This window comes from Lycorma delicatula, chromosome 12, assembly GCF_047948215.1.
Source record: "Lycorma delicatula isolate Av1 chromosome 12, ASM4794821v1, whole genome shotgun sequence".
Taxonomy (NCBI): Eukaryota; Metazoa; Arthropoda; class Insecta; order Hemiptera; family Fulgoridae; genus Lycorma; species Lycorma delicatula.
Window position 1 is genome coordinate 37215184 of NC_134466.1, and position 63737 is coordinate 37278920.

General features: G+C 30.0%; 1 protein-coding gene across 3 annotated transcripts; it reads right to left on the minus strand.

Moving 5' to 3' along the window:
• Positions 1–16381: 16381 nt before the first annotated feature.
• On the minus strand, positions 16382–60487 carry Mccc1 (Methylcrotonoyl-CoA carboxylase 1). 3 transcript variants are annotated; one of them, XM_075379786.1, is made up of 13 exons: positions 60401–60487; positions 56853–57039; positions 54163–54380; positions 52078–52225; positions 49100–49333; positions 41808–42020; positions 40464–40635; positions 39056–39177; positions 35574–35726; positions 33346–33493; positions 26217–26413; positions 23174–23356; positions 16382–17107 (listed from the first exon to the last, which is right to left on the minus strand). In XM_075379786.1, exons 2-13 carry the CDS (start codon positions 56913–56915, stop codon positions 17009–17011), a joined length of 1950 nt encoding a protein of 649 aa, XP_075235901.1. In that variant the 5' UTR covers positions 56916–57039; positions 60401–60487; the 3' UTR covers positions 16382–17008. The 3 variants fall into 3 exon arrangements, with proteins under 3 accessions (XP_075235901.1, XP_075235900.1, XP_075235902.1); XM_075379785.1 differs by lacking the exon at positions 60401–60487 and adding an exon at positions 60047–60370; XM_075379787.1 differs by lacking the exon at positions 60401–60487 and having other exon boundaries at positions 56788–56926.
• Positions 60488–63737: the final 3250 nt, after the last annotated feature.

A 63737-nucleotide genomic window follows, 5' to 3' on the forward strand; every position in this document is an offset into this window, starting at 1 on the left:
GTGGCAGCGTCTTGGCCTTTTATCTGGGGATCCTGGGTTTGAATTTTGGTCAGGCATGGCATTTTTCATAAAGTACAAAATTCCATTTTCATATTCCCACATACAAGCTTCTTGTGATGAATTTATGAGTTATTTCATCATAACAATTCAGTAAGTATTTTTATAAATAACGTTTATTTAAAATAACTTAATAATTTTGGATACTAAAGATGATTTTTTCTCTATTGATTTTGTTTTGTTTCGATGAATTTGTTCAAATTTTGGTATACAAGAACACTTTTTTAAATTATCTTAAAAATTTTACATTATTATTTACCTTATATTTATTTATTTGAATATTTTTATAAGACTATTTAGTTTATGTGTTTATCATAATTTTTTGTCTTTTGATTTAAATGATATTATTTATTGTTATCCTTTTTTCAATTTTGATTTTTATAAATTTTTAATTTTTTAAAATATTTATTTGGTGTTTAAAGTTTGCGATGGTGTTTGAGGTTTATCTTTGCAAGTGTTTTTGATTTGTAGATCTAGAAAATATTAACTTTATGTTAAGGTTTTTTTAATTAATTTCTTTTACTTTTTATTGTTTTATATTTTATTCATTTACCTTAACAGTTTTTCTAGCCTACCAACCTTTTTCAAGCAAGGTTGGTAGGCTAGAAAATTTAAAAAAGGAAATGGGTAGGACAAATGTGGATATAGTAGGAATTAGTGAGGTTCGGTGGGAAGAGGAAGGCGACTTTTGGTCAGGTGATTTTAGAGTAATTAACTCAGCGTCAAATAATGGGCAGGCAGGAGTAGGTTTCATGATGAACAAGAAGATAGGGAGGAGAGTGGAGTATTTCAAAACGCATAGCGATAGAATCATTGTAATAAGGATAAAATCAAAACCTAAACCGACAACGATTGTTAACGTCTATATGCCTACAAGCGCCCATGATGATGATGAGGTAGAGTGTGTATACGAAGAGATTGATGAAGCAATTAAACACGTAAAAGGAGATGAAAATTTAATAATAGTTGGAGATTGGAATGCAAGCATTGGAGAAGGCAAGGAAGGAAATATAGTGGGTGAATACGGGCTGGGCAAAAGGAATGAAAGAGGGGACCGACTTATAGAGTTTTGCACGAAGTATAATTTAGTAATTGCCAACACCCAATTTAAAAATCATAATAGAAGAATATACACTTGGAAAAAGCCAGGCGATACTGCAAGGTATCAGATAGATTATATCATGGTTAAGCAAAGATTTAGAAATCAACTCGTTGACTGCAAAACTTACCCTGGAGCAGACATTGATAGCGACCATAATTTGGTGATAATGAAATGTAGATTGGGGTTTAAAAACCTGAAGAAAAGATGTCAGATGAATCGGTGGAATTTAGAGAAGCTTGAGGAAGAGGAGGTAAAGAAGATTTTTGAGGAGGACATCGTAAGAGGTCTGAGTAAAAAAGATAAGGTAGAAAATGTAGAAGAAGAATGGGAGAATGTTAAAAAGGAAATTCTTAAATCAGCAGAAGCAAACTTAGGCAGAATAAAGAGAACTGGTAGAAAACCTTGGGTTTCAGACGATATATTGCAGCTGATGGATGAACGTAGAAAATATAAGAATGCTAGTGATGAAGAAAGTAAAAGGAACTATCGGCAATTAAGAAATGCTATAAACAGGAAGTGCAAACTGGCGAAAGAAGAGTGGATTAAAGAAAAGTGTTCAGAAGTGGAAAGAGAAATGAACATTGGTAAAATAGACGGAGCATACAGGAAAGTTAAGGAAAATTTTGGGGTACATAAATTAAAATCTAATAATGTGTTAAACAAAGATGGTACACCAATATATAATACGAAAGGTAAAGTCGATAGATGGGTGGAATATATTGAAGAGTTATACGGAGGAAATGAATTAGAAAATGGTGTTATAGAGGAAGAAGAGGAAGTTGAGGAGGATGAAATGGGAGAAACAATACTGAGATCTGAATTTAAGAGAGCATTAAAAGATTTAAATGGCAGAAAAGCTCCTGGAATAGACGGAATACCTGTAGAATTACTGCGTAGTGCAGGTGAGGAAGCGATTGATAGATTATACAAACTGGTGTGTAATATTTATGAAAATGGGGAATTTCCATCAGACTTCAAAAAAAGTGTTATAGTTATGATACCAAAGAAAGCAGGGGCAGATAAATGTGAAGAATACAGAACAATTAGTTTAACTAGTCATGCATCAAAAATCTTAACTAGAATTTTATACAGAAGAATTGAGAGGAGAGTGGAAGAAGTGTTAGGAGAAGACCAATTTGGTTTCAGGAAAAGTATAGGGACAAGGGAAGCAATTTTAGGCCTCAGATTAATAGTAGAAGGAAGATTAAAGAAAAACAAACCAACATACTTGGCGTTTATAGACCTAGAAAAGGCTTTCGATAACGTAGACTGGAATAAAATGTTCAGCATTTTAAAAAAATTAGGGTTCAAATACAGAGATAGAAGAACAATTGCTAACATGTACAGGAACCAAACAGCAACAATAACAATTGAAGAACATAAGAAAGAAGCCCTAATAAGAAAGGGAGTCCGACAAGGATGTTCCCTATCGCCGTTACTTTTTAATCTTTACATGGAACTAGCAGTTAATGATGTTAAAGAACAATTTAGATTTGGAGTAACAGTACAAGGTGAAAAGATAAAGATGCTACGATTTGCTGATGATATAGTAATTCTAGCCGAGAGTAAAAAGGATTTAGAAGAAACAATGAACGGTATAGATGAAGTCCTACGCAAAAACTATCGCATGAAAATAAACAAGAACAAAACAAAAGTAATGAAATGTAGTAGAAATAACAAAGATGGACCACTGAATGTGAAAATAGGAGGAGAAAAGATTATGGAGGTAGAAGAATTTTGTTATTTGGGAAGTAATATTACTAAAGAAGGACGAAGCAGGAGCGATATAAAATGCCGAATAGCACAAGCTAAACGAGCCTTCAGTAAGAAATATAATTTATTTACATCAAAAATGAATTTAAATGTCAGGAAAAGATTTTTGAAAGTGTATGTTTGGAGTGTCGCTTTATATGGAAGTGAAACTTGGACAATCGGAGTATCTGAGAAAAAAAGATTAGAAGCTTTTGAAATGTGGTGCTATAGGAGAATGTTAAAAATCAGATGGGTAGATAAAGTGACAAATGAAGAGGTATTGCGGCAAATAGGTGAAGAAAGTAGCATTTGGAAAAATATAGCTAAAAGAAGAGACAGACTTATAGGCCACATACTAAGGCATCCTGGAATAGTCGCTTTAATATTGGAAGGACAGGTAGAAGGGAAAAATTGTGTAGGCAGGCCACGTTTGGAGTATGTAAAACAAATTGTTGGGGATGTAGGATGTAGAGGGTATACTGAAATGAAACGACTAGCACTAGATAGGGAATCTTGGAGAGCTGCATCAAACCAGTCAAATGACTGAAGACAAAAAAAAAAAAAAAAAAAAAAAAAACAGTTTTTCATTTATTTTACCTTTTGTTATTTTTTTATCTTTTTTATTTATTTTGATGTCCAGTATCAGTCCCCTAAGTTTGGAGTGACCAAAACCTCCCGGGGCATGTGCCGCGCGCGCGCCCACACACACACACACACACACACACACACAAGTATAAAATCTACTGCAACTAACATTCATTCACAAAAATCTAATCATCACTCCTACACAACAAAAACATACAATTTCTGGCAAGTTAAATTATTTACACTATTTTAATTATTAACATGTACAGTTATAGACAACATGTTACATAAATACAAAAAAAAAAAATCCAATTTTCACTCATGTTATCCTAAGAATGCTTACTGTAAAATTTCATGAACATCAGAAGAAATGTTTTGTTGTAACTATGTCACAAACAGATGAAATTTCAAAAGGTAGAATTAAAACTGGACCTCACTAAGCTTGACCAATTAATAGATAGAAAAGTAAACTTTGGTGTTTATTACAAAGTAGTAGTTTAAAAAAAATGTGAAAAACAAAACTCTAAAACTGACCATATTTTAGGGAAAAATACAAGTGTGATTGTACTGTTTTCAAATAAAATACGCTATACAATAATAAAATTTAACACAATAATATAGATGGAGCATTACATTTTATTATAGTTACAGACTCTTGCAAGGTGTTGTAATAATAATAATAATAATAATAATATCTAAACAACACACTTAAAATATAACTGTACCTTTAAGGTTCTGAGAAATACAAGAAATTTGCTTGCTTTCAACTTGATAGTTGCACAATACTTGAAACTTCTCTTGGACTAGTGTTCTTTATGCAAGAGGATATGAAAACAGAAAAAATTATTCACACACAGTGTTTGTATATTTTGAATTTTTATGTGAATTTTAAGTATGTTTTTAAGTATGATACTTTATGAATTTTAAGAACGTTTAATAAATCTATTTTAAGATTTATCAAAATTAAATACCATTACGTAGATTTGTGTAATGGTTAGGTAAAATATTTAAATACTTGATATGCTATTATTTTACATAAAAAAAATATATTATAGAATAATAATAATATATATATATATATATATATATTATAAAACATATATTGAAAATGCTGAATACTTTTCACAAAAATATATACTGCGTCTTAGAAATAGAAAATAATTGTATTTTTAAAAATGATAATGCATAAGCAAATATTAAATGGTCTAAAGAATGCTTATTTACCAAAAACAAAATTACCAATAAACAAAATACATATGAAAGAATTTAAACATTCAGTTGCATGGAGTTTTACAATACTTAATTTAAATTGATAAATAATTTACTGCATTAAGATTTAAATAAAAACAATATATATACAACTTGTCAAAAAAAAACAAAAGTAGTTTTAAAGTAGAAAATAAAACATGAAATGAAAAAGTAAATAAATTAACAAGTAGTTCCGTGTATGGCAGACTTCACTCGTTTTTAAATGAAATTTAATTAAATGAGTAAAATAAAATTAAAAAAATGGATTATTGATTGCATCAAATTTAACCGGTACTAAAGTAATCTTACTGTATTACCAGTATCATAAGCACCAGGGACACCTGATATTATTCACTGATGATGAATGTACAATGATTAGATAAAAATGTTAGTTGAGTATCTTATCAAATTTTTTTGTAAGGCATTTCTGAGAAGATAAAAAAAATAAATTATTGAAAAATCAATGCAGGATTTAGTATTAATATAATGCAGAAACAAAGAATGGGATCTGATGGTCGAACCATCTCAGGAAAAACCTAAGTCTTGGATTGTTACTGCAGTATTCTATAATCTCCACTTCTAAGTATTTCCATATATGCCGTATTTGGCTCCCAGTAATTATTTCTTCTTCTCAAACCTGAAGAAAAGGCTTGCTTAACAAAAATTTATTTAAAATAATGAAGTCAAAGCTGAGACAACCACTTATTTCGAAGGACTGGACAAATCTCATTATACCAAGGGTATTAAAAAATTGGAAAGTCATTAGTCTAAATGTATTGAAAATGGTTTTTACGTTGAAAAGTAAAAAAATTCTGAGAAATCTTGCCTTTTCTTTGTCAGGCCAAGAACTTTCTGAACAGCCCTTGTACTTCACTCCATATTTCTGACATGATAAAAAAAAGTAATTATTATTTTGTTGTTTTAAGTTAAATATTTTTGTTGTTAATATATTTTATATCAGGTTAGTAAGTACATCCTTTCTAATTTGGCTGACATCTTTCATTTTAATATATCTATTTGGTATTATTTATTATCATATTACTCTAAAGTTGTCTGTAGAAGTGTACCTTTATTATTTGTTTTGTAATGTACAATTTTTCTTTCAATTAAAATGGAATATTATGTAAATTAGCAGAATATCTTTCATATTTCATTATGGCATCTGATAAGTTCTCTTGACTTTACAGGGCTCAAAATTGAATGTAACTGTTAAAATAAGTTGTATAATGCAGGATAATATAAATCTTTTACATATTTAAATATGTTCTAAGTTATCATGGTGTTGGATATACCACCAAATAAAATGACGTACAATCTGCAGTAATAACAATTAGCAGTTGTGTCATTATTCCTTTAAATTTAAGCTATTTCTGCTTCGTTTCAAGAAGATTTTATAATGATAGTTTTGCTGATTTCCATATTACAGTAAAAGAGTGATTGATCCAAAAACACAGCATATAGATGCTACGTCAGAGTTATGAAGCTTGTTCATTCAAGAATAAAATTCTGATTTTCAATTTGGATTATCATCAAGAAAGCTATGGATAATATGATTTGTAGAAGATGATTTTGCGTTTCTTTAAAATTCTCAGTACCGGTAAATTTAGTTCACTTATATCCAAGAATATTTATTTTAATAAATTTTTTTACTTAAATTACTTAAATTAAAGAAACACACAAACTCTAATTTTTCCTTATGTTTAGATCAACTATATTTTGTCAATACAAAATTTTCTATTTTGCAGTTAATATTTTTAATGCAAGTATATCTCCTAAATAATAAAACTTTATTGCATTTGGAAATTTACCTGGTAAAATACCTTTAGCACAATAGTTAACTTTTCCTTGAATTTCATGATGATAATAACATTCAAGCAGAGGCAGATTAAACAATAGACAAATAAATGTGTAGGGCCTGTTCTTTGAAGGGGCCTGGCTTCAGTATAGGAAATATAAAAATAAATAATAATAAATTTTAAAAAATAAATATTTTTTATTTTGTCTTTAATGTTATAGAAAATTATGTTATTTTTAAATAATACATATAAATGTCAATATAATAGTTGACAAAGTAATAAAATTAGTGGCAGATCCAAATAGGTGATCATGAACTCCTTTAGAGGTTAACATTGTGTATTTTTTAAAAGAAAAAAAAAATAATACCTTTGACATTTAAAAAAATGTAAAAACAATAAAAAATAGTTTTTTTTTAACAGATAAAAATGATAATGCAGTCATTTTGTTTTTTTCTGTTGTTGTAAAGGGAATTTCTCGACTAATATTTACAGTTCCCCAAATTAAATTTTGTCTACAGCCTGGTAGAAGCTTAATTTGGTAGTGCCTGCAAGTTAACAAAACTGTAGATTATTATTTTTATTTATTTTTTTTTTTTTGTAAATACAAAATATTTAAATAATACCTGTAACATTAATTGTGAAAAAACTCAATTATTTTAAACAACTGAAATATTTGAAATTTTAACACAGGAGTTTATTTGAAAGGTTGCCAATTTTATTTGTATGAAAATAATGCTGTTTCTTTTGAATTGTTTTGGTGACCATGCAAAATTTTCTAAATTGCTTAATTTATAAAACAGATATAACCAATCAAAGATATAAAATTCATGGGATATAGCTGTATAAAAGGCTATGATGATATATATTAACTGAATTTATCTACATAAACAATTAGTTTTATTTAAATATAAATTTGCCAGTCTCCATGGTGCAAGTGGTAGTGTCTCAGCCTTTCATTTGGAGGTCCCGGGTTCGAATCCCGGTCAGGCATGGAATTTTCACACATGCTGCACACATACACACACATCTTCATCTCATCCTCTGAAGCAATTCCTAACGGTGATCCCAGAGGTTAAAAAAAAAAAAATTCCAACATACTTATACATTTTGCTGGATATGAAACAGGTCATGCAAAATTACAAAACTGATTGTCATTTGCTAAAAAATGGGTAAATAACTTAGTTAAAATTCGTTTAAAATTGTTAAAAATTGGTTTTTATGTTTTATGTGATTTTTTTTTAATTGAATTAAAATACTAATACTAATACTAAATACTGAATTAAAATCTTAGTATACTTAAAATAATTTTTAAAATATCTGTAGTATAGGTAAAGGAAACAGAGTATATAAATAAATAAATAAAATATTCTTAGATTAGCCAACTGATCATAATATAAAAAAGAATGTGTAATAAATAAAAGCATAAGAGGAAGAATGAGGGGAACTATGGGAAAAAAGTGAGAGAGCAGGATAAAGAAAAAGAAAGAAAAAACAAAGAGAGATGTTCTCATAGAGCACTAACTACTTTACTTACTTCTTGTGGTACAACTTTTATCGTACTTTCTCTTGGCCTTGTTTCTTGACCTCAATGGAATTACAAGGTCATCCTATGCTTTTGTAGGGCATCACTCGCTCCACTTGCCCCTCTCTACCTGTACCACACTTCCCTATGTAACCATCTCAAAACATTTACTGTCATCCTCTTCTGTCCTTTTTCTACATTTAATATATTAAAAATAATTAACATTTTCCTCTCTTAGATATACATACTGAATAAAGATATTCAGTATTTATCCTTACTAGTTACAAATAAAATTTTAAGCTTATGAATTGTTTAAATTTAAACATAATACAACAGTTATTCGGATGAAAGTACATTTAGTGTTACTCCTTGATGGAGTAGACAGCTCATTCAAGTTACTTGTTTTAAATTCAGAAATACCATGATTTTTGTTATTTTAATCATATTTTTAAGGAAAAGACCATTGACCAAAACATAATTTTTATTGAATTATTCCGGTCAATAAAAATATTACAAAGGTAGTAGAATATTTAAATTTGACAATCTTGTTAAATTTATTTAGATTTTTTTTTGTTTTATCAATTTAATATTTACTTATCAATTACTTCACCAATTTAATTTGTAAATTAAACATCTTTTTAAGAATTTATACAATGTTCAATACAATTTTTGTAATAATTAGTTTTAACAAAGAAATCTCTTATATTTACAATTTCTTATTTTTCTTTTCTCCTAAGCAGACCACATAAATATAAAAAATATCTTTATTACGTTATTATGTGTAATGCAGGTTGAAAGTACATTGCACAATGTTGAAATAGTTTTTAAAAAAAAGTTCTGGAAGAATTATCACTTAAGTAATGATTTTGTTTTATCAAAATTTTCATCTTTTTAAAATGATTAAAAGTCCAAAACTCCATCCTAAGTCAACAATTATTGTGCAATGTTAAAATTTTAAAAATTCTTCAGACTAAAATTTTATTATTAAATATAAAGATTTAATATAGAAGAATCTCTCTCTCTCTCTCTCACTTTCTCAGTGTGTGTGTATGATTGTTTATGTGTATACATGTATATAAAATGTGTTGTGCCATTTCTCATACAGATTAACTTACAAGGGTCATTCATTAATTAGACACAACTTGACTTTATTTTGGTTAATTTAATCAGTGTGATATTTTTCCCTTTTCAACATGTAATCTCCAGCAACATTAATGCACATGTCCCATCTATGAACAAGCGTATTTATGCCTACTACAAAAGAAATTTTTGCCTTGATGTTGGAGCCAATATAGCAGATTTTCTTTGATCTCATCATTGCCATTAAACTTCTTACCACATAATGCATCCTTGGAGCATTGTGATGCAATTTGTCAATTATTTCTCTAGTTGTCTGAACTGTACGAGGCAGGGCATTATAGTAAAATAGAATGATGTTTTTGTCTAAATTCTAGGGCAATTTTTCAGTACTGTTTGGCTTCACTTTGTCAATAATCAAGTTATACTAGTACATGGTGTTTATTGTTCACTGATCTACAAAATCAGCAAAAATCATCCCAAAGATTGTTACGATTTTTCCTGCCGATGATCCAGTTGATAATTTTTTCTTGACCAGTGAACTCCACTCCACGCTCTTGTTTTTTTATTCTATATATAATGGTGGATCCATGTTTGTCATACTGTGCAAAAAATAACATCTTCCTGCTGCTAACGTTGTTTCAGCTCTGCACACATGTGAAGCTTTGTCTACTTAGGGTGATCTCTTGGAACCCATTTTGCATTTGCTTTAAGGCACTTAAGCTTGTTGATGATATCTGCACTGACACTTGTAATTTTCCAGCTATAATCTCAACTGCAATCAGTCAGTCATCCTAGATGCAAGTTTCATGCGCTGGTGTTGAAAGTTTAATTGAACATCCAGAATGGTGCTCATTAGTCATTGAAGTTCTACCATTTTTTAATTTTTCCACCAGCTTGTGATTCATACAACTTTGCCCACATTTTTTTGTCATACAAAAAGTAAATGTTTACCAGTTTTTCATCTTCAAAAAGTAAAACACAAATCGCTGCACACTGTTCTAATAATTTGTAACCTTAAAGAGGATTTGCCATTGTAAAATGAAATTTTGAGGATTTAAACAAAACACTTTTACTTAAACAGCTGATAAAAAGTCATCACAAGGTTACCAAGCTACTATTCTGAAAGTATTTAACCCCTCTTACAAATGTTTTTGCCTCCACAGCTAGTTGTATCTTTAATTTTTCTAAGACCCTCATGTATAGTTTTATTTAATACCAGATACATAAATTGTATATTTACAAAATTCAAACTTAGCTCAAATTAAATTAATAACAGAAAATTTTTCATTTTAATTAATTGTATTAAGATGCAGTTGTTTTTGCTATATCAGATATATATTGTTTTATATAATTGTTTACTATATCAAATATGCTAGACAAGTTTTGTTTTAATTTTAATGTAATCAACAATAAAGCTGATTCCTTTCTCATAAATGATTGTTTCAAATATTGACAGGCTATTTTTTAGTCAAAAACTTATGTGAGATAAATAGATGAAATTCATTTTTATTACCTTAAAAACATACATTCCCAAGTAAAATGTATATATATATATAATATTATATTATATATTCTCGATTGAATAGTTAAGCTATAAATTATAATATTCAAACATTAGGGTTTCTTTAATCACTCATTGTTAATAAAACAGGTAAAAACTAATAGATGATGGTTGACAATAGTTTACAAGAAATGCAAATAATGAAGAATTTTCACTGATCTATAATTTTCTCCTACTTCGAGCACCAGAAGGTTTTCATATCATTAAAATATTTCATAACCAACCTTGTGGTGAACGTTTCAGGAGTAACAATTTTATACCCATTACGTACCAGAAGGCTAGTACTACCTGTACCACTTTAACCACTAAAATTTTGCTAGTCAGATGACATTGTTCTTGCTTGCAGAGCCAGAGATCTCAGCCAGACAGGGACAAGACAATTTTCACAGAGGATTTAGTCAATCTAAGCTCTAAAAAAAAACTTTTACTTTAAAAGAAGTGGTAACTTAAATCCAGTGTCAATAAAACTGAAGTTTGTGCATTTTACCTCAATAACAAACAAGCTAACATGGAGCTCCAAGTGCAATTTTACAGCAATACTCTTCATCATAACAACTATCCCAAACATCTTTGTGTACCCTGATTGTACTCTTTCATTTAGGAAACACCTACAGAATACCAATCTTCATATCTATTTGGTTCATTATTCCACTCTCAAATTTTTTGTTAAGTATTTATTTTATTGCTTCTTTTTTAAAGTGAAACGTAATTAAGGAAAGATCACAGTCCTTATTTTTTCCTTATTTCTATTACTTTCTTTTCATTTTCAAATAATTTTCCTTAAAAATGTTAAATGTATTGTTCCATTTTACATATCGGTTAAAATTTACAATTAGTATATGTAAATAATTTTAGTTTTCTTCAACCTGCCTTCTAAGTTTGAGTTAAAAATTTGCCTCCCTTTTTACAATTATCTTTATGGTTTTCACCTAGTCCCCCAATTTTATTATGTTTTGTATTTCCTGTAAAACTATCCTACAGAGCTTAAAATGAAAGATAAAGAATCTCTTTGAAGCTATGTATCTCAGCAATGAGAAGTTACAAAAATTGTCAAATTTCAATTTAAAACTTGTTTTTCGTTACTAAATGTACAATATCATAATTGAAACCATCAGACTACTTTCCACTAGTTAATAAAGAGAAAAAGTACTTAATTTTTGCTATATTTTTCACTTGAGACAACTTTTGGGACCATATTTGAGGGTAGTTCCATAATTAAGAGAGAAATTATATTTATTCAAACAATTAAACTATTACGTCTTTTCAGCATAATCCCCAGTTAAATTTAGGTACTATTCCCATCTTACTGTGAGCTTTTTATCCCAATTGTAAATAATTGTTCACCTTATTGTGTGAGCCCTTCGTGTACCAAGTTCTTGTTTACCTTCTCATTGTTGCCGTACTTTGTACCACATAAATATCTTTTGAGGACAAACAAAAACAAAAATCTGATTGTGCGACATCAGGACTGTAAGGTGGAACCAGTCTTTTGAATGTAGTTTCCCATGCTTTTTGAGTGGTATGGAAGTGACCATTATCATGCCGAAGAATTACACCTTTTGGAAGTAAACCAGGATGGATGTTTCCTTCATATTGCGATTTTCATTTTATTTTCTAGCATTTAACAATAATACTCACTGTTGGGTAAAGTTAACAAAAATAAAAGAAAAAACAGCTTGTATTTGCCAAAAGAAATTTGACTTTAATGTGAAAGAAAATAAATGAACTTATGTTAAAACATAACCTTAAAAACATTAAATGAAATTAACATAACTTAATTCTATATAAGAAATATCAGCTGAATCAACATATGGACAATGATATTAAATGAGAAAATACATGAATATACATTTTCAAATACACATTTTGAAAATCTACAAATTAACTTTATTTTTTTTTTGTCTTCAGTCATTTGACTGGTTTGATGCAGCTCTCCAAAATTCCTTATCTAGTGCTAGTCGTTTCATTTCAGTATACCCTCTACATCCTACATCCCTAACAATTTGTATTACATATTCCAAACGTGGCCTGCCTACACAATTTTTTCCTTCTACCTGTCCTTCCAATATTAAAGTGACTATTCCAGGATGCCTTAATATGTGGCCTATAAGTCTGTCTCTTCGTTTAGCTATATTTTTCTAAATGCTTCTTTCTTCATATATTTGCCGCAACACCTCTTCATTTGTAACTTTATCCACCCATCTGATTTTTAACATTCTCCTATAGCACCACATTTCAAAAGCTTCTAATCTTTTCTTCTCAGATACTCCGATTGTCCAAGTTTCACTTCCATATAAAGTGACACTGCAAACATATACTTCAAAAATCTTTTCCTGACATTTAAATTAATTTTTGACGTAAACAAATTATATTTCTTACTGAAGGCTCGTTTCGCCTGTGCTATTCAGCATTTTATATCGCACCTGCTTCGTCCATCTTTAGTAATTCTACTTCCCAAATAACAAAATTCTTCTACCTCCATAATCGTTTCTCCTCCTATTTTCACATTCAGTGGTCCATCTTTGTTATTTCTACTACATTTCATTACTTTTGTTTTGTTCTTGTTTAATTTCATGCGATAGTTCTTGCGTAGGACTTCATCCATGCTATTTATTGTTTCTTCTAAATCCTTTTTACTCTCGGCTAGAATTACTATATCATCAGCAAATTGTAGCATCTTTATCTTTTCACTTTGTACTGTTACTCGGAATCTAAATTGTTCTTTAACATCATTAACTACTAGTTCCATGTAAAGATTAAAAACTAATGGGGATAGGGAACATCCTTGTTAGACTCCCTTTCTTATTACGACTTCTTTCTTATGTTCTTCAATTATTACTGTTGCTGTTTGATTCCTGTAAATGTTAGAAATCGTTCTTCTATCTCTGTATTTGAACCCTAATTTTTTTAAAATGCTGAACATTTTGTTTCAGTCTACGTTGTCGAATGCCTTTTCTACATCTATAAATGCCAAGTATGTTGGTTTATTTTTCTTTAATCTTCGTTCCACTATTAATCTGAGGCCTAAAATTGCTTCCCTTGTTCCTATACTTTTCCTGAAACCAAATTGGTCTTCTCGTAACACTTCTTCCACTCTCCTCTCAATTCTTCTGCATAGAATTCTAGTTAAGATTTTTGATACATGACTAGTTAAACTAATTGTTCTGTATTCTTCACATTTATCTGCTCCTGCTTTCTTTGGTATCATGACTATAACACCTTTTTTGAAGTCTGATGGAACTACCCCTTTTTCATAAATATTACACACCAGTTTGTATAATCTATCAATCGCTTTCTCACATGCACTGCGCAGTAATTCTACAGGTATTCCGTCAATTCCAGGAGCCTTTCTGCCATTCAAATCTTTTAATGCTATGTTAAATTCAGATCTCAGTATTGTTTCTCCCATTTCATCCTCTTCTTCCTCTATAACACCATTTTATAATTCATTTCCTCCATATAACTGTTCAATATATTCCATTCACCTATCGACTTTACCTTTCGTATTATAAATTGGTGTACCATCTTTGCTTAACACATTATTAGATTTTAATCTATGTACCCCCAAAATTTTCCTTAACTTTCCTGTATGCTCCATCTATTTTACCTTACATCTATTTTTTAATGTTCATTTCTCTTTCCACTTCTGAACACTTTTCTTTATTCCACTCTTCTTTCGCTAGTTTGCATTTCCTGTTTATAGTATTTCTTAATTGTCAATAGTTCCTTTTATTTTCTTCATCACTAGCATTCTTATATTTTCTACGTTCATCCATCAGCTGCAATATATCGTCTATAACCCAAGGTTTTCTACCAGTTCTCTTTGTTCCGTCTAAGTTCACTTCTGCTGATTTTCACATTCTCCAATTCTTCTTCTACATTTTCTACCTTATCTTTTTTACTCAGACCTCTTGCGATGTCCTCCTCAAAAATCTTCTTTACCTCCTTTTCCTCAAGCTTCTCTAAATTCCACTGATTCATCTGACACCGTTTCTTCAGGTTTTTAAACCCCAATCTACATTTCATTATCACTAAATTAAAAGTCGCTATCAATGTCTGCTTCAGGGTAAGTTTTGCAGTCAACAAGTTGATTTCTAAATCTTTGCTTAACCATGATATAATCTATCTGATACCTTGCAGTATCGCCTGACTTTTTCCAAGTGTATATTCTTCTATTATGATTTTTAAATTGGGTGTTGGCAATTACTAAATTATACTTCATGCAAAACTCTATAAGTCAGCCCCCTCCTTCATTCCTTTTGTCCAGCCCATACTCACCCACTATATTTCCTTTCTTGCCCTTTCCAATGCTTGCATTCCAATCTCCTTTTACGTGTTTAATTACTTCATCAATTTCTTTGTATACACACTCTACCTCATCATCATGGGCACTTGTAAGCATATAGATGTTAACAATCGTTGTCGGTTTAGGTTTTGATTTTATTCTTATTACAATGATTATATCTCTATGCATTTTGAAATACTCTACTCTTTTCCCTATCTTCTTGTTCATTACGAAACCTACTCCTGCCTGCCCATTATTTGAAGCTGAGTTAATTATTCTAAAATCACCCGACCAAAAGTTGCTTTCCTCTTCTCACTGAACCTCACTAATTCCTACTACATCTAAATTTATCCTAACCATTTCCCTCTTTAAATCCTCTAACCTACCAACCTTTTTTAAACTTCTAACATTCTACGCTCCGACTCGTAGAATGTTATTTACTGGTGACCCCTTCCTTAGTAGTCACCACCCGGAGATCCGAACGGGGGACTAGTTTACCTCCGGAATACTTTACCAAGGAAGGTGAGTCCATCTTTGCTATATGAAAATGCAGAGAGCTACATTTTCTTGGAAAAAAAAAGCAGCTGTAATTTTCCATTGCTTTCAGTTGGGCAGTACTCAGAGGACTGAGTGATGTTCATATGGCCGTTTAAGTCTCGTCCTGATCTACGCCCTTAACAATTACTGAAAGAGCTGCTGCCCTCTTTCAGGAATCATTCCTTGGTCTGGCTCTCAACAGATACCTCTCCGATATGGTTGCACCTGCTGTCCAACTACTCTGTATCACTGAGCACTCAAGCCTCCTCACCAATGGCAAGGTCTCATAATTCATTGAGGGGGGATACAGTATTGTGATATGTTTATGTTATGGAACAATTAGACTGCAGTTTATCGACTTATGTAGGATACGTTAGAGGTTTATTATTTTTCTAAGATCATCAGAAATCATACAGAGTACCTTATCATATATCAAAGACTCATATGCTCCTCAGGACCTGATCAGGGATAACACTTGTAAATTTTCCAGTACCAGAGCATTTGGTTTAACACCCCAAGAATTGTATTTTGTGTTATAGCTGCTTGTGGTTGTGGGCCACACAGCCACACTTTTCATGACATTACAATGTCATGAAAAGTTTACATTCATTTCAATGTTTACACTGATAAGAAGCAAAACTTATCTTTTCATGTAAAATGTTGAACTGTTTTTCACGATTTTTAGCAAATTATTTTGTCACAATTTACCTACGAATATCGAAAAGAAGGTCAATTTTTCAGCAATCTGATGTTTATAATTTATGTTATAGTTTTTTATTGGCTCATAATCTATGAGTAACATATCAATAAAAATAAAAGTGACGTGAAGGTTAGTTAAGAATCAAACCAAACCATAATATCCATAAAAAATTTAATACATGAGCATTCGTTAAACAAATTCGTCCATACCATTTAAGGAAATGAAAAAATATTGTTCATTAATAAATTTGATAACAATGAATACTTAATGTTAAAATAAAACCTACACAAGACTTTAAGTTAAAACAAATTTTATGTGAAATTTTTTATTTCTCCCAAATAACAGTACCAAAACGGTGTTCCGGCACTAGTGGATCCCTCGTCCTGGCATAGAGAATCTCCAATATACCAGACTACAGAATTAAAAATAAGAAAAGAGATAATTCAAAAGTTAGGATAAAAAGTGTTAGGTAAGAAAATATATGCTTCAAGTTAGGTCAAGATCTACCATTTGTGCCAAGTGTACAGTGTATCATTTACGGCCAATCAATCAATCAAACATGGTTTTATTATTTTTATTTCTATTTCTTTTTGGAATACATAGGTAAAAATAAAATTATTGAAAAGGAATGGAAATAAAACGAAAACTGTTATTCCATATTCCATTGATAAAATCTTTATATTAATATAAAAATAATAGAACATTTTTAAGTACAAAAATAATTTTAGTATGTATAAATATTTAAGAGTACAGTATAGATGTACAGTAACAATAAGTTTGATATTACTGCCATGCAACAAGGGGTACACCTTTACTGACATTATCACCTGCTTTGAAGAGTACATTCTGTATAACACCATCTTTGGGAGATTTGATTACATGCTAAAAAAAAAAAAAAAAAAAAAATTATAAAAATATTAATAATGCAAACTATTATTTATTTTGTACATGAGATTGATTTTTATTAACTTTAATAATATTAATTATACCAGCTAAGTAAATGCAAGCATGTTTTATAAAATTTACAAGGACAGATGGTCAGCTTACAACAGACTTTATTGATGCCCTTTTACAAAGTGGTAGGAGGGAATGTTCCTACTTTAAATCCAAAATAACAGCTTCTAACTTCACTCCATTTTGTAATGAATTTTAAGTAGCTTATTTTTCTAACTACAGACATGGAACAACATTAATCGAGTGGTGATTGTTTCAGTCTCATAGTCGAATGATATTGGGTTTGAGTTTCCGTGCCATTGTTTTTAACTTTAATTTCTTTCTCAAATATACACTAACACAAATGATTTTTTTTTAATGCATTTTGCAGCAGCCTACTTGGGACTTGCCAGTATCATTTCTTTTTTCCTTCTTTTATTCATTTCCTTATTGCCTTCATTTACTCGGATTGCAACCAATTTTCTTCTTCAGTCCATTTTATTATATAGTGTTTATAATAATAATAATTACAAGAATCTAAAAAACTATATGAATTTAATGTTTGCTGATTATTTTATTTAATACAGGGTCTGGCATATAAATCTGACGATTTTGTAATAATTGTTGTTGGCACTACTTTCAATGAGAAGGCGGGAGTGTTGTACATCAACAGGTCTATTCATGCTATTTCAGTAGCCAGTATGTCGTGGTTGGGTGAACAACGGCGTTTGTGATTGAAGCCTATTTTAAAAATAATGAATCGGTTATTATAACGCAGTGTTTATTTTGCAGACATTTCAATTTAAATCGACACACGTCTGTTCCTAGTAGGCATACAATATTGTTGTGGGTGCAATGTCAAATTTTTGAATGAGGTTAATTGACTGTGTGAGGAGTAATGGAACACATTTGGATGACATAATATTCAAATAAAAAAAATGTATGTAAGTACTTCACTATAAATTGCAAAAATTGATCATTAATTTGATATAGTAAATGTTTTAATAGTACAAAACACAGTTTATTAATTATTATCCCTCAAAAATTGTCAGGTTTATATGCCAAACCCTATATAACAATTATTAATTTAACAAATGTCAATTTATAAAACTTGATTAAAATAAATAAATTTACTTTAATTTTCAACTTCCCTGTTTTAACCCAAAAATATTTATATTTATTTTTTTTTATATATAATTTTCATCCTATAGATTGTAATAGGCATACTGAAAATTAAAATATTTATTTTATTTTATTTATTTTATATTTATTTAATATTTATTTTGTTTTTAAGTTTTATAAATCAAAATATGTTTAATGTTTTTGTTAATTCCTTATTTCCCACATGACCATTGTTCTCAGATGTTCATAAAACTTTTTAGGTTAATAAATATATTTAAGTTTATCAGCTAACATATAATTAATATAACTTTTCCCAGATTTATATAAATATTATTATACTCGCATAAATGCTATTAATAAAAAATAATCTGCATTAGTGAATATGTTAAGGAGAAGCAAAGAAGGGATTTGAACCTACGAACTTCTTGATTACTAAATTGGAATGCTCATCACTCGGCTGCTGCCACTACTGTGTTTATAGATATACAAATAAGCTACTTGAAAAACTCAAGACATTTTTGAATGGAGTTTACACCTAAATAGAGCCAAGTTGCAAACTGCCATTTTAGATTTAAAGTAGGGACCCCCTACCTCCTGCCAGTTTGCAAAATAACATTAATATACTACATTGTAAGATGATCATCTACCCTTGCAAGTAAATTAAACAGGAAATAATAAAAAAAAAAACTACTTCTAAAAAGTTAACAGGTACTTTAAGTTACAAAAAAAAAAAAAAAAACAGCTGAGTGAAAAAACCCACACTACATCATAATCATAGCAATCAAAAAAGTCAATTTTATTATTTGAAGACGAATACTTCTAATTCTTTAACCAGGATTCTTTCTTCAAACAGGAAATGGGTAAAGAATTTTATAAAGACAAATAGGAACTAATGTGAAACTCAATGCTTCTTGTCAAAAGAGATAAGATTGCTACAGTGAAGGGGGTATGTTGCTCATTGTTTTTTCAATACTATCAGATGAGTATATTTCTAGAAATTTTTATTTTTGTTTAATTTTCTTTTTCTTTTTAATGTATTGATATGTTTTGTCATTTCATACAGGATCATTTAGACAAGATTTACTGTTATAAATTAATCGAACAATCAAAACTGAATTAAGCTTATTTTATCATTACAACACGATACTACAATGTCTTGTTCTTTACGAGTATCAAGAACAATTTTTTAGCTTGTAATATCTATTTTTTTCTGACCTTCCTTTTGAATTTATATTCAAGTTCAATGCTTTGCAAACTATATTAACTTTGTTTCATATATAAAATATCAATAAAAAAATATTTACAAGTCATTGTTTTATTTCAATGTCGTTGATTAATTATAATACACTTAACTTACCTGATTTCTTTTTGTAATTTTTTTCTAAAATTTCTTTTGAACACTTACTTTTAATAAGATGGTATCTAGTAAATTTAGCACTACAGATCCAACAATGTTTCTATTTAAATCTCTTCCAGTGTCTTTATAATGATGTGATGTTATGTGCATTAATTTAATAGTAACAATTAAAACAATGACAAAAAACTATATGAATCATCCAGTTTCTTTTTTTTATGTAATATTTTACTGAAAGTTGATATATTTAAAAAGGGATTATAAATCTATTATTAGAAAAGACATTTACCACTAATTTTTATTCATTACTCTGCAATTTGTTACTGTTGGAAACAATGATCCCAACAACTTTCCTCCAACCCTGAATGAAACTGCTTGAATATATAACCAAAATGACATTCTGATGTATTGGAATTATTTTATTTAATGTACAATTGTGACTGTGAATCCAGAAGAAAAAGATTAAAAAGAGTTTTGCTACCTCTTTATGGAAATTGGGATAAGACCAAACTTAATCAAAAAGTATCTTTAGTATTTTGAGATATGGGAAAAGAGATCCCATACTCCCAAAAAGATCCAAAAGATCCATACTCCCTCTACCAATTGTGACCAAAATTAAATTGCATCAATTCTCCACATATAGAAATTATCATGTCAAAACATCATCCAAACTGGTTCATCTGTTTTGGAGATATCAAGCAAAATCAGGCTTACATATATACAAATTTACATACATACATACATACATACATACACCCTACTGAAATTTTTTAATTTAAAAATTTTATTTTTAAGACGTCATAAAGATCTATAAAAACTTTGACATGCAAAATGTGATGCAAAAGTATACATTACCTAATGCAGTATGCTGTACAGCTATAAATATATAGCCAGAAAAGTAAAAGGCTTATCATAAACTATACAATTAATTCTATTCATAAGATAGATTGCTTGTTTAACTTAACATGTCATGAAAAAATTTATTTATTGATTTAAGAGTTATTTCAAGTTTGTAATTAAATAAAAGCCTAGACTGTTTTATTTTTCATTATAATATTATTACTATATAGTTTTTTTCTTTCTAATACCTTCTTAACACACGTACAAGTTCGTCCGACAGTGCTCTTCATTACTCCCTCTGCCACCATCATTATGTTGAACATTTTCTTCAATGGTAGAGTTAATCAAAAAGGTTTATGGACTCATTGAGTCTATAAAGTTGCACGATAATGTGTGGTTACGTGAGTGTGTGATACTACCACCAAGAAAGAACAAGTAAATGCCATAAATAGCTGCATACTGCAAGAATTTCCAGGAAACGAAAAAACATGCTGCTCCATTAATACATTTTTTCGCAAAGAGGATGCAGTTCATAATCCAAATGAGTTGTTGAATTCTTATACCAGTGTCAAGATTACCACTCACACATTAAAATTAAAAGTAGGTATTCCAATTATACTCATAAGAAATCTGAAGTCTCTACAAAAACATGTCATCGAAGCGACTATTTTTAACAATCTGCGGCAAAGGAGAAATTGTATTTACCCCTATAATTCCAATCATGCGTAATAACTTTCCATTTCACTTTAAAAGATTCAAGTTTCCAGTTAATATATATTTTGCAATGACCATCAATATGTCACAAGGTCAAACTTTACATACAGCTGATGTAGATATACAAGCTGCTTGCTATTCTCATGGGCAGTTGTATGTTACATGTTCTCAAGTAAATAAATTGGATAATGGAAGAACCAAAAGTGTAGTTTACAATGATGTTGGTGTGAAATGAATATAAAAACACTATTTACATTATTCTACATTAATACAGATTTCATCTATCTCTCTGCTTATGAATTATGTTACTGCATGTTTATAAATATCTCAAAATTATCAAATATTGATTTTACCTATCAAGGACATATAAATAATGAATCTATTACATCATACTTTGAATATTCATAAATCACAATAAGAAATATTTTATATATTCTATCAGTGATTTGTAAACTTTTCAATTGCTATAACAATCATAGTTCACGTCCAAAGCTGTGGGCACCTGCTAGTAAATAACATAAACATAATATTTTAATATGTAGGTTACATGGATATAATATACCTGATACTGTATAATGTATAATAATGAATAAGCATAATATAAGCCTACTGGAACAAGACTCAAAAATATGTTTTTTTTATAAATATCATTATGGAAAAAGTGTCACACTTCCGGTAGGCTACAGTACCTATTGTTATTACCTTCCCAACAAATACATCTAGAATAGCAATATTAAAAGGGAAAAGAATGGTGTGATGATGTCAAAAATGGGATATCAGGTTTTTTGTAAAATTTTATGTTTTAGGGTCCAACTAACTCATCTAGACCATTTGTATATGTAATGTATGTGTTCTCACTGCTTCTGACCTTACATTTCAGGATTGACCAAACCAATTTTCTTCAAATTTGGCTTAAACATTTCTATATATTAGGGCTTTGATCATACAAATTTTTTTCAAAGTTTGTTAAGGGGGTAGGGAAATATTGTGAAAAAACTGATTTAATGTTTTTTAGAAGAATTTTAGGAAAAACTTAATTAAAGCAAATCTGTTACAATGCATTTATAAATAATCCAAAAAATCTTTTTTTAAGAAATCAATCCCCACCTCTTAAAATTGAAAAATATGTTTTTTGTTCTTTTGCTCTTATCTCCCTTCATTTTAAATATTTTTTAAAAGTTTTATTGGAAGATTATACTTCATACAAAGAAATGTGTACAACATTTTTAAATTATGGACCTTGGGCCTAAAATGCAGAAAAATCTATTGAAAATTTTATTTTTCTTATTTTAAGCCTTTATCAAGGAGGGTATTAAATTTAAAGAAAACTTTACTTAAGTGAATTTGTTAAGCTTAACCTATACAAGAATATTTTTAGAAATTTTTTTTCTTAAAATATATTTTCCACCTCTAAAAAAAATATATTCTGTTGCTTTTTGGTTCTTGACTTTTAATTTTTATTATTAACAGTTGGGAAAGTCATGCAATATTTTGCCAGCTTTTATATTTATTTCCAATTATATTAGACGAAGATGAGAACACTCCAATGGTCATTTTTTTGCCTTTCTTAAATGACAAATTATATGAATGTAGATACTGTGATAGCGGTGACCTCATTGTAAGTTTGTTCCAGATAAATATAAGATTTTTTTTTTAATTTTACAATGTCTACACACATGATCTGAAGATATTTAAATTTTAGAAAATGCTTAGGAAAACTTAGAGTAAAAACTATGATGAATTCCAGAGAACCGATATCCTGAATCCAACGCCATGCTTGTTTAGACGTCTCTTTTAACATAATGATGTTAAATGTTTCTATATTTTGATCAGAACAATAACAAAGTAATAGAAATTCTTGTATACCAAAGTCCTCAGATAATGCTCAGTAGTTTTTTTTGTTTTCAATTATTTTATAGTGTTTTTATTTAAATCTTTTTTCAGTTACTTTTTCTAAAATAAAATTGCTCAACAAAACCACTTACCTCCATTTTCATAGCAATAACTACAACCAAAGGATCTCCAGATTTAACTTTATCCCCAGATTTTATCATAACTTTATCAATTGTTCCTGGCATCGGTGATACAGCTTCATTATCGATTATTACCTCATTAATTAATTTACTAAGTGATATTAAATCATCCAGGATAAATTTATGTACATCATCCTGTAAAATATACACATTAATAATGCATGATATGTCAATAAATATTCAACAAATAATATTCATTAATAACATAATTTAACATTTTTTTAATGTAGAAAGTAAAATGGTTAGATATGATTAAAATCAGGATTGGGACTGCTGCAAAAAATTTCTTCTGTAGATATTATATAATTATTTAATTAGTACTTAAAATAAAGGTTATCATTTTTATCAAACAGGTAACATTCAAAAAATAATAAATATATTGAATTCACACAAAACAAGTAGCCATCAAACTAATATTACAATACTATAATCATTTTTTGCTGAATAATTTCACTTAAAAGTTCAGGTAATTTATCGTTCTTGTTTTATTTCATATTTTCCTGAATAATTCAAGGCTTTTTTTATCCTAAAGTAAATCTTCAACTACCAGTTTAGTGAGCCTTAAAAAAAAGAAGTTTGATAATTCAGAAATCTCCAGATTTTCTAAGTATAATTTTATTTATTTAGCGTCAATCCGCCTGAAGTGACCAAAGGGTGGTTGCTTGACCAATTCAAAAACAATTTAACTTACCCACTTGTTTCCTACATGTCTCAAGACCTTAAAACTATTTTTTAAAATTTTTTATTTAAGCAGTTAACCTGTGGCAGCCATTTTTGTTATGGTGTGCACACCTATTTTTGTGTTTGTAAGGGTTTATGGAAAAAATCATAACTAAAAAACTATTGGTCCTGGAAGGATGAAACAAAAAGCAATTTAATCATATTTTGTCAAGGAAAAATATTGGTCCAGTGGATTATTTATTTATTTTTCTTCTTTCTATGAGAAAATTATCAACAAATTTGAACATGAAAAATGGTGAAATTTCACTTTTGGTAATTTTTTTCAAGAGGCAGAGATGGCATACACAGTTTGAATTATTTTTTTTATATGTAGATATACGTTAGTAGTTTTACCATAAATAATATTAACAGTGATATACTTACTCCTAAATTTTGATGAATTTTTGAAAACTATTTTTTTTTTTTTAAATTCAAATTTTGGCTTCAAATAACTCTGATTAGAATGGTGATAAAAATCTCAAATTTGCACAACTTACAGTGTTTTTGTAGATGATTAAGGAAAATAACAAAATTTTCTTGTACACTTTACTAATAAAAACATTATAAACTGTCAAAAATCATGAAAACCCTATTAAAAGCAATTCCATTTTTACTCACTAAATAAATGCTGCAACTTTCCTTCTCGTCTTCTTGGCACTATAATATTTTTATACTTATTACTGTAGTTGAAATAGACTTGCTTGAACCATTCAACTGCAGTGTTCAATTGAAGCACTTCAAGCAGTTCAAGCGCTTGAAGTCATTTCCAGTCGTCAAGAAAATTCATGTTGCAACATGCTCATTTATGCTTGTTGCATCATTTAGCTTTGCAGTTACAGACTGGTCAGTCTGACATTGTCAGTGATCTGTTCACATCTTTACCGAGTGTCTCAAATTTCATACTGTGTTTCAAAGCGTTTATATTAAATAAATAAGTTTTACCTAATAATATTACGTTTACAAATTTTAAAATCAGTGAAATTTTTACATTATTTTCAAGTAATTTCACATAATAAGAAAAAGAAAGTTGCATAGGAATTTATGTGAATGAAGAGTGTCATAAAACAGTGTATAATACAATGCCAAAAGAACTCATTAAAATTTAGTGAAATTAGTGAATTTAGTGAAAACATCAAATTCAACATCGGGGCTAAATATAAAAAAAATAAATAAAAAATTGAATGCACTAAATAAGTGCTACAAGGGGCCCCCCTTGTAGCACTTATTTAGTGATTAAATGGTGTCACTTTTAACAGGTTTTTCATGATTTTTGAGAGGTTATAACGTTTTTATTAGTACAATACACAAGAAACTTTTTTAATGCCATAAACATATAAAACAACAATGCATATTGTACAAATTTGAGATTTTTATCATCAGCCCCATCGGAGTTATTTGAAGCCAAAATTTGAATTTTTTTTTTTAAATTAGTTTTCAAAGTTCATAAAAATTTAGAGGTAAGTATATCATCTTTAAATTATTTATGGTAAAACTACTAACGTATACCTACATATATAAAAATAATTCAAACTGTGTATGTCATTCCTGTCTCTTGAAAAAAATTACCAAAAGTGAAATTTCATCATTTTTCATGTTCAAATTTATTGATAATTTTCTCGTAGAAAGAAGATAGATAGATAAATAATCCACTGGAGCAATATTTTTCCTTGACAAAATATGATTAAATTGCTTTTTGTTTCATCCTTCCAGGACCAATAGTTTTTTAGTTATGATTTTTTCCATAAACCCTTTCAAACACAAAAATAGGTGTGCACATCGTAACAAAAATAGCCACCACAGGTAAACTGCTAAAATAAAAATTAAAAAAAAACACTTTTAAGGTCTTGAAACATGTAGGAAAGAAGTGGTTAAGTTAAAATTGTTTTTGAATTGGTCAAGCAACCAGCTAATGTTTTTTTGGGACACTTCCAATGGATTGACCCTTAGACTTACATGTAGGTCTTACTTATTAAATGGGCTCCAAATATGTAGTTATTTTTGTAAATTTACTAGACTAAGTTATGTTGTTTAATTAATGATATTATAATAAATGGAGGCCAAAAGACAACTGAGGAGGAACTGTTAATGTCTATTTTTAACCGACAACAGCTGCACCTCAATCTGCGGACATTCCATTTAGAAATGTCAATGGTTAAATATTGTGGTACCCTGACATACTTATTTAACACTCATTAGTAAACATACTTATATATAAATTTAGCTCTATGTGGTATACACCTCATTAATTAATCATTAATAATAATAAAAATCTTACCTTTGTAAATAAATACAAGTTTTCATTATCTTTAAATATTTTACATGTAATTTTTTTTGTATTTAAATCACAGTCCAAAACTAAACTACTCTCATTTTTTGTTAATTTACCACTAGATACTTTAAAATCTTGTTTTCCATCATCAAATGCAATCAAAAATTTATTACCTTCATCATAAGTAACATTTATATTGTATTCTGTAAACAAAAATTACAAATTACAAATGTAGAGTAATATTTAGCACAATCTTAAAAGGAACACTGTTTAATAGTATGTATTTTTAATACAGTAATTCTATTCTTGTAAAATATATAAATGTCCATTTTATTCTGAATTTAGTCTAATTAGCAATACATGATATTGCCTCTCATAGACTCAATAAGCACAATTAAATATTACTTTTATTTCTCATTATGAAATCTAACCTAAATATAATTGATTTAATATAATTTTTTACAATACAATTCATTTTTTTCCATTCATTGTTTGTCCACAGGTTTTTTATGAAATTAATAATAGTTTTCTGGCCATTGGAATAAAGTAAAATTTCATCTGGCTTTGCTTAACTAACAGAATAATTGTTATTAATACAAAATGTGTTCACAAACCATAATGCTGCTAAATACTTGATATAGAAATTAATAACTTTTTTATAAAAAACTTTATTTCCTGAACCCCTTCCACAACAGGACTGAAACTTTGCCATAATGTTTAAAAAATTGCGTGAAAATATATACTCTGAAGAAAAGGATTTATTTCATGAGTTATGAGGGCCGTTTAATAATTAAGAGATAAATGACAACAGCAGAAAACTTAATAGAAAAAATTGGAACTGTCTGACGTTCAAGCTAGCCATCCTAACATAGAAAATATCTTTAGTAATAGAAAAGAATTTCCATTATTACAATCTCATTTGTTTATTTTAAAATGCTGATTGTTTGAAACATTTATTGATGAAGTGCTGTGTTAACATTTTTATTTTTTGAAGTTGTAAAAAAAATTCACTTGTGGATGTTAAAATAGTATTAAGAAGTACGTAAACCATGCAAATTTTTATACCTGGAACAAACAAGTTAAATTGGGCAAACAAATGTCAATGATTTCCATCACAGTGGAAGGCCGACTGACACACTGCAAAACCATATTAATGATCTCATTCATCAGGCAAATATGTAAAAATGTCTAATGCAACTATCATGGCTGTCCATTCCATTATCCAAAATAAGCTGAATTGCAATGAATCATGTTCAAATTAGTTGAATCATAAACACAAAGACACCATAATTCACATTTGTATAAAACTTTGTAAATTTCAGCAGAAGATAATGCTTTTTTTAGATCATTTAATAAACTCTAATGAAACTTGGGTTATAATAATTTTTGCCAGACTCCAAACATTAGAGTATTGAATGAATTATCCATATACACCTGACAGGAAAAAATTCACAATCTACATGATGGCAGGTAAAGTGATGCTAATAGTCTTCTGGGATTCTGGGACTATAAAAGCCTAATTTATTATGATTATTTAGAAGAGTGATATATGATCAAAAGTGAGTGTTTACGCCATTGCGTTATTTCCTATGAATTCAAAGCTAGGGTTGGGTCTTGTTTGTTACAGGCTTGGTAAATTTATTACTATGTTTCATATTTGGGCTTGTCATATTTGTATCTGATTATTTGTTTTCGTGTTCGACACTTCTGGCGCCGGCCAGACTGTCTGCTTCTGTCATCTTTAGTGACCGCGTGTATTCATTTCTCGCAAATTTATTGCTGCTCTCATACACTCCCTTTTTGTTTCATTCCCATACTAATACATGCACACATCTCTTGTTTTTTACACACACTCTCTCCTGTCCGCTGCCTAGGTTTGGTTTCACCCTCTTTTCTTTCACGCCATCTTTTCGGCAGAGTAGTTCAAACATTCATCCTGTATAGTCGACTTGACTTTCTCTCTCAAACTTTGTGATAATACTTTCATCATATTCATACGCATAAACGTCATGGGCATTCTCTCTTGCTCTTCTCGTCAGCCTATTGTGAATTTCGCAGTTTCCTACGTTTCATCTAGCCTCGTTTCTTCGACAAGTTAATTTTCAAGTTCAGTATATCATGTCTCTGATGAAAGTGCTTCATTTCCTACAAACCAGCCAATTCTATCGACGCCGAATCTTTTCCAGCTGCTGATTACATTTTCATCAATGCAGTATTCTCTCCAAACTCATTACTACAAATCTGAGACGCCACGTCTTGTTCAGCTTCTAAACCACGTCTCACCCCTGTATTCCTGATAAACCACTGCGGACTACGCCCAGGATTACTGTATGTATTCATTTACCTTCATTCACGAGTTCGTCTCTTGCTAATATTTGTGTGCTACAGTTCAAGTTCAATTTTCATTATTTATTACGTTAAACAGTTATTTTATCATTAAAATTTGTGGAACATTCAGTTCATCGTACCTTATGCATTTCAATTACAAGTTTGGTTTAAAAAACCATTTATTCATTTAAGTGCAGTCACGGCAGATGGCTTATATAAGGTTATGTCATTGTTCAGGTGCAACATATTTTACGTGCTTAATTTACAATTTGTTGTTATTGTAATTAACTCTATCATTTAATCTTGTAACTTGTTAATCGCCTGGATTAATCCCTTTCTACTCATGAACTGTATTCATAATACTGCTCTTAAATTACCCTAAAGCAAATTACTCCTGATGTGAATTTATGTTTTTGGACTTTGGAATTTCATATTTTCAAGAAAGCGTACTACTAAGTGAACTCCATTTATATTATTACTTATTTTATTGTGATTATATTGTAATTAACCCTTTTTTATACTGGAATTATTGTAATTTATTTTTCTAAGTTAATGACATCTGTTCATTGCTAATTTTCCATATTACAGAATTTGTCAGCACTGCAACAGTTTTCCAGTTACATTATTTTCTTATTTGATGTTACGTTTATAAGTATCTAATTGTAAATAAGGTTTTTTATGTTCTCTTGTTTTCAGGCTTTGTTAATTTGTAATAAGGATAAAATCAAAACCTAAACCGACAACGATTGTTAACGTCTATATGCCTACAAGCGCCCATGATGATGATGAGGTAGAGTGTGTATACGAAGAGATTGATGAAGCAATTAAACAAGTAAAAGGAGATGAAAATTTAATAATAGTTGGAGATTGGAATGCAAGCATTGGAAAAGGCAAGGAAGGAAATATAGTGGGTGAAAACGGGCTGGGCAAAAGGAATGGAAGAGGGGACCGACTTATAGAGTTTTGCACGAAGTATAATTTAGTAATTGCCTACACCCAATTTAAAAATCATAATAGAAGAATATACACTTGGAAAAAGCCAGGCGATACTGCAAGGTATCAGATAGATTATATCATGGTTAAGCAAAGATTTAGAAATCAACTCGTTGACTGCAAAACTTACCCTGGAGCAGACAAATATAGCGACCATAATTTGGTGATAATGAAATGTAGATTGGGGTTTAAAAACCTGAAGAAAAGGTGTCAGATGAATGGGTGGAATTTAGAGAAGCTTGAGGAAGAGGAGGTAAAGAAGATTTTTGAGGAGGACATCGCAAGAGGTCTGAGTAAAAAAGATAAGGTAGAAAATGTATAAGAAGAATGGGAGAATGTTAAAAAGGAAATTCTTAAATCAGCAGAAGCAAACTTAGGCGGAATAAAGAGAACTGGTAGAAAACCTTGGGTTTCAGAAGATATATTGCAGCTGATGGATGAACGTAGAAAATATAAGAATGCTAGTGTATAAATAGAAGAAGAGGAAGTTGAGGAGGATGAAATGGGAGAAACAGTACTGAGATCTGAATTTAAGAGAGCATTAAAAGATTTAAATGGCAGAAAGGCTCCTGGAATAGACGGAATACCTATAGAATTACTGTGCAGTGCAGGTGAGGAAGCGATTGATAGATTATACAAACTGGTGTGTAATATTTATGAAAACGGGGAAGTACCGTCAGACTTCTAAAAACATGTTATAGTCATGATACCAAAGAAAGCAGGGGCAGATAAATGTGAAGAATACAGAACAATTAGTTTAATTAGTCATGCAACAAAAATCTTAACTAGAATTCTATGCAGAAGAATTGAGAGGAGAGTGGAAGAAGTGTTACGAGAAGACCAATTTGGTTTCAGGAAAAGTATAGGGACAAGGGAAGCAATTTTAGGCCTCAGATTAATAGTGGAACGAAGATTAAAGAAAAATAAACCAACATACTTGGCATTTATAGATCTAGAAAAGGCATTCGACAACATAGACTGGAATAAAATGTTCAGCATTTTAAAGAAATTAGGGTTCAAATACAGAGATAGAAGAACGATTTCTAATATTTATAGGAACCAAACAGGCATGCATGCATTTCTTCGGCATGATAATGGTCACTTCCATACCACTCAAAAAGCATGGGAAACTACATTCAAAAGACTGGTTCCACCTTACAGTCCTGATCTCGCACAATCAGATTTTTTTTTTGTTGGTCCTCAAAAGATATTTATGTGGTACAAAGTACGGCAACAATGAGAAGGTAAACAAGAACTTGGTACACGAAGGGCTCACACTATAAGGTGAACAATTATTTACAATTGGGATAAAAAGCTCACAGTAAGATGGGAATAGTACCTAAATTTAACTGGGGATTATGCTGAAAAGACGTAATAGTTTAATTGTTTGAATAAAATATTCAATATTCATTGAATAAATATAATTTCTCTCTTAATTATTGAACTACCCTCAAATATGGTCCCAAAAGTTGTCTCAAGTCAAAAATATAGCAAAAATTAAGTACTTTTTCTCTTTATTAACTAGTGGAAAGTAGTCTGATGGTTTCAATTATGATATTGTACATTTAGTAACGAAAAACAAGTTTTAAATTGAAATTTGACAATTTTTGTAACTTCTCATTTGCTGAGATACATAGCTTCAAAGAGATTCTTTATCTTTCATTTTAAGCTCTGTAGGATAGTTTTACAGGAAATACAAAACATAATAAAATTGGGGGACTAGGTGAAAACCATAAAGATAATCGTAAAAAGGGAGGCAAATTTTTAACTCAAACTTAGAAGGCAGGTTGAAGAAAACTAAAATTATTTACATATACTAATTGTAAATTTTAACCGATATGTAAAATGGAACAGTACATTTAACATTTTTAAGGAAAATTATTTGAAAATGAAAAGAAAGTAATAGAAATAAGGGAAAAATAAGGACTGTGATCTTTCCTTAATTACGTTTCACTTTAAAAAAGAAGCAATAAAATAAATACTTAACAAAAAATTTGAGAGTGGAATAATGAACCAAATAGATATGAAGATTGGTATTCTGTAGGTGTTTCCTAAATGAAAGAGTACAATCAGGGTACACAAAGATGTTTGGGATAGTTGTTATGATGAAGAGTATTGCTGTAAAATTGCACTTGGAGCTCCATGTTAGCTTATTTGTTATTGAGGTAAAATGCACAAACTTCAGTTTTATTGACACTGGATTTAAGTTACCACTTCTTTTAAAGTAAAAGTTTTTTTTTTAGAGCTTAGATTGGCTAAATCCTCTGTGAAAATTGTCTTGTCCCTGTCTGGCTGAGATCTCTGGCTCTGCAAGCAAGAACAATGTCATCTGACAAGCAGAATTTTGTTGACCTGGTATTGGGGAGATTGGAAATATATACGTTAAACAGCAGGGGAGTAGGACCAAGCCATTTGGTAAACCATTACTTGATATTTCTCCTTAAAAATGATTATTTTCTCCCAAATAGACGTTGAAGAACCTGTTGTTTAACATGTTACTATGAAGCATTAAGGATGCAGATGGTTTACACAAAGTTATTTTAAGGCGGCAATCCTGCACGTCCCACCGAAGACTGAGTTATGCTTTTTCGTTTGTTCAGTCTTTGTGTGTTGCCGTGGGGGAGGGTTTTTAGTCGGTGTAAACCCAACACTGCCGCTTGTGCAGGTGAATGGTGGCTGGGAAAGCTTTTCCCTCCTCCGACTGGAAATAAAGTTACTCTTAAGAATTTATATATTATTGCTTCCTCCAAACTTAGTAAAATTAGGCATGACTTTTCTAGATGTAGGTATTGGATGGCCTTCACCATCGCAAGATACAAAGCAGACGTCCAGGTTGTAGTCTCTCTGCCAGGTAGCCAATCTGAAGATTCCCATATCTTTGGCATTAAAGAAAAGGTAAATTTTCTTGTTCTCTACCCAGTTAGTGTAACACCATTCATTGTTGTGAGCATATTTCATTGCACATGGTGACTTTTAAACTCTCCAGCACATATAGATTGGTGGGCAGAACATCTAGTAGCCACTGTACATTGAGTGGCTTGTAAATATTATTTATGATGATCTCCTTCTATCAAGACATTATGAAATTCATTTGAAATTAGATGTGGATGATCAACATTGTTTCTAATGTAAGTAACAACAACATAAGCATTGTGATATGTAGTACCTATAAGCTCATAACCATGAATCCTTCCCCTTTTATGCAAGTCATCTTTGGTAGGAATGTGTGTTTCTTGGATTAGAACCATGTCAATGTTTATTATATAAGAACTTTGGATAAGTAGTCACTTTTAGCCTGGCTAATTCCTTCTATGTTTAAATGGCATAATCAGCAAAGGGCCCAAGGCTTTCAGTTGATCATTCCTGAGAAGGTCCATTTTCTGGTATTTGGTCATTTTGGTTAGTCTCCATGATTGTAGCTAGGAAATCCATTAACGGTCTGGCTGCCGATTATTTTTGAAACTTTATTTAAGGCTCTGCTTAAATGAACACATTTCAAATAATGGTTTTTCCGTTTTCACACTTTTTAAAACAATGCTTAGGGAAATTTCAAATAACATTCTAAAATTCAAATTTACTCGTTGAGGTTACATTTTAGTAAAACATTTTTTAAACAGGCTGCATCTGCATGTGGTGCAAAATCAGTATAGTGTGGTTTACTACTCATGGATGAATTTTAAACAAAATGTTCAAAAAATAAGAATTTTTCCCTTCTAGAAAATCACTGATGGAGAAATAACAACTAGTGCATAATATGTAGTTTTAAGTAAAATAAAGTATATAATGACAAGTAATCAGTAACCGATTTACGTACTTTTATTACTACGACTATCTGTTAGGGATATATTTCGTTTCAACTTATGGTTTACTCTAAATCCATTTAAATGAACAAATGGATTATTTGATCCCTTTGATGATTCACGCAAATGTAATTTTTCAAGAAAAATAACTGCCATAACAGCCTGTAACAAAAAAATGAAATTAATTAACAGAGCAACCTAATTATTACGAGATTAAATATTGTAATTCCTTATTTTATCTAAAAGGATATAATATATAAATTTACAATCAAACATCATCAAAATTCAATGAGAAAAAAGGAGGTTGAATATAAAATTACTATAGATTCATGACTTTAAAACTGATCTTGAAAAGAAGTATAATGGAAATTTGGAAAATATTATAACTTCTCACTACAACATAATATCCAGACAGATGCTACCCTCACATTTTAAAAAGAACATTTGTCTTTAGAAATTACATAAACACAAAAAATATGTTTTAAGATTACAAATTTTATTTTGATATATAAATAAAAAGATATTAGTAACATGCTACATTTCAGATTCTTTGGTTGAACAGGATAATTTCTGTTTTAAATACAGTCACCCATACAATTAATTGTTGCCTGGATTTTAACAAAAAAATTATAACTTATGAACAGCAAAAAAAAAATTTTAAATGAATCTTTTCTTTTTAAAACTACATGTAACAAATAAAAGTGATCAGCTATGCGATTGCCAGAATGAGGCGGTGCCTCACAACACTTCTATTCTTACTCTATTGTTGTAAATTTATTTTTGCTCCCATTCTAACTAAACTAATGAAATTTCACAACTTACATAGAACAAATTTCGCTTGTACAGTCGGCAGAATGGAGTAGCCAAGAGGTTTAATGCACCAGGTACTAAGTCAACCAGGCAATCGAGTATGAGACCCATCCAGACCAAGTTATGTTTTTACACCTTAAATATTATTCATTTACTTAATTCTACCGCTACAACAGACTACAACAGTATTTTCTGTGGTGGGGTGGAATTTTTCAATACATTTTTTGGCAAATATTGTTATTTTTAATTATTAAAAAATGTGCCTAAGAAAAATATAACTTTAATTAGTTGAAATATCAAGATACTAGGATGACCTTGCTCTACAGCCTCACCCCCTTAATCTTTAAGTTGAAAATCAAATGGCATCAATTTGGGCATATGCCCAAATTGGACAAATTACAATACTTTCCCTTCTAGAGCTATAGTGCTTTTTAGATGGGAAAGTAAAAATTAATTCTAATCTCGGTGAATTTATATGACACAATTATGATGATCTTTTATCTAATAAGTTAATATACAATATTGTAAAATTCATACTTGGATATATAATACAGTAAGTTACAACAGCTGAAAATGTAATATACATGAAGCAAACTAATCATCATATAAATCAAAACTAATAGAAACTGTAAGAATGGTAAAACAAAGTTAAAAAGTTAACTTTAGCAAAAGACATTAAAACAAATGTAGTTATGCATTTGTTATAATGTAGTTATGCAAATGTAGTTATGTTTGTTTAATGTAGTTAAAAACATTAAATTGCTTCTACAAAAAAAAATGTATTACTTCAACACAAAAAATTAAATTTTACATTTCATTCATCATTGAATTTTGTAAAATGTCAATGATTTGAAGAGCTCCAAATAAAAGGCATTTGCTTTCAGTTATCAATACAGTTTATTAATGGAAAAGCTCCAAAATAAACCAAAATTTATATTTTTTTATTTTTAGACCGCTGAGTAAGACTAATAAAACTGCTACTTATAATCTGACTGTTCCAATAAAATCTAGAATTTCTCAGGAAGTAGCATTTGTAAGATAGTATAGAATGACAATGGTAAAATTCGTATTTGGTAAATCTTTTCCTACTCATCAAAAGATGTTTAAAATGTAGGATAAAAATTGTTGGTATGTTTTATGTATTTCACGGACAATGACTGTAGTAGTTGTCTTATGATAAATTAATGGAGATGTATTTTTGGCAGAATCAATGTTCTAATTATTTTATTTTAACAATATATTTCATCATAGTTGCGTAATTCAAGTTCCTTTGAAACTGAATGATTCTTCTGTAAAAACCTCTCCTTGTATAAATCCAAAACCTTTCTAACATAAAATCTTCTCAACAATGATCACTTTGGTAATTGTAAGAGTACAATATAAAATTTGAGGGATAATATTAAATCTATGAAAAATGATAAATAAATTAAACCTGAGCTAATGTTTCTGGTAACATTTCCAATGATTTATTAAGAAGTACATTTTGATGTTGAGTAATAAATCCTGTATGGACATTACCAGATTTCATTTCTGGATGTTTAATTAAATGAAGTAAAAATCCAATATTAGTATTAACACCGGCAACCTGAAAATTATATTAAAGACAAACTAAATTATTTGTAACAGTTAAGTATGCATTAAAATATGTTAAAGAAAAATAATTTTCTATTTTAACAATTTTTTGTAATTACAAAAAAAGTAAAACTGTTGAACACTAATTATTTAGAACTAGAAATATATTTTGATTGTTTATCAATAATTATGAACAATTTACTACAACTATGTTATAAAAGAATTAGTACAAATAAAATAATGTTAAATAAATAAAACAAAAACTGAAAACTAAAATATAATACAAATTTGCAGTTATTGGTCCAAACCTAAAACTTAGGTTAGGATGGGTTAGGACTGGTCACTATGACTGATCAGTAGACCAGTATGTATGTTTCATTAATTAGTTTGTAAATATATTGTTAACCTTTAGCATGCAGCTTGAACAAACCTACTTACATACCTATCAATTTTATTTTTAGTTTTATTATGTTATAATTTTTATTATAATGAACAAAATTATTTTTTAATACTTTAGAAGTTTTTATTGTTACATTTTCTTCAAATTTTATAACTACTGATGACAATTGTACAATATGCAAAATGTGCAGCTAGTTCTAAACAGTTTGTAAAGATTTTTTTATTTTGATACAGTTACAATTTATTGTAGTTCATTTCTTTTTAATTACTTTAAAAGTGTGCATAAATTTGTATAAAAAGTTAATACTTGTTCAGAGTTCCCACAGAATTTTCCCTGACCTTCGACATATGAAACAAATTGTAACTCTTTCTTGAGTACATTTTATTGCATTACAGAAAGGAAATAAACAAATTTTCATTATTTAATACAGCTCCCATCATCCCCATAGCCATCCATATGCCACCGTTTTATTAATGCAAAATTAGGTACAAAACTAAGAAATCAAAGTTAAATAAAAAAAAAAAATATATATATATAAAAGAAATATGTGCACACTACAAAATAAAGACTGATATAACTTCTGATTGCACTTCTTGATTGCTTCTTATATTTTATAGCTTCTTGATTGCACTTAATATGTGAGGAACTAAATTATACTTCATTCAAATGAAATAATTGCACTCAGGAACTAAAAAATAATATAAATTGACTTTAAATGAAAGGTACTTGCATGTAATAAAATAAATAAATTCAGGTGAACTTCACATAGAAACTAAAGCACAAACTGAATATTCAAAACACAAACTTCACATAGCAACTAAAACTTTACAAATGTACTAAAGAATCTAATACATTGACTAGTTCAATGTACAAATCACTCAGTACATGTACTTTAGAATAAATAGATATGTAAAAAGGTAAACAAATAAACTTTAAATAGGAACTTAAGGAGAAACCAAGTTAACTTTAGTTGACTTTGCGTAGAAACAATAATATAAACTAACAGCCTGACACTGACTAAAAAATAAGGAAACAAAATAATCTCTGTTTTTTATAACAACACTTAGGAAGAAAACACAAATTATTTGAGCTTAGGATAAGGCAAAAACCAGAAATATTTCTTTTGACACTGCAATACATCCAGAGTTCACTTCAAAGAAACCTCTAACTTTTGAATTTTTAAGTTGAGTTTCCTTCTTCAATTTTCTGTTTAATTCTAGACACTTTCTTTCTTCTTATAACTTTTCCAGGTGAAAACTCATTTTTGATTTATTAGGAACATAACCTCTTAATTCCTTTTGGACCTCTTTGGTCTTACTTTCTTTAACTTTTTCCAAAGAAATGTTATATTACTTTCTTGCCTCTCTAACATCGGTCAAGATTTTCTGATTTATTTTAACTCTCTTGGAACCTCCATAAAAGCTCAGAACATGATAATCCTTTGGTTTACAATTCTTTGTTCTTTTTGGTTTTCAGAAAGTAGAGATTTGTCCACAAAAAACATACAGATTCGTTCACACTAGCATTATCATGTAAAAAAATGAGTGCTAGCTTCACAACTTCCCACAACTCCGAATATTTGGTTGTTCTCACAAAACATCGAGACATAAAAATCATCTAGTCTTATTTCTTCTTTGTCTGCATCATGAAGAGGATCTAAAAAAATATCAAAATTTTGCTTTGAGACCATTCTTTGCTTCATTACAGAGGTAGCCATTGAGTTATATTTTTTTCAGCTGCATCTTCTAAGATTAAATTTTTTCATCGAGAACTTCAAGAAGATTTTTCATTTGTTTCTTTCCAAGATCTGGCTGTGGGCTTCAAGCAACTTTGAAGTTCAGTGGGCTTCTCTGTTGAAGATTTTTGATTGATTTTACTAAGAAACTCTTGTACTGGTTTCTAAAGTTTAATAATCCCAATTCAAACACACGTTTCACATTTTTTAGGTGTTTTATGGTTTGGAAACAAATACAAATATTTTTAATGTTTTCACTATTTTCTAGGTCAATAACTATTAGCTTGTTTCCACAACAAAATTCTTATAAATATTATTTAAGTCGGTAGTACATTGATAAGAATATTAATAAATCAAATAATCAGTACAGTACTGTATTAACATACATACAGACAACATCTAAAAGAAAAATTTTAAATTTTAATAACATTTTAAATTAAAAAAAAAAAATTATTGACTGAGCAAATATTTTATCTATAGATTTTATGTATTATATTTTATTTTAATGTGCAAATGTAAAAAAGAGGAAAAAATTTAAAGAAAACTTTACTGAAGATGGATTTATGCCTGAAGCACTATAATGAGCAAAAAAAGTAAATATAAGAATGTTCTTTAATTCTGTACTTTGTGGAGTGGCTGAAAAAATATTATATTATATGATTAGCTAAAATTTACATACAGAGGAAGTATGGACTGTAAAAAGTTTAATTTAAATAAATTAATATGTATATATATATATATATAATTGATGTTGTTTTTTCAAATAAATATAGCCATTATTTAAAAATGATGTTCTCTAGAAAAATAAACAACTTGAACTAGTACAGTTTATAGGCTTGAATATTTATTTTGTTGTAATATCACTGTTAATTTCATATACCTAATCTGTAAATGCATCTTAAGTAAATTGATAGTGGTAACTCATGTTGTTTATACCTATGGTACCTAATAGTAGTATGTCTGTGATATTCATTTTATCATTTAATTTTTATTTATTTATGTATAATTAAAATTTTTATTTTATTTCAAGATTATATGATGGTGTAAAAGTGATTATAATTCAGCAGTAATGAAATCTAAACCTGTTATTATTTCCTCACAAAAATTCAGGTTAAGAATAAAAAAAATACATGTGAAAAAACCTTTAATGTTGTGCAGTTGAATTTTTTTTTTTAATAATAAAAAATTAAAAGTATGACATACATACATGAAACTCTAATAACATTCTATATAGTTTTTCAAATGCTCTATTTCTATTTTCATCCCACACAACCAGTTTTGCAATCATTGGATCATAATGTACTGAAACTTTATCTCCTTGCCTAACACCTACAAAAAGAAAAAAAATATAATAGATAAATGTTATATAAGACATTAAAATAGAAAAAAAAAATTTCAGAGATAATTATTAAAAGTAACAAATAATAAACAAGTTTATTTTATTTTTTTAAATTTATTATAAAGTAAATTAAATTAAAACATATATATAAAATGTTAACCTCCATGGAAGTCTGGCTGAATGTATTATAGACCAGTAGGATACCTCTAATTGCCCCATCATTTCTGGGTTTCCTTTATTTAATCTATACCCGTCCTCAAGTAAATTTTTAATTTCTGTAGGAAAAGCAGTTTTTATTACAGAAAATTGATCAACTGGGTAAAAATTCATGATAATTTGTAATCCTGCAGGAGATTGAGTTGCAGAATTGAATACCGATTACATAAACTGAGAGTAGATATAAAAATATCTTCTTAAGTGGTGATCATCTGATTTAATTATTACAGATCCATTGTTTGTAGTGCTGTAATACTATTAGAGAATGAATAATGGTTTGTATTAATGAAAATTATTTAACCTCTACAAATATATTTCCTACTGTAGGTGAATTCAAATTAATTTAAAGTGATAGTAAACAAATTATATATTTTAAACATTTTCTTACTAATAAAGAAACCAAAGGGATGAATAATTTTGAAAACTGAAACTTTAAATAAAAGACATTAAATTAAATTAACTTCTGGTTAGATTTGATTTTTCCTATCTGATCAGAGTAACATGCCAACAAGTTCAGATTATTATTCAATTTTTACTGTTGATGTGATTAATAATTTTTCACAATTAAAAAGATATTTAGTTATACGATAATTTTTACAATTTCTACAATATAACATAAATGTTCTGTTTCTTTATGACCCAGTAATATTTTTCATCTGTAGTAAGATGAAGAAGTAGAATTGTTCACCTGTAGCTAGTAAGATGTTTAAAAAACTCAATTATGCTGTTAAACTTGGTTTAATAATACCTAGAAGGCTTTAGAATATATCTTAAAAACCTCATACAATTTCTTAGGTAACTTAAATTCATGATTGACATGAAAACCAGCACCAACCCCCATGAAAGAGTGTTATCACCTTAGCTTTAAATTTGGAAAGTCCTGTGTTTGAATCCCAGTCAGACTATATTTCTATGCACAAAATTTGAGCTAATGCTGCAAATTAATCAAAATAAAAAATCATAATGTAAATAGAAACAAGTAAAAAGGAAATATAATTACATCAAATTTTACCCAAAAAGAAAGGTGTCACTGAAGATAAATAACATAAAACATACAAACCAGTTTCAGTACGGACATCTGATGATGTTTCAGGAACTTTAAGGTGTAATAAATTTCCAGCATCTGGTAAAAACCCATTAAATGGATCTTCAGCGTAGATTCTTGCTTCAACTGAATGTCCATTAACTTTTAAATCATCTTGGGTTAATGGCAAACAACATCCACTAGCAACCTGTAATCAGTTAATCTGTTATGTCATTAACCATTTCTGAGGCATTCCCTCATTCCATTTTGTTTTTACAGTAATCTATTTATTTTTTTTTATTTTTTTTTTATTACATCCTAAACATTAAATTATTTGCTTTATATTTTGTCATTCACCCATAAGTTTTACCTCTTGCACTTTCATTACTAAATAGTAAGTGTGGCTTAACCTACTAGCTTAGCTCTTTTGTTAACAATTCATCAAAGAGACTCTTTTCTCTCTAGTTCATAGTTAAGATATACTGGGTATATCTAATAATTCTTGCTGACATCATACCTGGCTTCTATAATTTATATTTCACTGCATAAAGCATTAAATTCCATAGAATGTTTTTTTTTTTTTTTTTTAATTTGTCAGATTCTTACATCTATGTTTAAATTTAACAGGTATCTTTCCTTGGATAGTCTCTCTTTCCTTATGATAACCTGAATTTAACGACCTCCTTTTTTACTGATTGAACAATCAATATGAACTTTTGTTCATATTTAATAATGTTCACTTTTTCAGAAAGCAAGACAGTGAAAAAGAATTATTAGTATCATCTTGAAGTAATGAAATATCTTCATGAAAGTATCAGAAAAAAAGGCCTGAAGCTTGGAAGTCAAACTAATGGATGCTCCAGGCCAACAATGCAACCATGCACAAATCGTTAATAATCAGTCAGTTTTGTATGAAACAGAACATTTGTTCCACATTCTTCTTATTCATCTGATCTAGCATCAGTATACTATTTTTTTATTCCCCAAATTAAAAATGAAGGTCAACAGTTGACGTTTTCAATCTATTAACTTGTCAAAGGTAAATCTTGATGAGAAATTCCAAAATTACTTTAACACAATGGGAGCAGTCTATTCAAAATGGAGAAGCCTAATTTGAAGATGACAAGTCTGAATAGCTTCTAAGTGTAAAAAAATAAAAGAAATGTAGCTTTATATATTAAGTTCATAGCCCAATGAATAAATATAAAATATTTTAAAGACAATATATAAAATATATATAAGATATAAAATATTTTATATTTTATAAAACATTAATTTTTATTAATAAAACAGCTGTTTTTTTAGTAGAATTAAACCTTCTTATTCATTTATCCTACACATTCATTTTAATATTAATAATGTATACAATATATTTCTTACCAATATCTGCCATTCGACTAGATCAGTATTAGTGATCATCTCTGTAATAGGATGTTCAACTTGCAATCTAGTATTCATTTCCATAAAATAAAATTTATTTGAACTGATATCAAATATAAATTCAACAGTTCCAGCTCCAACATAATTTACAGCTTGCGCAGCACGTACAGCTGCTTCGCCAAGTTGTTTCCTTAATTCTTCTGATATACCTGGCTGTAAAAATAAATATGTATATATAGATAAATCTAATTTTTACATTTCATCTACGTGTAAACCCTTTGTAGATATATTTTTTTTAAATTAGCAGGAAGTGTGTTCAACATTAACTTCCTCAACAATATGTAATCTTTTAGGATAGGAATTAGTTATTTACTTACTAGTTGATGCTATAGTATATGGAGGACCCTGGCCTCTCACATACTGTTCTTCCAAACATCCTGAATCTCAGCAACCTATCTCCATTTCCTCCTCAAATCATTTCCCTTTTGGTCTTCCTTTCCTTCTTCCATCTGGTTTTTCAGCAAATAATTTTTTAACTGCTCTACCCTTTGATATTCTTTGGAAATGTCTGACCCATCTAATTCTCTCTTGCTTCACTCTTAAGACAATATCAGTTTCTCCCATATACTGGGAGAGAAAAGCTATTCTCTCCCATATGCGCAAGCAATGCTCATAATTTACTGTAACTCTTCATGTTTTTGACCCATACATGACTATGGGTTTCATCAGTTTTACATATTTTAATTTTTGTGTTTTTGCTGATGTTTTTAGCTTTTAAAAAATTGTAGACTATAATATAATATACCTCCACCTGCAGACCTTTTCCTATATACTCATCTTGATCTCCTCATAAAAAATTGCACCAAAATGTTTAAATGTACAAGGGCAGTTCAGAAAGTAAGCTCCATTGTAGCATAGCACTAGTAGAAGTGTTAGTGGTGCTGTCATTGACACGTCGGCGTACTCTGAATCAGTGCGCTTCCAGCTATGTCAGTATTAGTCGCGTACTTTAGCCTGTTCTTATAACCTAAAACATGAGCACTACATTGAAAATCCCATGATGTCCCGTCATAAGATTTCTTTGGACCAAAACATTTTAGCAGCAGACATCCATTATCAGTTATGTACTGTGTATGACCCAAACATGATGAGTGATGTGTAGTGCAGCAATGGGTCTGATCTTCTAAAAATGGAAGAAAAAACACTAATGAAAAAGAGATGAGTGGTAGGCCTTCTGTTGTGAGTGATGATCTAGTCAGTAAAATTGACGAAAAAGTGTGAAAATCTAAGAATTACCATCTCTGAATTTTTCAAACAATTTCCTCAATTTTTCTCATACAGTTTTGTATGAGATTGTCACTGATAAATTAGGCTACCAGAAGTTCTGTGCTTTGTGGGTTCCAAAAATGCTCATAGAGATTCATCAAACCAAACAAACTGGCTCTGCTTTAGACTTCCTTTCATGCTATGACAAGGAAGGAGAAAGTTTTTTAAAGAGAACTTTGACTGGAGATCAAACTTCAGTGGCCTACGTGAATGCTGAACTGAAACAAAAGTTGATAGCCTGGAGCCATACCAGTTCCCCATGCAAGCCAAAGAAAGCTTGCCATACTTTGTCAGGAAGGAAGGTCTGGCTACGGTTTTTTGGGATGTTAAGGGAGTTCTTCTAGTCGAGTTTATGAAAGGTGATAAGACAATTACTTCAGCTGTTTACTGTGAAACGTTTAAGAAACCTACGTGAGCCATTCAGAACAATAATTGGAGAATGCTGTCATCTGGTGTTGTTTTGTGCATGACAACGCTCATCCTCACGATGCTCTAAGAACTCAGGAACTTCTGAATCAATTCCAATGGGACATTTTTGAATAGCCCCTTGCAACTTGTACTTGACGCTGAGTGATTTTCATCTCTTCACTCACATGAAGATGGCTTTCATCGCAGCATTTTGATGACAATGTCGGACTTCAAAATGCCATGAAAGGTTGACTAGGTACCCAGGCAGCTGAATTTTAAGGTATTTTTGTAAATTGGTGAAATACTATGACAAATGCTTGAAGTTAAATGACTATATAAAAAAATAGTTAAAAGCTGTAGTTTTAAGTTGTATATAATAAAATACTTTTATATGTGTAAGTTTTTATTTATAGCCAAATTGAGATTACTTTTTGAACCGCCCTTGTATTTACCCACCTCTTCATCCACAATTAAAATTTAATCTCTTCTTACTATCCCCTTTTTATGCAGTATCGTGTACTTTCTCTTATCTTTGTTGATTAGGAATCCCATTTCTTTTGCTGCCATTTCTAAAGCACTAAACTTTTCAATCTTTAATTTCTTTGAGAATAAAAATTGGAACATGTAAAAGTTATAAAATAAAAAAATAATAAAAAGGTTCATATCAATCTCCCCCTGGTTCATCACAATGACATGTGATGTAATTAAAAATGTATTGCTTTCATTTTCCATAATCATCAGAGACTTAACAGCATCTGATAGACAGCCCCAAAAGGCTTAAGCTAAATTCAGGTTAAAAGATCCACTTGGTCATTCAGACATTAAAAAAGTTACACTACTGTTTTACAAAATTTCTATGTCGTATTTGCTAGACATCTTTTCAAAGAAATTCTGTATCAGAAATATTTGTCACTCCATTCTATTTAAAATAATCAATACCATTCTCTTTAGATAAAAATAAACTATTTCTACAAACACTAACTTCTTTGAAATATTTTTTGGTAATTTTTATTATCAAAAATAATGTTTAAAAAATATTCAGACCTATCATGGAATTTCAATTTACAAACTATTCGCAAAGAGTTTGTTATTTAACTCAAGATGTAGGAAGTAATGGGAAGACTATACACAATACTCTGTGTGTTTGGGAATTCATGGGTTTGGGAATAACACTCAAAGGCTTTCAGCCAATTAGATTATGCCAAGAGTTTAACACTATTGTACATTTCTAAAGATTTCCGAGGCATAGGATGAATTGCTTTGATGCTGTTTACCAGCGCTGCCCTCAATGATTAGTTTGCTTTCCTACAATAGCTTTATTAGGCCCTTTCACTACGTTCAGTCTTGAAGTTTTTATTATCCTTTTACATTAATCTCTTTTTGTACCTCCATTATAACTGTAGTTATTCAAATGATCCAATTGTGACTTATAAATGTTGCTTCTGATTCCATTACCTCAATAGAATGTACTTAGATTAGAATCAATTTTCATTAATCAAAATCAAAATGTTGCTATGGTCTAGATGCAAAAAAAAGAATATTGTATTACTCCAGAATGATTTAACACACTTATGCATATCCATTTTTCTAAATGCGCTTATGCATATCCATTTTTCTAAATGAATATGCATAAGTGTCGTTTCTCTAAATCTTTGGACAAAGCTTTTAGATAGCCAGTTATGCTTTAATAAAGGATAGTGCAGAGGAAATGCATGTTTTTCGCTACTGAATAACTTGGGATGTTTTAATTACAGAAAAAAAGTTTTACATTAAATAATAATATTTTTATTGCATTTTTAAATGAACATACCTTAATTAGGTTCAAAAAATAATGTCAGTAAGATAACGTCCTTCTTGTTGGATGCAAATTTGGAGCCTCTCCTCAGCACAGTTTCCTCCAACATTTCATTCAATACAGCTTCAATTTCTTGATGAATGGAAATTTTCAGGTCTTCGATTGTGTGCGGCCTGTTCACGTACACTCTTCATTTCAGGTGGCTCCACAAAAAGAAGTCATAAATCGATAGATCGGGAGAGTGCGGGGTCCAAGAAATATCACTGAATCACGAAATGACATGTCCAGGAAACGTCTGTTGAACCACTTCAATCGATGCTCTCGCCATGTGAGCTGTAACACCATCCTGTTGGAACCACATTTCTCTCATGTTCACTCAATGCCTGTCCAGTTCTGGATGCAGGAAATTCTTTAACATGTCAATGAAGCGCATTAATGACGTATGTCATTGTAACTCCGGTTCCCCTTCAAAAAAGTAAGGACCAACAATCCCTATCTTGGAGACACTGCACCACACTGTTATTTTTGAGCTGTGAAGAAATTTTCAGTGTAGTTCACATGGGTTCTCTGACACCCAGTACTTTCTTTCTTTTTCCTGGTTAGCCTCCGGTAACTACCGTTTAGATAATTCTTCAGAGGATGAATGAGGATGATATGTGTGAGTGTAAATGAAGTGTAGTCTTGTACATTCTCAGTTCGACCATTCCTGAGATGTGTGGTTAATTGAAACCCAACCACCAAAGAACACCGGTATCCACGATCTAGTATTCAAATCTGTGTAAAAATAACTGACTTTACTAGGACTTGAACGCTGGAACTCTCGACTTCCAAATCAGCCGATTTGGGAAAGCGCGTTCACCACTAGACCAACCCGATGGGCTCTGACACCCAGTACTGACAGTTCTGAACATTAACATAGCCACCCAGATGGAAAAGAGCTTTGTCACTCATCATTATTAGGGTATTTGCATCTTCTGTAAGAATGGTGTTCATTATGTCACAAAATTCTTGTGTGCACAAAATCCCTTTCGGTTAGCTGCTGGACAATCATTTTTTTGTATGGTTGATGACTGTGTAAGATACAATGAAGCAAATGACACAAAATACCCAATGCTACAGCCTGTTGCCTAGCGAATCGTTTCGGACTAGCAAAAACAGTCCTTTTCACTCTGTCTATGTTTCCCGGAGTTTTGACTGAACGGCTAAAGCCAGATGGTTTTTTCATCACAGATCCACTACTAAACACCTCAAGCCATCAGAGTATGGTGTTTCAATCTGGAACTGCACCTCGACGTTTGATATTAAAATTTCAACAGAAAGAAGACATTGAACCATGACTACAGAATCATTGTTTGTAAAAAAAACTGCTAGACAGCAACATATGACATTCTACACTCCACAGCGATTGAAACTGCATATTTTTAGCTATCTGCCAGAGGTCGCTGAAGGTCAATACCCTCTGCTGAGTACTAGCCATTTAAAAAACATGCTTTTCCTCTGCTCAACCCTTTATTAATGTTGTATACTAGATGATCCTTAAATTATTTACATCATGAAGTTTAGACTAATATTTTGGGGGTTTCCATAACCTGTATTAACATTATTAGCAGTGATTAATTACACGGCTGCCCAAAAAAGAGTGTAATGTATTTAGGGTGTGTTTGTTCCGTCACAGCAGCTCAATGGCTGAACCGATTAAAATGTTGACCCCGCATTGGAATCCTTAGGTTATTGGGAGTGTCATAGGCTATATAAATATGTATACATATATATATATATATATATATATATATAGTAGCGGAGATTTGCCAGTTGAAGCAAAAAATTTAATGTACTCAATAATAAACTGTGAACCTCTATCACTGTGTGAGCTGGGTTTGAACTGAGTTATTCAAATGAATAATATTACAAAAATAGTAGAATTAAATTTATGTGGAATAAAATAATATTAAATATATTTAAAAAATGTCTGTTTAATAATAATAGGTTTACCATGGGGACAGCGTGTGAGGCTAAAATGGTGAGGTGATGCAAGCACCTCTTGCGAGGTTAGACCAATTATCACCATCAACTAAGAGGGACTCCTGGGGTGCTGTTTTGGGAGGCAATGTGGTGCTCTTATAACTCTGCAAAAATCATCTGATTTTCAAAATTCAAACAGGCTATTTGCTAGTAAAATACAAAATTGCAAGGAACCAAACCAGAACAAAAAGAACAATGTTTATCAGGAATGCTTTTTTCGGCAGTTGTATTTTTTAATATTTCTCTTTTTTCACTATTGGAAGCTAGCTAAATTAAAAATAATAATAATACTTTTGAGATAACACATCCCAATATAACCTATTAAGTTTGATTACATTTCAACTGTTAGTACTCTTCATATCATAGTTCTTCGACAGTGGTGTTAGCTTAATTATGAATACCAGTTATGATGCTGCAATATCATTGGACAACTGATTGGTTATGATTATAACCAATCATTATGACAGCCTATTACCTAACCAATCATGGTTATAATATGTATATATAGTTTCTTTTCTGTAATGATAATTGGCACCAATGATTATTAACTACTAACAAATACCAAGAGCATGTAGTAAATTAAAAAATCACCTGGTATATATTTCAAAACCGCAAGTACACATCATTACACAACTTCTGAAATAATCTAATGATATTAGACATCAATAAGACAAAATTGAAAACTGAACAGGGTAAATAATTTTTATTCATAAAATATGATGATATTTAAAAATCATTTAACTCACCCTAAACAAGTTAGTAATTTTTATGAAGTATTTTTTTTTCATTAACTGCATACAGTCACATTTTTCTACTTTTATTCCGCAACACAATAATAGTGTTGAGTATCTATTTAATTTTCACCTGTTCATTCATTTAGAGATTTATTCATAACAATATTATTCTGCATTTTTATGAGTTTATATAATTCTTTTCAATTAATTTAATTTATGTCAGGATACTGAAGTTATCTGTTTACAACTGTGATATCAAAGAACAGGTCCTGAAAACAATAAAGTATCAATTCAGTTTGGTTTCAGCAACCACTATATGCAGTACTATATGGTTTGTAGCATGTGAATTCTACTTCTAAATTTTACTAATTTCAGTGATGAAACTTTGGCCATTCATAGTGACTCATGCATGTAGTCACTCATGAATGTAGTGACTAATGCACTACATCTCAAGAAGCTGCTGATTTCCAACATTTCAAAGTTAATCACAAATATAACTTTATAAATCAAGATGGCGGAGCACATACAGAAACTAATGAAAAGCATAAAATATTATATGGGAACATGGAATAGTGAAAAAAAAGTGCCGGAGTACAGTGAGATGCCACTTAGTCATATATCACCAAGTTCCAGCATCAAAACATGTCTGCGAATCACTGATGGGATTTTAGATGCAATAAAAAAACTTACAACAAAATTAAAGTAAGTAAACATGGTCAGTTATTTGCATTACATTTATTAAATACGAAAACATTAATATGATCTTACAATCCTTTGCAATATGATCCTTATAACCAGATGGTTCTGTAAAATCTGGAATGTTTTGGGAAGTAAAATCCTGAAAATTGGAGAATATGAATAATTGCCAACAGGTAATGTTAAGCTAAAGAAATTAGATCATCAATAAATTTCAGATTTTATTATTGATGGTAAATAAATGAACATATCATTCAATGCCAATTTAAAAAAAATTAAATTTTAAAAATAAATAAATAAAAAATTCTTACAGCAGGAGCTTCTTCAATAATTTTTTGATGACGTCGTTGAACACTGCAGTCTCTTTCAAAAAGATAAACATAATTATTATAATGATCACCAAATATTTGTACTTCAACATGTCTTGGTGATAATATCAGTTGTTCTAATAACAAAACATCATCTCCAAATGACTTCATTGCTTCTCTTCTTGCAGATTCAATCTGATTAACAAATTCATCTGAATTCATTGCTGTTCTCATTCCCTGAATTATAAAAACAATAAAACTTTAAAAAAAATTTGTAACAATAGTTTAACTTATCTAAGCTTATAAAAAACATGTTTATTAATGAAAATATTGTGGATGTTCTCTAAAAACTTGTAAATTATTAGGCTGATCTGAACAATTCATTTACTGATACATTTTTATTAAACATTGGGGTTGATTTTAAGCATGAATCTATCTAAACAGGAATATAAGAAATAATCAGGCAAGAAATAAACTTTAAACAGAAATAATGTGTAATTTTACAATGTCACTTTATATGATTGGAGTGTTATTTTCTGACTTTCCTAGCATTGTCACTTTGTTTTAAGAATGGAGAACCTCCAATCTCAAAACTCCTTTTAGCACTGAATCTTCTTGAGTTGGGACTGTCAAATAGCAATGTTAAGCTCCTCCCACTCCCCATCCCTAATACCATGAACTCCTCTGCTTTGTCACTCTAATAGTAAAAATTATTGAAACTAATCCTTCTGATTCTTTATTTTAACAATTCTGAATTTTTTAAATATTACATCAGGATGTTTTTTAATTTGTACATTAATTATCTCTAATCCTTTTAATTTTAGCTGGAATATTTCCATATTTTCTAGAATATTTAAATGTTATGTGAATTTATATTTTGAATTACTGATGAAACCATGAGCTGTAACAGATATGGAGCTGTATGGTTCTCTAAATAAAATTTACAGAAATAATGAACTTTATTTTGATATTTATTTTAATTGAGCAAACTGCTCATAAAATATTAGTTATTACATAAAAAATTACATCACACAAATTTTCATACACTGGTGATACCTTACAACAGATTAAAAACTTAGTTACATACCAACAGGTGTTTTTTCAGTCTTATGCCAACAATTCTTGATGAATTAAACTTGATGATGATTAATTAATTAAACCACCACATTAACTGAATTTCTAAGCATAATAATAAACCAATTGAAATAACTCATTTAGAGGGAAAAAGAAATTGTTACTTGGACTTTTATAAGTGAAAATAGTAAAGGGGCTTATAATAAACGTAAAAATAAAAACAAAATAATAAATGCGTAAGCGAGGTTGGTGGAGGGTTGATTTGGGGTGTTGAAAAGGGGTGAAAAATGGTATTATTATGATTTCTGGTGAAAGTTGACATCAAACAAATTTGAGCTTACACAGAAAGGTATACTTTCACCAAGTTTCATCAAAATTAAATTATTTTTGTGGAAATTAAAAATAAGAAATAAAAAAAAATAAGAGATTTTTCACATTTTTCTCAGAAATTTTGAGGTTATGTAAAAAGTGACCTCAACAAAAGTTGTAGATTTTGCATTATCTACAACTTTTGTATTGGAAATTTTTTTTCCAACCCCCAACCATCCAAATCACCCCTCCACCATCTACATTCACACATTTATTCTTTTTTGTGTTCATTGTAAGCCCCTTTACCATTCCCAATTATAAAAGTTCAGGCAACAATTTTTTTTTCTCTAAGTGTAATTTGGCTGGAGTAAGTAGGCTTATGTTTTTCCTTTAACTGCTTTTAAAAGTAATAATTTTTATTAAATAAACTTTACTGTTACAGAATGCTGTCTTTCATCATTTTTTCACACACAGTATAATTATATAAAGTACCATCCACTGCAATCTATTGTATTCAAGGTTCTTTTTATTAATATATATTAATACTTACAGATGTTATTAATATTATAAGTCATTATACGAAGTCACCCAAAAAGAAATTTACAAATTTGAAGGAATAAAATTCTTTCAGAAAACTTACAGAATTGGTTGAGGTGTCATATTGTGGCAAAATATATCGAGTTATAACTCACCTAATGTCGCAATATGAATTCCTTCATTACATGCACTAGCAGCATCCAGTCAATTCAACAAGAAAAATAGCTATTTGCACTGACAGGAGCATGCTCACCTACGTGTTTTGGTATCAAGAAAAAATCTAAAATTCAATGAAAATTTTACATTCAGTAAGGTAGAGATTCTCCTAGCAGACCTTCAATTTATGGCAGATTTTGTTCAAGATCAGTTCTGTTTGACATGAAACATCAACTGATCACATGTGTGATTTTGATGCTGTTAAGAAACAGTCTTGTAACAGATCACTGTCCACATAAATCAATGTGATAAAATAGATTGGTTAGCAAATTTGTTCATTCCATAAGAAATAAGATACAGATCACAAGGACATTTTCATTTCCAGCTGAATGTTACATCATCACAATACTGTACAGAAATCTTCAATTTTATTGTTAACTGTTTACCAAGTTGGTGGATTACCCGTTGATCCAATTATATGACGTCACATTCCATAAATCTGATGCTACCTGATTTTTTTTTATGGGTTTTCAATAAAATTCAAGTGTTTAATATAACCATAGCTTTTAGTCTTGCTTAAGTCTAAACTAAAATTACTGCTGCAGTCATAGAAGTAATATTACATAAGCTCAATCGAATATAATATAAAATTGATCATGACTTGTTTGTCACATCACCAATGGTTTACATATTAAACCTAAGTGATAATTTTATGAAAAGAATGACATTTTGATAAAGAATGTTGAAGTACTCTTAATAACTTTCTTACACCTAAAAATTGTTAAGTCTATAATCAGCCTGTGTAAATGTCATTCGTTACGATAACAATTAGTAATGAGTTAATAATCAATAGTATAAAATAGTTAATATTCATGACAATAGTACGATAAAAAATGATTAACAACCTTTCCACCACCACCTCGTACAGCTTTAATCATGATTGGAAAACCAATCTTTTCGGCCTCATTTATGAGCGTTGAATCCAATTGATCTTCTTTATGATAACCTTTTATAATTGGAACACCAGCTGATTCCATAAGGGCTTTTGATGTACTGAAACAGATATATAAAAAAATCTGAATTTATAAACATATAAAGTAGATGTAGATAATTAAATAAGAGTTCCAAAAGTAGCTTCGGTTAATAAGTTTATATGTTTTACTTTACTCAGTACACTCATACAAGTAAATAACTGCTATCAAGAGATTTGAAACTGAATTGGCTGTCAGAAATAAATACGAGAATCAATCAATAATTAAAGTGACAAACAGCAACAACAGAATAACTATTTAATAGAATAATTGAAACCACCTGACATTCAGGCAGTCACACATACTATAGAAAATATCACCTGCTCAAAAAGAACTTATTATTATAAACTCTTTTTTTTTATTTTATAAGTCGGCTTTGCTTGAAATGTGATCCATGGCAGAATAGCATGCTGTGATGAGATTATTTCTGAAGGTGCATAACCAGCTGAATTTGACTAACAAATGTAAAAACATAATGGTAAAAAGTATACTAACTGTGGACACTTTTATAATTATATTGAACATTTAAATTGGTCAGAATAACTATCTGATTTTCATTGCAGTGGAAGTTTTGAGTGATGCTTTGCAAAATCGCATTACGGATCTTATTCATAAGGACAGAAGCATAACAATTTGGGAAACTGTTGAAATTTTATAATTCATGTATCACCCCAATCCATTTCATTATTCATGATAAACTGAATTATTACAAAATGTGTTCAAAGTGCGTTCCCAGATGGTCGAATCAAAATTATAAAGACTCCCTAATTCACATTATTACAGAACTTAAACAACAGATTTGACTTTTGTAAAAGTTCTGGAATAAGAACCTTTTAGTTCACATAACAACTTTTAGAATTTTAAGCTGGAATCCAAATGCCAGGGTATGGAATGGAAATATCCAAGCTCCCCTGCCAGGAAAATATTCAAAACTACGCATTAGGTAGTAAAGTGATGCTAATAGTGTTTTGGAACTACAAAGACCCAATTTATTGTGATTATTTGGAAGAACAATTTACAATCAATAAGTGCTACTGTGATATGCTAGTAAATAAAGTGAAACCTGCAATTAGAAAGAAACATCCTGATTCTCTCTCAAAAGGCTCTTCAGCATGATAACATCTGCCTCATACCACTAAAAGACATGGGACACCATTCAAATGTCAGGTCAGGAGGTGTTGTCACATCCACCTTACAGCCCTGATCTCTCACCATCAGATTTCTTTTTGTTTGGTTCTCTGAAAGAGTTTTTATATGGCATAAAGTTCAGTAATAGTGAGCAGGTAAAAGACTACAAAATGAATAATTCTTTACTATTGTAAAAGAAAGCTCACAGAAAGATCGGAAAAGTACCTAAACATAGCCCGAGGATTATGTTGAAAAGCAGCATTAGTTTCATTGTAATTAACTAAATAAATTTTCTACATTCAGTTGTCTCTTTTAACTACTGAACAAACCCTTATAATAATATGAAATATAAAAGTTTGTTTGTTTCCTAGAAAGTTGATGAAACTGTTCATGCGTGTGTGAATACTGAAGATGAATGGAGAGAAATGAAAATTGTTCTATGATATTGAGGTATTGTTACTGAATCATACTGACTTTAATGTAAAATTTGTTTGAAAAATAGATAACTTTGTTTTGGAATTGTGTCCTGTTTGGTAATTAAACATTTTTTTATTTACCACAGTAAGTTATAAACGGTCAACATAATAACTCATTATCATCAAAGGGTCAGAAAATTCCCTGGGTTGGTTAATTTAGTACCATAAGAATGTTGAAACAAAAATGAAAAGGAAAAAAGAATTATATAGTATACAGCAGATAATGAAGGATATCTTCAACTAACTAAACTATTAACTTTAATTAATTTTTAAAAAATAATCGTTTAACACCACTGAGACTGAAGTTTTTTTTTTAAATATTCACACTAATAAAGCAAATTTAAATAATACAAACCTTTTTATTCCCATGTCTCTAATAGCCGATGCAGGAGGTCCAATAAATATAATACCATTTTTATTACATTCTTCTGCAAATCCAGCATTTTCAGAAAGAAAACCGTAACCAGGGTGAATAGCAATACTTTGTGTTTTTTTAGCGACTGATAATATTTTATCAGCTCTTAAATAACTTTCAGTTGATGATGATGGTCCAATATGATATGCCTCATCAGCCTGAAATATTGTTGATAAAAATAAATATGTAAATATTTTTCAGGATAGTTCATTGGTAATGGGTACTAGGATAGTTAGTTCAGTGGTCAAGTACTCTATAATACTCTAAGAATTGCTGGTAAAAATTTACAACCGAATTGATGAATCCACAGCTGAACCTACTGTAATGTGTACTTGTTTAGTCTGTTAGGTTAATTTAACATTTGTTGACTACATTGCCAGCCACATTATAACAATAAATAAAATTTAGTACATATTAATAATAAAGTAGGAATAACTGAAACTCACAAAATTAACTTAACTCATGTAATTAATGAATAAACTATTAAATAGAATAAGATCTTAATCAGCAGTAAAGTAAAAGTCTATGTGGTGATGACAGAGGTGCTTGGTGAGTCACCCATATTTATCATACTCAGTAGACTGTGCTCAGCTTTAATAGAGTATGTTAACCACGCTGCTGAAATAGTGAGGAATTCTCAGAACAACCAATTATTATGTTATATTTTTTTAAAGTGTGAATCTGTCAGTAATAGTAATTTGCTTCAGTCAGCCACAAAGATGGGTGGTACAGAATTTTCCCCCTGGATAGAGTACAAAAATTCCTTTGACCAGTATCACATGAATGACAGCGCGATCAACCAACTTGCCAAGTTTACAAACCCAATTCTCAATAGCACATATGAATTCATCCCCAACATCTGGAAAGCCAAGGAGGCCTACTGTTTCTTGGTGGGATAAAGATTACAGGCGTACAAGAGTTAGGGCTTTACATAATTTCAATCGAAGACTGATGACTGAATTGCTCTGCGCACCTTCTGCAATGCGAGGCTTGTTTACCATCAAGTGATTGAGTGTGCTAAAGAAAAATCTTGGCTGAATTATGTCAAATCCATTTTTCATACAACACCATCATGTGTTGTATGGAGAAAGGTTCGAACCATGTGTGGATTGGTACATTCATTCATTGCAGCCAATTGGACTGCAAAGTGGTGGAGACCTTGTTACCATGACAGTTGATATGATGAACACATTCGGAAGGTCGTTTGGCGCAGTTTCACTTACATCATCCCACTCATGATTGGAGACTCACAAAATGAATTAAATACACGCTTTTTTATAATGAGCTTGAACAATTCTTTTGATACTTCCCCGGAAATGATAATATCAAGCTCAGTTTGTTATCTCACCTCCCAGATGGTGCCTACAACATCTTTTGTATAACTATAACAGAATACTCTCTGACCAGGTGTTTCCAGATTCTTGGTTAGAGTTACTGATGATTACTGCACTGAAACCTGGTAAAGATAAATCATCCTATCTCCTTGACCAGTACCTTATGCATGATGATGGAATGAATGGTAAACCATTGTCTAGTGTGGTACCTTGAAATGCCCTAATTGCCCCAGAACAATGCGGTTTCCGCCAGTGTAGATCATCTACTGATCATGTAGTTGCCCTGTAAGCTGCTATTCAAAATGCCTTTTTATTTTGCCAACAACTGGTTGCTGTATTTTTCAATTTAAAAAAGATGTGACACAGCATGGAAGAGAGGAATCCTTAATACACTTCATGAATACGGTATACAAGGTAGTCTCCTCCCATTTATCAGGGGTTTCCTCAGCAATCGATTCTTCTGAGTTCGAATTGGAAGGACAGTATCTGAAAGTTTCAGGCTGGAAAACTGAATACCTCAGGAAAGTGTCCTAAGTATTACTTTGTTTGCTGTACCATAAATAGTATAATCAACTGCATACAAAAACATTATATGTTAGAACGTATATGTTGAAAAACATGTAGAAAATTAGCTACAAGTGGTAGCAGCTGGCAGGTGGTAGTGTTAGCTACAGGCTCTCTGTCTGCTTTTTCTGTTCAGCCTCCAGAACCACCATAAGGTATTACTTCAGAGGATGATATGTATTAATGGAAAGTAGTCTGGGTATGTTGCTGGGTTTTAATTTTTAATTATCAGTTTTTTAACATTTAGTTATTTACAACAAATATATCATGTCCAGGTGATAACACGCCAGCCTCCATGGCGCGAGTGGTAGCATCTCGGCCTTTCACCCGGAGGTCCTGGGTTCAAATCCCGGTCAGGCATGGCATTTTTCACACACGCTACAAAACACTCATCTCATCCTCTGCGGAAAGAATTGCTTGACTTCGGACCCGCAGGTTAAACAAAAAAAAAGGTGATAACACAAAAGCATTTTTTGCCATGGGAAAAATAGGTAGTTGATCTATTCAATGCTTTTATCAGCTGATATACAAAGTCTAGAAACACTAAAAAAGCATTGTTATCAAACAGTTACAAGCAATAGGCAATTCCTTTCTGTCTCAGAAACTTTGATTAATATATTTAAATTAAAATGTATAATATGCATTTACTATATTTTGATTTACTAACATTAATCAACTAGTGTGATGGGTGAACGAAGAATTATATTAGGCAAAAATAATATAAAAAATCACCATAGCAGCGTGCATAGAATTTTTATCAGCATCACTGTATACTGCAACTGTTTTTATACCCATTTTCTTTGCACTTCGTATTACACGACAAGCAATCTCTCCTCTGTTTGCAATTAATATTTTTGTGATGTCTACTTTTTTTACAGAATTTGAATACGATCTTCTCCATCCTAGATGTATTACGTACCTGAAACAACAATTTTTAAAATTAAATCTGAGTTCAATATCTATACTTCTTAGCTTCACAGTAAGTAATAAAAATTGACTAAACCTTTTTAATAATAAATTTCACTTTTCTGGAAAATATAGCTACATATATATGGGATATCATGAAAAACCAATTTTGATTTTCTTCAGAGGCATTTTAGAGAAAACCTTTTAAAGCAAATATGTTAACTACAATGCATATATAATCCAAAAATCTCATCCCCCCCCATCTCAATATGTGTTTTTTACTTCCTTGTACAAAGTAAAGGAATATTGTGATCGCGAAAAATTTTGATTTCCAGATTTCAACAGAAATATTCATTTTGACCATCCCTGAATCCATTTTAACTAGTTTCAACGTGACATCTGTATGTACATTATATGTATGTATGTACATATGTTCATATGTATCTTGGATAACTCAAAAATGCCATAGAATGTTGAAATTTTGGATTTAGGACTATTGTAACATCTAGCTGTGCACACCCCTTTCTAATTGCAATCGACTGAATCAAAAGTGTCCAAAAGAGCCCAAAATCCAAACAAAATTTGAATTTTTGGACTTTTTCTTAACTCCAGTACTAAGCCCTCATTGCAAGCTTTTCAACAATATATCATAAATTGTACTTATTTTCAGTGGTTCCTGAGTTATAGCCAAATAAAATTCTAATTAATGAAATATTTGTATCTTATTAAGAGAAGGCACATCGGTTCAAATCAACTTATTCATTTTGTATTTTTCTATTTGTAAGTTGTAAAATTAAAAAAAATATATATTTTTTTAAGTTAAACTTAACAATTTTGTGTAAGTATACTTTTCTCTTCTCTAAATCTAATACCCCCTTTAAATAGGCTAAAATAAGAAAAAGAGAATTTTCAAAAAGATTTTTCTACATTTTAAGTTTGGGTCTATAGTTTTAAAAAAATTGTGTAGACATCTCTTTGTAGCTCTGTAAATGAAGTATTAACTTTCAAAATCAGATTTTTATTCTTTTGTTCTATATCAGACAGTTTGATTTAAACAGTTTTCAAACAGTTTTTGAAAGTTAATACTACATTTACAGAGCTACAAAGAGATGTGTACACAATTTTTTTAAAACTATAGACCCAAACTTAAAATGTAGAAAAATCTTTTTGAAAATTCTCTTTTTCTTATTTTAGCCTATTTAAAGGGGGTGTTAGATTTAGAAAGAAGAAAAGTATACTTACACAAAATTGTTAAGTTTAACTTAAAAAATATATATATATTTTTTTAATTTTACAACTTACAAATAGAAAAATACAAAATGAATAAGTTGTGCAAAGTATTGATTGTATGAGTTGGCCAGAGCAGACGGGAAAATTCATGCAGTACTTTGCCAGTTTTTTTTTGTTCTCCCAAAAGAAAAATGCTGTCAGCTGATCTAAGGTTTTTGACTTTTTCAAATTTTATAGTTATTACACTTTCACATTTTTTCTTAAATTCCTGTATTGTCTCTTAAAATACAAATTGAAAAGCAGTGGGCATATCATACTTACTTCTATGTGTTACTCCCCTCAATTTACAGATTAAAGGTTCTGACTTTTCTTTTTGTAATAAAATAATTTCATCTTTTTATACAACTATTACGAAAAGAGAAAAGGAAGATTTTCAAAAAGCTTTTGAGGTCCAGAGTTTATAACTTAAAAAATTGTAGGCATTTCTTGCTAGCTCTAAGTATAAACATTCAAAATATTTTTTAAAGAATATTTAAATTGAAGGGAGTCAAAGAAAAAAAACCATAGATTTAAATTTAAAACATGGGATTGATTTAAAAAATTGTTTTTTTTATTTATATATGCATTATAGGTAACAAATTTTCTTTAATAAAGTTTTCTCTAAAATGTCTGAGAAAAATCGAAATTGGTTTTTTCACGATATGCCCACCCTGATTAACAAATTCCAATGCACCATGTATTATATGAGCCTAAATAAATATATAAAATAATATAAATAAATATATGAGCCTAATTTGAAGAAAACCAGTTCAGTCAATCCTGAGATATAAGGTCAAAAGCAGAGCAACACACATTCATACATATATATATATATTTGTTTGGTCTAGATGAACTAGTTGACCCCTAAAACACAGATTTGCAAAGAACCCAATAACCCATTTTTGATATGATCACCATATTTTCCACTTTAACATATAGCAATTCTAGCTGTATTTGCCAAACTGAATGTGTAATGGATTCTGGACCACTTCAGGACCATATGGCCCTATTTAGCGATATTAATGGAAAATGAAGAGATATACATCTGTTAATTGACATATTAAGAAACATAAAACTGACATATCTGTTTATTGACATATTTGACATATATATCTATTAATTATTATACACAATTTAATGTTTTATTATTCAGGATTTTATTTTTAATGCAGTATTAAAATTACATTAACAATACTATTAAATTTCAAAACAATTAAACTGTTTTTATAGTCTTATATCATTTATAAAAAACAAAGCTTGATAAATAAAATAGCAGCAAAAGCCAAAATAATGACTGCCTTTTAATACAAAAATATGTACTTCATTAAAATACTAATTCATTAAAACTCTCCCAATTAAATGGCTGCGCTGAATAACCAGTGAGCCCATTAACCGGAATTCAATTTATTACTTTTCAATGCAATATATTACACTGTAATTCTCCTGATAGTTTTATTTGCTATGAAAAATCAAATTATTTAGTTTAGTGTAAACAGTTTACACTTTTTTTTAATGAAGAGGGTAAAAATTTCTACAATTTTCTTACTGTTCATAACTAACAACTTTTTAAAATATTGGCATCATGTTAAACTACTATGAAACTAGCCCATAACTGTGTCTTGTTCATGACAAATTTAAGTACAGATTTTAATAACATTTTTAACAAATTGCTAAATAACTTAATGGTGCTTATAATGTATAATTCATTAAACTTTAAAAGTAAATAGAGAACTAAATAACTGAAACCATACCTTAAATATAACGGAAATTGTATCATTTTTTTTTTTTTTTAATTAGTTAAAAATGAAACAAAAATTATAACAAAAGTTTAGTTTGCAAGTTAAAAATATCATCACAAAACTACAGAGAAATTCTACAAATTATTAACACATGTTGAGAATATAATGACAAGCACTTTTATAAGTATAAAAATAAAAACAAATTACGCAATAACCGTATCTAATCTAATTCATTCAATGAAAATATTACATACGCTTACAAATAAAACTTATGAATACAAAAAAAAAAAAAAGATTAATTTAAAAAATTGTTTGTTTCATTAGCTTATCAATCTTCCACAATAAACTAGAACTATAAATACACACCTTTAAATTTAAGCAAAAGGTTACAAAGGTTATGTGTTGAGATAATGTTGTTATTCAACGCTATCTAAGCTGACGTTGAGTTAGCCAACTCGTTCACGATTGGACTGAACGCCTGTATCTACGATCTATTCCAATCCGTATAAAAGTAACTTTTTTTTTCTTTTCCCTGTTTAGCCTCCGGTAACTACCGTTTAGATAATTCTTCAGAGGATGATATGTATGAGTGTAAATGAAGTGTAGTCTTGTACATTCTCAGTTCGACCATTCCTGAGATGTGTGGTTAATTGAAACCCTACCACCAAAGAACACCGGTATCCACGTTCTAGTATTCAAATCCACGTATAAAAGTAACTGCCTTCACTAGGATTTGAACCTTAGAACTCTCGACTTCGAAATTAACTAAATTGCGCTGATGAGTTAGCCACTAGACCAGCCCGATGGGCGTTAATAAGTTATCAATAAAAATAAAAGTGAAGTAAAGGTTAGGACTCAAACCCACCATTTAATCAAATCAAAGAGTTTTAACATTTACAGAAGCACTTAATACATGAAGACAAGTAAGCATAATATTAATCAGATTAAATCCATAATTGAATACAAATGAAAAATAATTTTTTTTATTCCTCCCAAAAAGCAGTACCGAAACGGTGGTTCGCCACCATTGCCTCCTGATTTCCACCACACGAGGGATCAGGACATCTTTATCGAGAATAACGTATTACTGAAAAATAACACTGGTTTCCAATAGTCTTTTTACACAGATAATTTTGGCTTATGTGTATTTTTGACAATGAATTCAAATTTGACCTCAAGATTTGTTCTAAGAGCTTCATTCTTTTGTTAATTGTCAATTGTAAAATATGAAAATTGTTGTAACGATTTATTGTCTCTATTAAGAGTAAAGATTTGTTGAGTCTATGTTTATATTAATAATGAAATATAGAGTCTGAAGATATCTATAAATGAGCCATACTTATAAATATGCTCAAAATGGAATAATTTAGAGAAATAGCCAGTGTGACTAAATTTTTTTTCATAAAAATAAATTATCATAGTTGTATGATTTTATTATAGTATATGCAAAATCTAAAGGCCGGTCCTCTCTACTTGCCTCCTCTAATCCAACATGCGGAATACGTGCTACTGATTGCAACAAAAGCAATGCAGAACATACTTGAAAAAAAAACATACTTTCAAGAAATAAATATATAAATTACTTCATTTACATATTGAACAAAATATTAGGCATAAATAATTTTATTTGTAACAACAAATTACCAGAACATACTTCTTTACTCTACTAGTAATGTACAAGGTGGAGATCACTACCTTATTGGATAAGGTGCAAGTCATTGCAAATCAATGCATGTGGCTTTTGGAATACAGTACAACTGTGGCTGCTGGTGTGAGAAGTCAGCAAGAGATGTTAAGAGCAGTGGAGGGGATGAAACAGCACACTCCTGACCCACCTTCAGATATTATGTACACTACTATAGCATTGTAATTGACGTAGTCACTTTAATCACTATTATATTACTGTGGAGTAATCCAAACCAAAGAATCTGTTTTGTTCTGGCTTTTATACAAATGCCATTGTGGGTTCAGTCTTTTGTTTTATTCCTACTTATTCTGACACATACATGTATTGTTTTTTTTTTTAACTTCATTCATATTGTTTTAATGTACTTAATAATTCATATAAAAATGCCTCATAATTGTAAAAATTAACCTAACAAATTTTGCTATATGTATGATAAATTCACTTTTAAATCTCAAAGAAGAAATATTACTCCTCTAGTTGAAAAATTATATGAATTCAATTTCAGGTGAAAAAGAGAACAGAATAAGTTTTGGGCCCCTTATAGCTGCTGTAATTCTTGTGTAACTTTACTAAGCAATTAGCTAAGTGAGAAGCCATGACATATAGCTTTTGCTTTTCCTATGGAATGGAGAAAACCTAAGGATCACTCAACAGATTGCTATTTTTTTATCATAAAAATCAAAGGCATTATAAGTAAATTCAAAAAAATCGTTGCATATTCTAGACTTCATTGACCTGTAAGATCTATTTTACATAGTGAAAAATACTTGTTCCAATTCCAATTTAGAAGAAAATGTTGCTGATCAAGAAAATTGTGATAATTTAGAAAGTGATGAAGAAGAACAGATTCTAGATTTCCAAGCTGAGATCACTGAATCTCATAAAATTACTCAAACAGAATTTGACGATTATATTTGTGTTCTTAATTTGTCTAAAATTTGGCTTCAAGGTAAAAAAGCTGAGACCTTCTCAAAAGTGATTAAATATTTTGCCATGTTGGGCAGAAAAAATTTCAGCTTCCTTCAAGATAACATAATGTATGGCAATGAAGTTCTCTATTGGATTTACTAGGGCAGCATCATAATCCTACAGAATGGAGATTGTTTTTTATAGATTCCTCTAAAATGAGTTAAAAAGCTGTATTCCTTTACAATGGAAATGAAAAACCATATCATTTTCTCTTGCTTATCCACCTCAAATGAGATGTAATGACAGTATGAAATTTTTGCTAGTAATGATGCAGTACTTGGTAATTATATAGAGACTGAACGAATGATATATATATATTTCACCATTAAACATAAAACTTGGTTTGATGAAAAATTTTGTCAAAGCAATGGATTGTAATGGCCAAGGTTTCTTACACCTTATGAACAAGTTCCCAAGGTCCATGAAACAAAAATCAAAGAAGGAAAATCTAGAACACTTGTATATTTAGACTCTGAGAGAAGTTTGAATTAATCCAAGAAAGTAGCATATTCACAGATATCATTTCAAAATACTGTTAAATCATTACTGGGAAAAAAGAAGTCTGAGAACTGTGAAGAATTGGTGAATAAACTTCTTGTAATCTAAATCTCTACAAAATACCCATGTTGCATTCACATTTGGACTTTCTTCCATCTAACTTTGGTATTGTTAGTGATGAGCATAGTGAATGCTTTCATCAGAATATATCATGATGGAAACCCACTACCATGGAAAATTAAGCCCAAAAATGCTTACTGGTAGAGAATGTTTCCAGGGCTGAATGCTGGAGAAAACTACCAAAACCAGAATTAGGTAGATACTATCATACTATAGACTACATAATTCCTTAAAATTCAGGTTCTTTTTAAATACTTACTAGAAAACCTTGCCCTACATTCAATTTTGGTTTGCAGTTTTGCAATCAGTTCAGAAATCACAGATTTCTGAAAACAAATTTGCAGATTTGAAATCAGTTCAAAAATAACTATAAGACATACCTTATTGAATGCATGTAACAGACCAACTTATTTTTGTAGACCAACGTAA

Coding starts and splice junctions, on each gene's coding strand:
- Mccc1 (XM_075379785.1), bottom strand. CDS start 60,072: ATGATACAATTTCCGTTATATTTAAG. Junction 39,178..40,463: donor AGATGTCCGTACTGAAACTG/GTTTGTATGTTT, acceptor TTCTTTTTGTAG/GTGTTAGGCAAGGAGATAAA. Junction 23,357..26,216: donor ACTTGTATTTATTTACAAAG/GTAAGATTTTTA, acceptor TATATTTTACAG/GATGATGTACATAAATTTAT.